General features: G+C 36.2%; 7 protein-coding genes, 1 long non-coding RNA gene and 1 pseudogene across 14 annotated transcripts; 3 read left to right on the top strand and 6 right to left on the bottom strand.

Moving 5' to 3' along the window:
• Positions 1-4,286: 4,286 nt before the first annotated feature.
• On the bottom strand, positions 4,287-7,689 carry LOC130985690 (G-type lectin S-receptor-like serine/threonine-protein kinase At1g11300). Its single transcript, XM_057908777.1, has 7 exons — positions 6,199-7,689; positions 5,947-6,054; positions 5,665-5,867; positions 5,350-5,560; positions 5,027-5,270; positions 4,808-4,958; positions 4,287-4,732 (listed from the first exon to the last, which is right to left on the bottom strand). The coding sequence occupies exons 1-7, from the start codon at positions 7,463-7,465 to the stop codon at positions 4,430-4,432; spliced, it is 2,487 nt and encodes an 828-aa protein (XP_057764760.1). The 5' UTR covers positions 7,466-7,689; the 3' UTR covers positions 4,287-4,429.
• Positions 7,690-16,661: 8,972 nt separating this feature from the next.
• On the top strand, positions 16,662-17,224 carry LOC130985694 (calcium-binding protein KRP1-like; annotated as a pseudogene).
• Positions 17,225-19,995: 2,771 nt separating this feature from the next.
• On the bottom strand, positions 19,996-22,965 carry LOC130985693 (G-type lectin S-receptor-like serine/threonine-protein kinase At1g11330). The gene is made up of 7 exons (XM_057908782.1): positions 22,304-22,965; positions 21,990-22,100; positions 21,722-21,915; positions 21,420-21,630; positions 21,066-21,300; positions 20,820-20,970; positions 19,996-20,560 (listed from the first exon to the last, which is right to left on the bottom strand). Exons 1-7 carry the CDS (start codon positions 22,800-22,802, stop codon positions 20,240-20,242), a joined length of 1,722 nt encoding a protein of 573 aa, XP_057764765.1. The 5' UTR covers positions 22,803-22,965; the 3' UTR covers positions 19,996-20,239.
• A 3,989-nt stretch (positions 22,966-26,954) lies between these two features.
• LOC130985695 (glutamate receptor 2.3-like) lies at positions 26,955-27,514 on the top strand. Its single transcript, XM_057908783.1, has 2 exons — positions 26,955-27,219; positions 27,406-27,514. Exons 1-2 carry the CDS (start codon positions 27,003-27,005, stop codon positions 27,492-27,494), a joined length of 306 nt encoding a protein of 101 aa, XP_057764766.1. The 5' UTR covers positions 26,955-27,002; the 3' UTR covers positions 27,495-27,514.
• A 3,399-nt stretch (positions 27,515-30,913) lies between these two features.
• LOC130985692 (protein RDM16-like) lies at positions 30,914-34,735 on the top strand. 3 transcript variants are annotated; one of them, XM_057908779.1, is made up of 6 exons: positions 30,914-31,392; positions 32,302-32,424; positions 32,590-33,030; positions 33,187-33,381; positions 33,459-33,619; positions 33,707-34,735. In XM_057908779.1, the coding sequence occupies exons 1-6, from the start codon at positions 31,048-31,050 to the stop codon at positions 34,587-34,589; spliced, it is 2,148 nt and encodes a 715-aa protein (XP_057764762.1). In that variant the 5' UTR covers positions 30,914-31,047; the 3' UTR covers positions 34,590-34,735. The 3 variants fall into 3 exon arrangements, with proteins under 3 accessions (XP_057764762.1, XP_057764763.1, XP_057764764.1); XM_057908780.1 differs by having other exon boundaries at positions 31,252-31,392; positions 32,285-32,424; XM_057908781.1 differs by lacking the exon at positions 30,914-31,392 and having other exon boundaries at positions 32,342-32,424; positions 32,598-33,030.
• Positions 34,680-37,917, bottom strand: LOC130985689 (G-type lectin S-receptor-like serine/threonine-protein kinase At1g11300). The gene is made up of 7 exons (XM_057908776.1): positions 36,558-37,917; positions 36,347-36,454; positions 36,058-36,260; positions 35,773-35,983; positions 35,439-35,682; positions 35,221-35,371; positions 34,680-35,141 (listed from the first exon to the last, which is right to left on the bottom strand). The coding sequence occupies exons 1-7, from the start codon at positions 37,825-37,827 to the stop codon at positions 34,830-34,832; spliced, it is 2,499 nt and encodes an 832-aa protein (XP_057764759.1). The 5' UTR covers positions 37,828-37,917; the 3' UTR covers positions 34,680-34,829.
• A 4,054-nt stretch (positions 37,918-41,971) lies between these two features.
• Positions 41,972-44,094, bottom strand: LOC130985688 (uncharacterized). 2 transcript variants are annotated; one of them, XR_009089047.1, is made up of 2 exons: positions 42,458-44,094; positions 41,972-42,333 (listed from the first exon to the last, which is right to left on the bottom strand). It is a non-coding gene; the product is annotated as an uncharacterized LOC130985688 (long non-coding RNA). The 2 variants fall into 2 exon arrangements; XR_009089048.1 differs by having other exon boundaries at positions 42,693-44,094.
• Positions 44,095-46,676: 2,582 nt separating this feature from the next.
• Positions 46,677-47,721, bottom strand: LOC130985687 (transcription factor NIGTH1-like). 2 transcript variants are annotated; one of them, XM_057908775.1, is made up of 4 exons: positions 47,556-47,721; positions 47,228-47,491; positions 47,070-47,146; positions 46,677-47,006 (listed from the first exon to the last, which is right to left on the bottom strand). In XM_057908775.1, exons 1-4 carry the CDS (start codon positions 47,719-47,721, stop codon positions 46,857-46,859), a joined length of 657 nt encoding a protein of 218 aa, XP_057764758.1. In that variant the 3' UTR covers positions 46,677-46,856. The 2 variants fall into 2 exon arrangements, with proteins under 2 accessions (XP_057764758.1, XP_057764757.1); XM_057908774.1 differs by having other exon boundaries at positions 46,677-47,146.
• A 642-nt stretch (positions 47,722-48,363) lies between these two features.
• Positions 48,364-51,913, bottom strand: LOC130985686 (G-type lectin S-receptor-like serine/threonine-protein kinase At1g11330). Of its 3 annotated transcripts, none has more exons than XM_057908771.1 (7): positions 50,243-51,913; positions 50,066-50,191; positions 49,788-49,975; positions 49,512-49,722; positions 49,196-49,430; positions 48,975-49,125; positions 48,364-48,907 (listed from the first exon to the last, which is right to left on the bottom strand). In XM_057908771.1, exons 1-7 carry the CDS (start codon positions 51,525-51,527, stop codon positions 48,593-48,595), a joined length of 2,511 nt encoding a protein of 836 aa, XP_057764754.1. In that variant the 5' UTR covers positions 51,528-51,913; the 3' UTR covers positions 48,364-48,592. The 3 variants fall into 3 exon arrangements, with proteins under 3 accessions (XP_057764754.1, XP_057764755.1, XP_057764756.1); XM_057908772.1 differs by having other exon boundaries at positions 50,066-50,173; XM_057908773.1 differs by lacking the exon at positions 50,066-50,191.
• Positions 51,914-62,836: the final 10,923 nt, after the last annotated feature.

The following is a 62,836-nucleotide window of genomic DNA, read 5'->3' as shown; positions in this document are numbered from 1 at the left end:
TTAATACTTCAGAAATATATTAATTAATGAAGCAAAATGAAAAATACCCATTTCGAGATAACAAAAACAAATAATACCCACACTTATAAAAATATATAAAAAGTATCCACTCTGACCATTTTACCCTTTAGCCTGTAAGCATGCATTAGGCCAATTTTAACTAATGCACACTTACACATTTGCACGCATGACCTAACGTGTAAGCGTGCATTAGATCAATTTTAATTAATGCACGTTTACACGTTCTCACGACCTAGCGTGTAAACGTGTATTGATCGTATTTTGTATAAGCTAATGTACACTTACATACTCGCACGACAAAGCATGTAAGTGTGAAAGTGTGTAAAGATATATAAAACGATTTTCTATTGTTCGCGCGAATTTGCCCTGCGATCGGAGGGCGTAGTGGCTGCGCCTGTGGGTCGGAGAAGAGAAAGTGTCGCGGCAATTCGAATGAGAGAGAAAATGCAGCAGAGGGCGCGAGATTCGATTGCTTTGCAGAGATTTTTGAAGGAAGACCGAAGTTTCTAAGCAGACAGATATTGGGAAAGGGGTGGAAGCCGAGTTTGGATCCGATTAAAAAGAAAGCAGTTAAAGGGAAGATTCGCAATTTGATCATTTTTTGAGTTTGTGTGGAAGATGGCGTTTTTATTTTCTTCTTTTTGCGTGAGTGGGAAGATGAAAGAGTAGGGAAGATGATGGGTAGTTTTATTTTGGTTTATTTTGTTTCTTTTATTCATTAAGGGTAAAAATGTATTTTCATACAAAACATGGACAGTTTTTATATATTTTTATAATAGCGGGTATAATTTATTTTTGGTATATGAAATTGAGTATTTTTTTAATAGGGTTAATGGTAGTCTTTACCCTATTTGAAAGACAAAAGCAAAAATATACCCACTATAAAAGAAATGTATAAAATGTACTACCATTTTTTAGGTTAAAAGGACTAAGATACCCTTAAAACAAAAAGAAAATACCAAACAAATCCCTTCCCCGCCCCAATCCCTAAATCGCAAACACTCTTCTCTCTCTCTCTCTCCACCGCGCTTCCGGCGCCTTAGCCGCAGCCTCTGGCACCTCCACACCGCCGGCGCCTATAATTGGTAGTGAATATATCTCTGCAACTTCAACATCAAACACGAAACGAAACAATTTTGAAATATTCATCTTCAAAACCCCCAAAGTTTCTTCAATTGTGGGTTTCTTTGATTCGATCATAATTCGATGGTTTGAAAGGTATATTGAGGTCTTCTATACATGAGTTACTGTTATTCAAAACTATTTTATGGTTTATGAACAACATTTTTGAATTGAGTTGATATATTTCGAAGATTCGTGTGTTTGTTCTATAGTGCTCGATTCGCGAACTTCGCTCGGCATGTTCGACACTTAATGTCGAGCAATAGTTCAATTTGAACTATTGCTCGCCACACTCGATATCTCTACCTTGCTCGACAGTTCAATGCTCGATGCTCGATGCCTTCGCCTCGCTCGATAGTTCTTAGTTGCTCAACACTCGATGCTCGAGGTGTCGAGCAATAGTTCAATTTGAACTATTGCTCGCCTTGCTCGACAGTTCAATGCTCGACGTTTGACGCCTCCGCCTCGCTCGACAGTTCTTAGTTGCTCGACACGTGATGCTCGACGCTTGATGTTCGAGGTGTCGAGTTGCTCGACAGTTCAATGCTCGACGCTCGACAGTTGAGTGCTCGACGCTTCAGTATCGAGCAATGCGCGAAATACACATTAGAGTAAAAATATCCTAAGTGAGTAGATTTTATTGTTTTGGAAAAAGTGGGTATATTTTATGATTCATCTTTCAAAAAGGGTATATCCCATTTTGCTTCTTTTTAATATATGAAATTGGGCATTTTTTTAAAGAATAATAATAATTTTTTAAAATGTTGTTAATGAATATAGTGCTAGTTATTATAGTGATGACTCCTCCTCCCACGTATATAATACACTGATTGCGAGTTATTCCAAACTTTCAAATGGGCAAAATCATTGTATTGTTGTTGTATAAATAAAGATTTTTAGTCCTCACAATATTCCTATATATTTTTGTTCTCTCTTGTTCTTTCTCTCTTTTTAAATTCTCAAGACGCTTCTCCTCCAACCAATAGGTCAAGGGTTCGAGTCACCTAGATGTTAGAGTGTGAGTAAATTTTTTCCTTTATTTGATTGTAACAAATTTAAAAAAAAAAAAAAACTCTTTACTTTCAACCCGTTATCATCATCCATTGTTTTACCACACAAGAGCTTTATCTTTCTCCATTATCATTTGATTACATTATTTTAAGCACAAGAATTTTACCTCCTCCGTTATTTCATTTGACCTAGTCAAGATAAGATTCTATGATATGTATATGCGTTGATATAACATATTCGTTTTCTGAGATGGATTCAATTATATATGTTCAAATGATTCTCTAATTTAATTAAATCTTTATATTAATATGTTGTTGGCTGTTAAATTCTTTGACTTTCATTTTAAATCCCATGTATTATTGTGTCACTATTATTTAATTATTGATTGTTCTTAATATATAAAAGTAATGGGCTAATAAAAATGGAGTAGTCGACATTGTTTTGATTAATTTGCTTTGCCTCCCTATTGCTTGAATATATATTCTTCTATTGTTTTTTTAATTTTATGTCAAATCTATATTACACATGAATCATAAAATACGTCTACCTTAATTGACTTCATTTGCTTAATCAATTGAATTGAATATTATTTAATCAATGGAGATTTTTACATATGAATTACTCAATTGGTTGTTATATTTTTCATTGTTTGTCATAACTTGTTTAAGAGTATATTGCATTAATATGTTATATTGTTTCCCGAAAAAATATAAATTTGTAATTTTTAATAATCCAAAATATTATTAAAAGTTGAATCGTTGAAATTCTTGATGAAACACAATGATATCCCTTTTATTTTAAATATAATGTGTTTCCGATGAGCACATGAAATAAATTTGTATTCCAAAATAATATTAAAATATTAAAATTATATTTTTATTTTAAGCTTTATTTCAGTATCCATTATTATTTAGTAGTATTTCATTTAATTATTAAATTGCTTTATCTATTTGATTTATATTATTGCTCTAGAAGTAGCAGTAGCACAATTAATATCTTGAAGAACATCACATGCTCTTGAAAAGCAACTTGGATGACATATGTGTATTTATTCCTAAAGAAAAAACATTACTTTATGTCTTAATTGACATTATTTTGACTTGAAAACTTTTTAGAAAATAAATAAGTACTTCATACACACAGCGGAGACGACATCTCATCTTCGGCCAAGTATCTGCAGATGGCAAGGGGGCTGAGGAAGTGCGGATTTGCCAATATGCCCTACACCAGATCCGCCATTGCCGCCATTGTGTGGTCGCAGCTTCACCAAAGATTGATCTTCACCAGATCTGCAGATGGCGAGAGGGCTGAAGACGGAGGTGGTGGCAATGGAGACCGCCACCACGATCAATGGAAGTGGTCGGCAGAGAGAGGGAGAGAGAATGAGAGAAAAAATAATGATAGGGGTAAATTTAATTTTTTGTATAAAAAATGACTAACTTTTAAATTTTTTTATGTTAATGGATATATTTTATTTTTATTACTATATCACAATAGATATTTTAAAACATTAACTCGTGAGTGTTATGTAAATAAATATAAGGAGAAGTCGAAAAAATTAGCAAAATTTTGTCAAGTAACTAAATAAGGAGAAAGCCAAAAATATTACTGAATTACTTCCCCCGTCTCACTTATCTTGGCACACTGATGAAGATAGAATCGTATATATAATATATAATATCGTTAATTATTGATTTGTGTTGTTGGTCAAGTTATTTTGTTTCCTCTTAGATGTTTAGAGTTTTATTATAAATAGAAGTTTTATTTATGTTTTATGGGAGTCGAATTGAGAGTTAAAATGTAGAGGGTGAGATTGTTTCCTTCTCGCAGTGTTCTTCCGATATTCATGAGTGAATCAACGGATTAACCCTTATTGTACGTATTCCGGTATACAGTGGTTATCAACGGAGTTCGTATATTTATCAGTATCATCAAATATATTTCATGTTTCTACCTGCATCACACACTTTTTAAAAGTATATGGTCCTTACCTTCTCTACACACATAAAATAAGTGGTTCCCTATCTATTTTACACTCGTAACACCTTATTCTTAATCTTCGTGCCCAAAGCAAATGTGTCAAAATAAGTGGGACGGAGTGAATAATAAACTAAAAGTTAGAATTTATGACATTGAAGAAAATACTTTCTCACATACACAATCACAAAAAAGTACTCTAATTTCATACAACAGAAAATAGCTCTAGCTAGGAAAAGAAAATTGTAGTATAATGCAAGGAAGCATATTATGATACATCATACATCAGATGACACAGTCATCGGCCATCAAGCACAGTGAGAGTGAGGTCGTTATTGGAGTAGCCATTTTGGTGTGTTGATCCGTCGCCTGGTGTCGAACCATTCTCGGCAAACACCGGTTGCTTGGGCACTGGCAGCTCAACAATTTCACGGCTCAGCATCGACAAAGCTATCTGAATGGTAGGTCTATTGTTTGGTGATTCTTGGACGCACAACAGCCCTATCTGAATGCATCGAATCATCTCTTCCTCCCACTCTCTACTCACTATACTTTCCTCCACGAAGCTTAAACCATTACCCTCACTCCACATTTTCCATGCCTGAAAGTTAAATCACATAAATATTCAATCTCGTAACTTCAAAAGATTAATATGTGAAAGTTGACAAGTGCTCACAAATCCTATAAGGCTCAGTGACCATTCATCATTGAAATAATGTGTGTTCTTTTTGCCCTTTATAATCTCCAGAATCAGCACCCCGAAACTGTATACATCAGATTTTTCAGAAAATCTGCCTTCCATTGCGTATTCTGGCGCCATGTATCCACTGTAAAATTATCTTATCATGTTAGCAAAACTTACAGGTTTATTCTCAGCAGCATAACTGATACTTACTATGTTCCCACGACTCTTGCAGTACTGCCATGGTCTTCGTTGCCTCCGAATATTCTTGCCATGCCAAAATCGGAGATTTTTGGATTCCAATCTTGGTCTAGTAGTACATTACTTGGCTTCAAGTCTCTGTGAATTATCCTCAGTCTGGAGTCCCTGTGAAGATATAGGATGCCTCGCCCAATGCCCTCGATTATGTTGTAACGCATTTTCCAATCTAACAACTTCTTTGTTGGATTTGTAGGACCTGCCCAAAACATATGTATATTATATAAACTATGCTGCTGAAAACGATTCAAATGAAGATTAGGATCGGTTGAACTGACCAAATATACAAGCGTCCAAGCTTTTATTTGGCATGTATTCATATATCAGAATCTTCTCTTCCTTGTCAACACAGCCTCCTAGCAGTTTGACAAGATTCCTGTGTTGAAGTTTGGAAATCACAATCACTTCATTCATGAATTCATGCACTCCTTGTCCAGAATCTGTTGATAGTCTCTTTACAGCAATATCTTTCCCATTCGCCAGAACTCCCTACCATGCAAAATACACATCCAATATCTGATGATCTTGCTGTTCATCAATGGGTGCAAACATGCAGAATTGAGCGCAAGCATCAAACTAGGAAATTTTTGTACCTTGTAAACAGGACCAAAACCACCCCTCCCAAGAAGATTATCTTCATGGAACTGGTTTGTCGCATTAGCAAGCATCTCGAAAGTGAACTTTGGCAACTCCCCAATATTGACTTCCTTTGATTCATTTCTGAGTACCATTGCAGTTGAATCCGTCGTGAACATATGTCCTGCTTCCAAAATACTTGTATCTTTTGCTTTGTCCCCTGATTTTACAAAGAACATGATTAATTCAAGAGTAGCATGCAGCAATGTCCAGGTAATAATGGGTGAATAGGCCAATACCTTTCTTCTTTACCATCAACCACCAAGCAATGAAGATCATAGTAGATATGCAAACAAAACCCACAGCTACTGGAATTATGATGTAAAACTTTCTCCCCTTGTGGCTATCTGGATAAAGAAAGTGGTTATTTCAATTCAGCCAACCTTGATTTATCATCAAAAAGTTCTCAAAGTCTGTAACTACGTTGGTAAGTAAAGCAAGAAAAATAAGGTATCCTCAATTAAACTAATAAAAAATGTGAAGGAAACTACCGAATTCAGAAGCAGAGAGACGAATGTAGAGATCAACACCAACGCGATCGAACTCCTGAGCATCAATCAAGATATTGCTCCAAAACATACAACCAATGTTAAGATCATAAGCATAAGCCAAGCAGGAGCAATTGGCCATACATGTGGTCCGACATTCGTCTTGCACCCTAGAAGGCAAGGGTTGAGCAAAGTCAGGAACCTTCATATACTGCAACCTCTGAAATCGATCTCCTTTTCCACATTGCAACTGGTTTCTCCTCCCGCAACCATTAGTCCAATTTCCTCTCCTCCATTCATCCTCATTCACGGGCTCAAACCCTCTCAAACAAGTACAGATAGGCGACTGCAGAGCATTACAACTACCAAAGGGCCCGCACTTGCCATAAACATCGCATTCGTTTTCAGGAGCCGTCCACACCAAGTCCCATCTCTTCTCGATGCCATTCCACACCTTCCGAATCACACTTCCCGAAGAATTCACGCTGGCCGTTATGTACACATTCTCCTGCGGCTTGGTGTAGAAGAAATTACCGGCGCTGTCGTTCTTCACTTGAGTGAAGCCGTCCAAGTAGGCGTAGAACATCTCCTTTATCCCCAGAAATATCAGCCCGTTCCACGGTCCGCTCCTCCAGTGCGGCCGCCCCTCATTCCATGCGAAGAGCTGTGGGATGCTCAAGGCGTCGAGGCCGGCGGAGAAGCTCCCTATCTCAGGGTCGCTGGCGTTTTTCCACGCCGACACCGCCACCTGCTTCCCTGTCTTCACGTTTTGGCTCAGCGTCATGCCCGGCACCACGACGTTCGTGGGTTCTGAGAAAGACTGCCATAGCGTGTCTCCCGTGGCAGCGTCCCGCACAACGAGATTCCCGGTGTCGAGGATTTGGACGCTGGAATTGACGGAGGAGGTAGTGAGATTGGTGGACCAGAGGGTTTGATTAGCTCCGTCTATGACCACGAGATTGCCGTCTTGGGATAGAGTTACGGCGCCCGAAGCATCTTTGAGGGGTTTCTCTCTGTTGGCGACCCATATCACGGTTTCCACTGAGAAGGCGAAGAAGACACCTACGTAGCGGTTGGTGGTGTTTGGAGGAGTGAAGAATCCTAATTTGTATATCTGCTTTTGGGATACGATGGTTTCTGGATCTTTGATGACAACACCGCCTGAAATGGTGTCTTCTTCTATGCTCGAGCTCAAACGTACAACACTTCCGAGGATTATAAGAACAAGTATTGATTTATGAACAAAGACTTGAGCGACTCTCTGTTTCATTGTACAACAATATTGGGAATTGAAGCAATGGGTTTATAATTTTGGTGGCTCGTCTTACCATGCATTATATATATAGTAAAACATACGATAACGCATAAGAACTCATTTTGATTGTTTTGAAAATAAAAGATTATTGAAGTTTCGAGTTTGTGATGGGTAGCAATGATGATGCGTTCAAAGTGGCCATTGTCCAAAGAGGGAGACTTGGAAAAGTGATTGGAGGAGACTTGGACTTTTGAGTCTTCTATTGAAGCGAGAAAATTAATTGTGTGGTAGTGCAAGTGCAACATTTTTTCTTTTTTCGGGACCAATGCCCAAGTTGGTGTAACGACTCAACTTGGTCAGAGAATGACATGTCGTTGTGTGCCATATATTTCAAAATCAAAGAATTTGAACTATGTCCCCTTGGGATGGCCTAGTGGTTGGGGTAGTTGCCTGTTGTCCTAGAGGTCACAGGTTCGAGTACTCTCGGCCACAATAACCACTAGGTGGGGTGTGTGTGTGGTTTGTATTATTTATAATGTAATTTCATAAAAAAAAAAAAAAAAGAAAAGAATTTGAACTATAATCAGTGGCACCAGAAATAGTAAGGCATTTTACAATTCAAATGGGTGGTATTATTTTTTTGAATATTTTTTTTTATGGTATCCTTTTTTTCATAATTTTGTGTGTCTCGCCATTAATTTTACTTGTTTATAAAAGATGTATTATAAAAATAGGAAATATTATTGTATAATAAACTATCATTAATACGTTTCACTAAAAATTGAAAATTAACAATTTATATATTAGAATTAATTAACTCTAACATCAATTATTAATTACAAATTGTAAAATAAATATAAATATAATTATAGATCCTAATTAGGCTAATGAACTTTAATTAATAATCTTAAAATTTTATTACAACATAAAAATTTAAAACTTAAAAACAATTACAAGTTCGACACCAAAAATGCACTAAGGGGGCGTTTACTTTGAAAGATTAGCCTTGATAGATAAAATAATAAGGTTAATCCCTTGTTTAATTTGTTGGATTGGAACTTTGAGATATCCCAATGCACTTGATTATTTTTATCATTCAAACTAGTTTTGCTTTATTCTTATCCCATCAAAATGATGAAATTAGAATAATCTTATTCTTGAGGATAAAAATACTCAATCATCAATTTTATCAATCATGCAAAGTAAACGCTTCATAAGAAGATTCTATGTGATAATGGTCCACATAACAGATATATATAAATCTCCGCTTATAATTTAGTGATATTTAGTGGCAAACCACAACTTATGCATTAACTAACTTTCTAAATGATTTTCATCACAAACTCACTTTCAATTTTCATTTTTACCTCAAAAAATAATGCAATATATATAATATATATATAAACATAATCAGGTAAAAATAGCATATATCCATTTGTTCGCCTATAATCTCTGTCTATTTTAAATTAGGACTTCTCTCTTTGAAATAATTAGGATTTCCATATGTTTATTGAATCAATGAAAGTCGCCAAATAATAATGAGTGACGTATATAGGGATGTTAAAAAAACCTAAAATCGACGGGTCGATCCCAAATAGACCGATAAAAAATAAGAGTTAGTGTTGAAAATTTTTAGCCCGAAAAATTTTTAGTCCGAATGACCCAAACCGAAAATAGCTCGAGCTCGATAGGGTTAGCCCGAAAACCGAGTGGGTTGGCCTGATTAACCGAACACTATCTTAATAAGGTATTGGTAAACTTTAATATTTTATTTTTTAATTCGATAATAACATTTTAATGTTTGTAGAATATATTTTGATTTTTTTTTCCAACAGTTAATAGTAATAAACATCTGTGATATAAAAGTCAAAGAATGATAGTTATTTATGTTAAATTTATATACAATTTTTATCGGATACGAAGTTAAAGTTAGATATTATGTAAACTTACGTTAAAATAACACTAATTTTTGTATCTAAAACAAGGCGAAATGTCTTGATTTGAAAAATACGACATATTTTTATTACAAGAATATGATTATCTATACAAAAAATTAAACATATAAAAAATGGTAAATTTATAGGCCCAAACGGGCTAATCCAAAATGGTAAAAAATGGGTTAGGATTATGGTCGAAAAATTTTAATTCAAAAAAAAAAAATCGACTAGCCCAAACCAAAAATAACCCGAAATTAAATGGACTGGCCCGAAACTGAGTGAGCCAGTCCGATTGATTCCTAGACGTATACATATAATTAGGACTTTTCCAATAATCTTACTTTTAGAGCCACTAAAGAAAGCAAATTCGGCACAATAAATATAATCAAAAATAAACTTTTGCTACCGTAGTTTTATCTCTAAATACATATTTATATTTCTAAATCTTTTCCTCTTTTCTTTAGAATGCGTTTTTTTTTAATGCAAATAGTTATCACGTTTTCAATTATTTATCATCGGAAACGTTAGAATTATATAAAAAGAATGGGCCGGGAAAATACAAGTTAGACATGAAATATATGGCACGCTATGACACTACGAATGAGAGAATAATTTAGGGGTTGCTTTATTCATAGCCTCTATTTTACTCACTATAATTTGATCCCTTATATAAAAATAATAATAAAAATAATAATAAGTTGACTATCTTACCCTCGCAGCCCCCAAAATTATATACGGATATCTAGTAAATAAAATTGAGGTGGTCTTGGGTACACCCGGGTATACCGTACAACTGAGTTACATCTTCACTTAAACTTTGATCCGTACCCTAATTTGAACTCATATTCAGATCCAAATCATATAAATAATACTATTTTAAGTACGAGTCAACCCGATTGTACGGTACACCCGGGTGTACCCAAGATTTTGTGAATAAAATTTGGCTTTGCTTTAGATAACCCTTTTTAAATAGCTTCCAAGAGACTTGTGCATCGAAATATGTAGCCCCCTTTGAATTGGTGTCCAACATCATTAAAATTTCCTACAAGATAATATATTCCTAGAAGTGATTATTTTGGCCTACATTATTGCTTGCTTGTTGCATTAGTTACGACGAAGAGAGTATCAAGATTCGTGGGACAGATGAAGTATCAATAAAAATTTTCAAAGCAAAGCCAACTTTGGAACGAAAATTTACTGGATTTAACTCTGGGAGCTACCAGCTATTTAGACCAGTAAATTTCTTATTCTTTTTTTCACGAGCGATACCTATCGAGCCCAATGCATTCGGCCTAGAAGCTTTTAAGGCCCATTGGAAAAACTAGTGCAATGTTAGGGCCTTAATGGACTTACTCAGCCTATTTGTATCCAAAGTTTGTTTATTTCTATTCGCATTCTTTACTTTTCTCCTTATATCCCCAAAAACTAATTAAAAAGAAAAATATCACTATACTCAATATTTTTTGAGTGAAAATTTAAAATACCCTGCTCCTTAAGTTATATGTGAAAAATATACTCTTTTATAAACATAAGCATTCTATACCCTATTCTTTAAAAATAAGCACGGCCGGCCACCCACCGACAATATGTACTCTTGATTGATAGTTGTCAAATTGTTGACTTTTATGATTGAGGGCTGTCAAATCGGTCAAATGTGTAATACTTTCACAAAAAATCAAGCAAACCCATCAACATCAAAAGGTAAAATAGATACTTCACATAATTAGGACATAAAATGCTTAAATTTATAAAGTATGACATTTTTCATATACAACATAAGAAGAAATAAGGCATTTTTACCTATTAACATATATTTTTCTCTAATAGCCCCACACCTTAAAATTCTAAGGAAACATAAAATGGATTAATTTTGTCTTGGAAAAGTTAAAAGTGTTAAGTTGATGCGGGTTGAGTATCTTAATCGCAAATTACAGATATCCGACTTTAAAATTTTTGAAATTTTTATCCGCACTCGCATTACATTGACAAGTGCCCGATTACCCACAAAGTGATTCATGAATCACTGTAAATTGTTGGTACTCTACCTACAAATCGCAGGAACCCTACCCACAAATTGAGGTTACACACAACCCAATTTTTTTAAATGGTAGTTTTTAGAAATAAGAAATTAAGAAACTTCAACAACAACAACAACAATAACAACAACAACAACAATAATAATAATAATAATAATAATAATAATAATAATAATAATAATAATAATTATTATTATTATTATTATTATTATTATTATTATTATTATTATTATTATTATTATTATTAGAAACTAGAAAGCGACAAAGCATCATATGAATTAATCAAACCGAGTTCAAAAATTTCTTTAAAAATATCCTTTTTATTCTAAATCAATTATCCACGAAATGGAACATTGAAACTTATGACCAACTCAATCTCAATTCTCAAAAGTTATAAACGAATAGATCAAACAAAATATCAATCGAACATTAACAACAAAAAAATTGCCAATAACAATTTAATTTTAAATTTTAAATCCAAATAAAACATTAACAAAAATGGGTATGCAAGTATATAGATATATACCCGTTACCCGTTTTTTTATCCTACTTCCTACCCACACCCGACTCTCATTTACATTTTTGTGGTATCAGGTAGCCGATACCGAACGAGTATCGAGTCAAGTGAGGAACAACCCGATACCCTCAACCCCGTTTTACACCCATAGGAAAAGTAATTTGATTCCAAGATTTTAAATTCCTGCTTGATTAAATATTTTATCAAATAAGGAAAGTAATGACGATCTGAAAACAATGAAAATAGTGCACCTTTCCATGATTGTTATCTCCCAACTTTTCTCATGAATTCTTTTTATCATGATTCTATTGTTATTATTATTATTATTATTTAAAATTGACTGAGATTTGTTTGAATGTTTCAAATGTTTTATAGAAGGACTTTGATGAAATTTCAAACTTCAGAAGGTGAGCAAGGGTTTCCTTTATAATGAAGGAAACTTAGTTAACAGCATGTTTCTTTGCTTCTCAAAATAAACAAATTCGTATAACAGATTTCTTTTCGTGTTTCCCCAAAATTTGTGAAACCCAATAAATTTAGAATCGAAAATTCAATTGAAGCGGATTGAAGGTTTCAAATATGGTATTATATTACTCTTGTGCATGCAAAATATATTGACCTTTTCCTTTTTCCTATTAGTTGTCATCTCATTAATTGAGGAAAATCCTGGTCTCTTCCGCAAGCGCAAGCCAAAAAACTAAAAAAATAATACTAACAACAACAAAAAAAACAAATTAAAAAGAAAGAGATAAATAAAGACAGAACCGTGAATGTCAAGAGATCCCGTAAAGTTAAAGAAAATATATACAGTATGCTGTATGCAGGAACAAAGGCTTGGATTAAAAAATTACATTGTTTAAAATGTATGTGGAATTTATCATCACTATGCAAATTTAACTAATCAAAAATTGAGTTTATATATATATATATATATATATATATATATATATAGGAAGAGGTTCTAATAAAAACCTCTTTTAAAATGAGAACTAGGAACCTAATCTTAACCTTTAAAATTGGAGATCTAATGGTTAGGATTAATTTAAAAAAACAAGCGCCTAAAATTGTTCAATTAGTTTTAGATTGCCGTTTTTTTTAAGTTTTGAATTAGTCAAAGGTTAGTTTTGTCTTTTACTATATATTTAATTAGTTTTAGATGATTGATTAGGTTCATATTTCATTGGTTTCGTGTTTAATATTTGTTTTTTTAAATAAAGAGGCAAAATTGAAAAAGAATATTCTTTTTTTAATGAAAGATGATTATTTATTTTTGTTAATTTAGTTTTATTCTCAGTTTTAGTTGATTAATTTCAATGATTTATTTTCGAATCTTTTTTGAAAACGATTTAAATGTTTATTTGATTGTGATGAAGTTGTTCTTTTGCAGTGTTAATTATTATTCTTGCAATTTTTGTTCATAATATATTTGAGTTGCATAATCAAATTATGTAATTGCTTAAGTGCATGGCAAAACATGTTAATTGCACAGAAGAATATGTCAACCACAAATCGTTGCATTGTAATTCATATAATTGCACAGATATGTTTTACAATTGCATAGATTTGTGCTGATGTTGCACAGTTAATAATATAATGTTATTTTAGATATTTTTGCACATCAATTTATTGTTGCACATATTTTATTATTATTAATGTTTTAGTTTATTTTGTTATTTCATACAGGCTCTATGCAACTTGAAGATGGTGTGGAGTTCTACCGTGCATATGGAGCTGCCTCTGGATTAACTATATGTAAAAGTACGCAAAAAAAAATTAAAGGATGGTACTACTATTATTTTACGTTATATGATGTGTACCCATGAAGGTTTGAAAGACGATGTTAAAGTGAAAGACGTTGAATAAGGTTCAAAGAAGCAAGACCAGTAAAGGACTTATGTACCTCAGTTATGAATTATGCAATTATAATTTCATCTATGCAATTTTGAAACTCTAATGTGCTATTTAATATTCAAAAACCAACTGTCCAATTACATATATGCATTTTCAATAATCAACTGTACAATTTAATCTATGAATTACAAATCAATAAAGGAGTTATGCACTCCATCTATGAACAATGCAATTACAATTTCATCTTGTGCAACACAACCCGAATAATCATCTATGCACTTCAATTACCAACAATGCAACTCAAACTACGCATCCAAAATTATAATCTATGCAGTACAAGCCAAAAAGAATCTATGCACTTCATCAACTAATTATGCAATTAGATTATCTTCAAGTATGCTACTAAAACTTATACACCTACACAACATCGAAACCTACTACTCAATTTCAATCCCTACTATGCATCTGAATCAATTAGTTGTGCATTCAAGAAATTACTGTTCAATAATTTCGAAACAAACGACAACTTCATCAAATTCACAAACCTATTCAATTACACGTTTTAATCATGAAAATTAGAAACACCAGTTATATTAAACAAATTCCATCAAGTTCTTGTGCAAATTTCAGATCAACCACATGAAGCAAAAACTAATTTAATTGTGCAAGAATATCTATTATAACTATGCATTATAATCTATGCATCTAGAATTTCATACTATGCAACAAAATAAGAAATTAAGCAATAAAACATGAAATTATGCAACTCAATCAAGGAACTATGCAAACTAAATTTCAAAGTGCAGATGAATGTTAAAAACTTCAGAAACCCGGATTCGATTTCCGCCGGTACTAAATCAGTCTACGAAAAGCTAGATCGTCGTTGTCAGATGCGTTATACACCTCCGTCGTCGTCGCCGCCTTAGACCAAAGATGCACAGGAATGCATGCCCTCCTCCGCCGGTACTAACGTCTCTCACCGTCGCCAAGCTTTTAACAGCACAGAATCAACCGAGGTTTGGTTCAATTTATAGTCGCCGATGTCTGATTTCAAAGCCGTCGCCCAGAATTCACCGTCAAGATGCACAGCCCGATGTCAAATTGCACAGACGTCGTCTCCTTTTACAGATCGACGTTGCCCCCTTTCTTTGGTTTCAAAGTCGCCGCTTAGAACTCCCCGTCGAGATGCACAGTTCGATGATAAATTGCAAAGACGTCGTCGCCTTTTACAGATAGACGACGCTCCCTTTCTCTGGTTTCAAAGTCGTCGCCTAGGACTCCTTGTCGAGATGCACAGTCCGATGACAAATTGCACAGATGTCGCCGCCTTTTACGGATCGACGACGCCCCTTTCTCCCTATCTCCTTAAATCGCCGCCTTAGTTCTCAGTCGGCTACTTTGTTGTGCAAACCCTAGGTGGAAGTTAGAAAGTGAAAGTGAATTATGAAAGTGTAAAACGTTAAAAATATTTAATCATAGCATTACATTTTTACCCTTTGAATTTCATTTACATTTAAATTGTTAATTAAATTGTGCATCTGTATTTTAATCTCAACCATCTATTTTTTTTAAATCAATGGTTTAGATTAAGTTCCTAGTTTTCATCTTAAGGGGGGTTTCTATTTTAACCCCACCCTATATATATATATATATATATAGGGGAGAGATCCATAGAGAATTACATTTTTCGAGAGAATGGAGAATAACGATTAAACCTATAAATTTTACGAACAGATCAACATAACTAATGAACAGATGTATTCAGTAAATACAGTAAATATAATGAAAATCTTGCCCCTCTCAGGATTCGAACCCAGGCCAAAATCTTATTCATACGGTACATTAATTTATTCATCGAAATTATTGACTTATTTATTTTTATCACGCATTCTGCATTCTCAAAATATTTAGCATTTTCCATGGATCTTCTCCTAGTAAAGACACATAATTTAATGAGAAAAATACTCCTAGTATTATTTCTGTTAGAGCATCCGCAGCGCTGGGTGCGATGGCCGGATCGAACCCGGCCTATCGCACCCAGCGTCGTTGCTGCACCCGGGAGCAAAGGGAGGGGGGCGATGGGTCGCACTCGGCAATAGTGGGAGCGAAGGAGGGGCGTGTTTACACGCGCCCCTTTTATTGCACTTCTATTACACCCACTATGGGTGCAAGCGTTGCTGGAGTGGGTGCAAGCGTTGGAGGTGCAATGGAGGTGCAAGCGTTGCTGGAGTGGGTGCAATAGAAGTGGGACCACTTCTATTGCACCCACTATGGGTGCAAGGGCTGCGGATGCTCTTAGTGATTTTGAAGGCTACAAAATATCCAGCCGAATATTTAAGTGTAACCCCTTCTTTTTGTTTCCGACCGATTTTGCATTTGATTTAATAATAAAGGCGAATTATATATTGAAATATGATGATAGATAGTTATGAAATGAGGACGGAATATATTAAAGTGAGATATAAGGCGGTGGAAATTAGTTGCGGGTGTGTAGCCTCTATAATTTACTATTTCATCCATCCCAAATGATATGTCTTGTTTCTTTTCGGCACAATTATTTAGAAAAATATTAATTATATTATAAAGTGGTGTGGTGTAGAGGTGAAAAGGTGATGTGGATCCCAAAATTTCTAATTTTTGAGGATAATTTTTTCCATAAAAGAAAACAAGACATTTGAAGTGGGACAGAGAGGGAGTACGAGAGTAAGTAGCATTTGGTTTGTGAAATAGCGAAGGAAATGGCGGGCACGACGCCTACTGCGTTTCCATGCAACTTCCACGAAGGACTATCATTCTCATCTGCCCACAAATTTATACTCAAAATAATTAAAACGGTATCCAATCTCAACGATGCTTAACTTGGTCCGCCACGAAATTTCCCCCATTGTAACTCTTTACCTTCCATATATATCATACCCCATCATATCTCCCTTCCATTCTCACATTATTGCCAAAATGGGAAAGAGAGAAGGCGTTACTGGTGTGGTGTTTGAGGATCATTTTCCGACGATGGTCGAGAAGCTGGGAGCGGAGGGGTTTATGAACGAGCTGTGTAAAGGGTTTGAGGTGCTCATGGATTCTCACAAACAGCTCATCACATTCCACAGCTTGAAGAAGAATGCTGCCGCGCGTCTTGGGTTTGCAGGTCGACGATGATGATATGCTCCGGTGTATGTTGAAGGAAGGGGATTTGGACGGCGATGGATGTCTCGATCAGATGGAATTTTGTGTTTTGATGTTTAGATTGAGTCCTAATCTCATGAATCGAGCCACCAATATCTTGTTTCAAGACTTTCTGTAGCTAAGGTTTTTTTTTCCCCCCCTTAATTTTTTGGATTCTTGCTTTTATGTAAGTTCATTTATCTGTTAAATTCAGTACTCGTGTATTTATTAGTATAACTTTTTAACAAAACTCTACCACATTAGGGCTTAATTAATACTTATGCTACTTCCAGAATTTCTGGAAACTTGTTGGAAAGAAATCATAATTTAATTTTTTATAGTAACAACTGATAGTTATTTTCATAAAAAAGCATTGTATTAACACAATTCACCTATATTTACTATAGAGAGAATTAGATGAAACTCGTTGTAAACTTATCTAAATAAACCTATCTAAATTCACCAAACATCGATTAAACCCAACCCCCAGCCGCTGATACCACAGCTAAAATGCCCAGGCAGCTATCAGAACGTCGGCAACACTCCTGAGCGTGCCAGTGCACGCCGGCTTGGCCTGCTCTGGCCGGACGACAGCCACCGGCGCTTATTGTTATTTCAGTATGCTTATAGTTATTTTCTTTAACTTGTTAACATTCAACTTTATATATTTTTTATTAGGCGACCGAATATTACGCATGAACTTCATTTCTATATGGATATATACTGGCCAAATTTGTTGCCAGCAGACAACGACCCATTTTGAAAAATGAGAGTGGAAAAAGCATGTCCTTCTTTCTGAGCTTGGCGCGGTTCAGTACTTTGAGCTCGCGATAGAACTCTACATAGCGTTGTATAATCCTTATGGGACAATGTTCAAACGCTCGATTTGTATAGCAAGCTTGTCGTGCTCACATCGTAGCTAATACAATACATGGTATCATCAACATAGTTTAGCTAGCATATCATTTTTATTCAAGAGAAATAAAAATATATATATACTCCCCATATAGCTTTAGTCAATGTATCCATAGGGACGTTGGTTCAAATTTGTTGTAAAGAATTAAAAAGCCAAACCTTATGAGCTTATCTGTTTGAACAAATAATGAATCTGATTAGATGAGACTATATAGTAATGTCTTATTTTATAATTTTTACTACATCAATGCATATCATATACTCATATGAATAATGGTTATATTGCGTTAACATATAAGTATATATTACAAAGGCTTGTTAGCATCGTTAAAAATATAAGCTAAAATATCATTTCGCAACAACTCAATAATTAACCAAATGCTAACATATTCATTTAATTTTGATATTTAGTTTGGGCCGGCCCATAATCTTTGGATATGCTTCCTATAATAAGTTGGCGGGTGACATACGTAGCCCTCGTTTTATTCATTAGCCTTAAATTTATTATATATATATTTTATAAAAAAAATATAATTATATATATATATATATATATATATATATATATATTAATGAATGTATTCCATCCGTTCCATGAATGCGCCTTATTTCTTTTGGAAAATGATATTTAGAGAACGATGTTATTTAGATTATTAAGTAGTGTGGTGTAGAATTGAAAAGGTGACGTGAACCCCAAAGCTTCACCACGAAACTAACGCGGGTCCAATGTAATTTGATTTAGCGGAGGATAAACGACTTGTTCATCAAGGCGTTTACGCGATCCACAACTCGCCCCCAATAGTGTTCGCCTTTTTGGTCGACACCACGAATGGCATAATTGGTCTCCTCAATCCACACACGAGCTATGAGATCGGTCTCATCGAGAGTGTAAGTGTGGCGACTCTTCTTGTCGCCTGCACTAGCTGCCAACGCATTTTCCTTGAAGGCCTTTGCCTTCTTTCGGTACGTCCGTGGCTCCGCCGCACCTTCGCTTTAAGGCTTGTCGCCCAAATTAATCGCCAAAAAGTCGGGATGGTAGTATGGACTGGAAAGATCACCGGTCCAATTTGTAGAAAAATAATCAGAGGTATTGGGATCGATTGAACAACAAAAAGAGAAATTAAGAGAGTTTATGAAGAAAAAGTGGGGAAGAATAAAAAAAAATTGAGATAGGAGATATGTATTATAGGAGGAAAAAAAAGTGCAGTTGGAAAGAAAAAAAAGAATTAATTAAAGCCTGCAATAGCTGTTGGATAAAAAAGAAAAATAAAAATAAAAATCAGATGAAAGTCGATCCATATTCAAAATTTCAAACATTTTTTTCAGTATAAGGCGCATGCCTGCGTTAATAAATTTATTAACGCATGAGCCGAGCTCATGCCATCGCGCCAGGACTCGAGCTCCCTTCGCCTGCATGGTCGACTCATAGCAAGGGTTGACTCGAGTCATCCCTATGAGCCAACCAATGTGTATGTTCTAAGTATCATTAAAAAGATAACCTCAAGAATTTTCTAACGGTACCTTCGGATAGCCTATCAGAATTCAAACAATCAAGTTATTAGCTAACGAACTTTGAGCTCAGGTGATATTTCAAAAAAATAAAAAATTATGTATTTTTTGACCAAAAGAATAGATGTAGTTAAAAATTAAAATTTGGGTATAATTCATGCATTTTTAGGCAAAGTTAACCCTTTTAGTTTCCCTATTTGGCATAATCAGAACCGATCACCTACCCACCGTGGGCAAGTATAACGTGCCCACCACTGACATGACAATTTTAATTAGGAAAGAGGATTATTAAATCTTACTCTAATTAAAATTATCTTACTATAATTACAATTGCCAAATCATGGTGGGCACGTTATGCATGCCCACGGTGGGTAGGTGATCGGTTCTGTTGGCATAATATAGTACGCGGTAGAAACTTAGAGCATTAAATTTTATCAAACATGAGTGTGCGTTCAAACATATACTATGATTTACTTACCAAACCTAGCTCAAGTCAGCCTTTAATGAATATTCATGAATCGAGTACCAAATTACTTGATTTGATTTGCATAATATTCTCTCTTCTCTTTTTGTTTAGTTGATTTGCATAATACTATTCACTAATGAAGTGGTTACCAGTTTGATGTATAAACACTTGAATAGTTCATTAACATAGTAGTAGCTTTTTTACGTCCCAGAAATACAATGAATCAAAGTTTGCATCAAAATTGTATAGGCGAACACCTAATTCACTAAACTGACCTCAATCACAGAAAAATGCAAGCAAAAGATCAACCCTGTACATCTATTAGTGCACACACTCTGCCTGGATATCCATTTACAACAAGTCCAACAAATGATCGATGTATAAAATCGACAAGTATCATCGACCATCAACCATGGAGAGAGTAACATTATTCAAGGAGGCAAAGGCACTACTCTTACTCTGCAGAGAAGAACTTGTACCTGTATCAGGGTGGCTAGACTTAGTAGAAAATGCCGATTGCTTTGGTTCAGGAAGCTCTATGATTTCACTACTTATCATTGACAGTACAGCTGAAATAGATGGCCTGTCTTTAGGAAGTTCTTGAACACACAATAATCCGATATGTATGCACCGCATCACATCTGTCTGGTAACTTGAACTCGATATTCTTGGATCTATCAAAGCCGTGACATTGTCCTCCATCCATTTTGTCCAAATCTAAAGTTTCAATATCATGTCAGTGGACCATTTCGAAGCCTCTTATGCATCATATAAAGAAGTAGGTGATAGTTGACAAAACGAGAGTATGTAGGTTAGAACTATCGCCCTATTCATTCTTCAAGGAAGAGATATAGTTTAAGTCAAGTAAAACACAATAATTTATCAAGCAAAATAGATAGCCACAGCAAATGTTGGTACTAATCTGAGTTGCTACTTGAATTTATCCCAAAATAGAGGTCATTTATAGTTGACTTACATGTCCGAGAAGGTTCAAAGAGCCTTCTTTAGGATAGAAGCGTGTGTTCCTTCTCCCGGTAACAATCTCCAGCATCAGAACTCCAAAGCTAAACGTATCTGATTTTTCCGAAAATCTTCCTTCCATTGCATACTCAGGAGCCATATATCCACTGCAAGAAAATGACATTAGCAGGCTATCTTTAAGTTGAGTTGCACTGAGCGACCTAATTTAGATGAATTTCAAGTCACCAATGAAGATACTTACTAGGTTCCTACCACTCTCACTGTGCTGACATGATCTTGCTTTGCCTCAAATATCCTGGCCATGCCAAAGTCTGAAATCTTTGGGTTCCAATCGTTATCCAACAAAATGTTGCTTGGCTTGAGGTCTCGATGGATTATCCTCAATCTAGAATCCCTGTGGAGATAAAGAAGGCCTCGACAGATACCTTCAATAATATTGAAACGCTTTCTCCAATCTAGGACATCTTGCGATTGATCTAAGCAGAATTTTAAAGAGGAAAGCATAGTGCTCAATATCAAACCTAATTTGAAGAACTTTGTTCACCAAAATAGAAATTGTAATCAAAATTGAAAACAGAATAGATCCTGAACTGACCAAATAGAAAAAAATCCAAGCTTTTATTAGGCATGTATTCATACACCAACATCTTCTCTCTATCCTCTGCGCAGCACCCGAGTAATCTAACAAGATTCCTGTGTTGGAGTTTAGAAATGAGCATCACTTCATTCATAAATTCTTGCACCCCTTGTCCAGATGCAACTGAAAGCCTCTTAACTGCAATTTCTCTTCCACTAGCCAAAATTCCCTAGAGTTGCACAAGTTTCAGCCTTTATATTTATGTGCAGGATACATAAGATAAGATCAGTTAGATGAATAATCATGAAAGAAATTAATACCATGTAGACAGGGCCAAAACCACCCTTCCCTAGCCTGTTATCTTCAGAGAAATTATTGGTCGCATTTGCCAGTTCCTCAAACTTAAACAACGGTATGTCTTCAAGATTAACTCGACTTGATGCATCTGGAGTAGAGGTATGATCAATTGATCCCGAGGCCCTCACATGGCCAAGTTCAACGGTCTCTCTTTTGCCTAATTCACCACAACTAACTCAAAGCTTGCACATATTTACTAAATCAAGGGGTTACTTATACAAACATTACTACCTCTGCGCTTCCAACAAAAATATGTGCAAACACATAAAACAAGAAAGGCAACGATGGGCAAAACTATAAAGATCTTCTTAAAGCCTTTCTTCTGACCGCCTTTCGTCTGACCTGCCACGAAAGAACAACCACCATAAGACCTAATCCCTCGCACCAACATCAGCAATTCACAGAAAAATTAAACAAAACAGATTGTGACACTAGTCCAACTACAGGGTTCAAGAAACATTTTCAATTCTTCTAAACTGAAACATAAACAATCAATAATATCATCCAATTGTTCTCAACAGAAGAAGAAGAAGAAGAAGAATTACCCAACTCGGAAACTGAGAGCCGGATATAAAGATCGGAGCCCAAGCTGGAGACCTTCTGAACGTCGATTAAGGTTGAATTCCAGAACATACAACCAATCCCGGTGTCAAACGCATGGGCTATGCACGAACAATCCCTCAAGCATATACCTTCACATTGATCCTTGGGGACAGACGATCGAGACGAGTAGCCGGAAATCTTCATCGAGTGGAGCATCTGAAACCAATCATTAGTGGTGCCGTTACCACAATTCAATGCGGCATTTCTCTGGCAGCCGCTGCTCCAGTTCCCGGATTCCCAATCCGTAGCATTGAGCGGAATAAATCCGGTCAAGCAACTGCAAAGCGGTACATCTTGCGCGTTGCAGCTACCGAATGCCCCACACTGGCCATTACTTCCGCAGGAAGCGGTTGACGTGTTAGTGTTGCCCTGCGCCTGTGCTCTACAGAATCCCGGCCACAAACACAAGTGGATGATCAGAATATAAGATGGTATTATCATTACCGTGGGGAAGATTCGTTCGGTAGTGGAACGGGAGCTATAGATATCGTTGTAATGGAGTAGTATTTTATAGTAATTTTTTTGCTGGAATTGGTTCAACTAATGAGAATGGAGCCATCTTATTCGTTGGTGGGCTGCTCAAGTCTTTCTCAAGATTTGCACTTTAGCCTCTTCATTTTGGACAATTTAAATTTATTACCAAAACGTCAAACATCCGCCTACTTTCTGCAGGAAATCATTATTTTATTTATTTATTAATCATCTACAAAAGTTAGCATTAGATTAGGATGCTGATCAGCTGCGACCAATATTGGTTTCAGATTACTAAGGTTTTTCTTTTCTTTTCTTCTTCTTTTTTTTTTTGTTGGAAGAAAATATTTAAGTTGGTATAGAACAATCTTAATATTTTTTTAAAATCAAAATTACATATACCGGAAAATAGCGCTGATAAGACCAGTGACTTTGGCCATAAGTTTGGATGAACGTGCTGGACATTTTATTTGAGCTTCGACCAAGAATCGAAGTGTAATTATTTGAACAAAAAACCAAGAATCGAAGTAATTATTTGAACAAAATAATGATTCTTTAATGGTCAGAATGCAAGTTAATTTAGGTACAAATAATACATATGATCTTTAAAATAAAATAAAAACCCAATAATACAGTATGATCTTATTCACAAGGCAACGAGCTCTAAATTAAGGTGGTGTCACCTTAGAGCCTCCACTCTTCAATACATTGGCTCTACAAAAACTTTAATTTTTTACATTTTCATTTTATCTAATTTTTACTCTTTAACTTTAAAATGTAACATTTCATTAAAATTTAATTTAAACATTACATTAATAAAAATAAAATAAAAATTTTCAAAATTAAAAGCATTACAATAATTAAAAATTAGGTAGAAAATACAAAATTAAACCTACCCAACCCCCCCCCCCGCCCCATTCTTCTTTCTTTTTATTCTCCTTCTTCCTCCATTATTTTCTTGCAAGTCTATTCTCTCTCCTCTTTCTATTTTTTCTTTTTAATTAAAGTATAGGTGTGTATAACATGCGTCCCATATTTCTCTCTGAGCACCTGGCTCTTTCCATCGCCCCGCTCCGAACTCCCCACGAATCCCTAGAGCGTGGACAATTCTAGCGGTCCGAATCGATCCAACTGCTAGAGTCGCCATTGGAGATGCTCTAATATCTAGAAGGAGACTACTTACCCTTTCAAAACAAATTTACGGACAAACCAATGCACTCATGCCGATTGGCATTTGAAAGGCGGTTGTTTTCCAACTTTCGTTTCTAGATGGGGAAAAAAAATATAGGAATATTATATTGATTTTCAAGATAAAATTATGATACTTCCTCCGTTCCGCGAAGTTTGAGTAATATTTTTTTTGAGTTGTCCCGTGAAGCTTGAGCACTTTCTTTATATGATAAAAATTTCTTCTTTATTTACCTTTTCACTTTTTCATCTATCATATTTATACAAAAAATACTAACTTCTTAAAATTCGCGCTGAAAAGAAATTGCTCAAACTTCGCAAGACGAGGGGAGTATGGCATATTCCTATTGTTATATCATAACTCTAACTTTGTGGTTGATTGCCAATTACTCCTTCCGTCTCACTTCAATAGGCTCGTTTTCCTTTTTGGGACGTCCCACTCCAATAGGCCCAGTCTAAAATTGGAAATAATTAGGGCTTTAATAAAAATCAATAGTTACTTAATTAAAGGGGATATACCCCCTTAATGAACCCTAATCTACTCATTCAAGAAATTTTCGTCCCAGATTTTTCCTCTCTCTCTCGACGGGAAACCTTCCCCTTCCCCTTCCCGTCAATATCCTCTTTCCCTTCGCCATTTCCGTCACCGCTGCCCCCTCCCCCTTCTATCTCTCTCAACGACGAGCGGCGCCGCTGACTCTCCAGAGCTTTGGCCACACAGATCCGCCGCCGCCTCAAGACTACAGCCCCTGCTGTGCCGCCGCCGCCTCTCCTTCGTCGGTGGACGGTTCAGAGCCCCCACCGCCGCCGTTCTCCGTCTCCGCCGCCGCCTCTAAGCTCTTGATTTAGGGTTCTTGATTTGGTAGAAAGTTTTCAAAAGTTTGATTTCTCAGTTCTTAATTTAGGGTTCTTCATTTGCAGATCTTGATTTAGGGTTCTTCATTCTCAGTTCTGAAAGTTGAAGAAGAATGAAATAAGGGAATTTTTGTTATTGATTTTTGGAATTTTGTTTTCTCTATCAGATTCTTACTCTTCGATTTCTGCAGTAGCTATAGTTTCTCATGGATTATAAAAATGTTTGGAGTTTTTTCGTTCTGATTGGTTTTGGATCTGTTATCTATCTTGCTTTGCTTTTTACTGCGTTCAATTTGTGTGATTCTTTCAAATCATACGCAATGGCTGTTGAACTGAAAGAGAGGTAAAAAAGATAATTATAAAACTCAAACCAATTTATTTTTCCCGTTTAAGCAACATTTGATTGTTGTTGAATTCGTTTAAGTGAACAAATGTGATTAAGGAAAATAAGAGAACACTTAAAACATTAATTGTTGGTGGACCACACCATTGACCTACCAAAAAGTGACTTTCTTAATCCCCGTGCCGAAAGGAACTAGGCCTATTGGCCTGGGATGGAGGGAGTACATCATCAACCATGTTGGTATGTATTGGAGAAATACCACGAAAAAATGAACTATTATTGTCAATTTTATATATTCGATTTTCTTTAATGTTTTCTCAAAATATTGGAACATGAGAAATATCTTACAGATGCCGGTTGAGTTTTATACTTTTAATTTTGATTTTGGAAAGTCATTCCAAACTCATTTTAATATGATCAAAAACATAATCATTCAATAGATTGAGAAAAAAAAAAGACAAAAAATTATTTGAATTATGGAAACTTATGTGCTTCCTATTGGGATACTATCTGTGATTTTATATGTGTATAATACTATAATTAAGTTGCCTTTGCCTTTGAGTTGTCTCCAAGGGGATACAAGCGGTGCGATCTCCTGTGTGAACAGTGAGGTCTCAGATTCAAACTCTACTGCTCCCCTACCCAACTCCCCTAAAGAAAAAAAATTTGCATTTGAGTTTGAATTTAGTGACTCAAGATAACACGTCACACATCACAATTGAGTATCACGTAGGCAAATTGATCGAGACCATCAAAGTTGACGTTTGTTTATTATACAACCGAGATTCGAGAAATTGCTTCAATCCTAGACCACCCTCGGTTGTGAATGGTTATCACTAAAAGACAAAAAAATTTAAAAAAATATTGAACAGTGAATAACTAGTTATGGAAAAAATTGGTAGACAAACCTCGGCCAAATTCATCAACCTCTGCAAATTTAATTTTGATATTGTATTTGTATAACACGTGTCCTATTTTTATTGATTGTACATATTTTATTTTAATTATTTTTTTAGATTATAGTGAGTTATTGATAAAGTGTAAAAATTATTAAATTATAGGTTGTATGTGGAGAAAAGAGAAATATTTTTTTTATTAAAAGATTTGATTGATATAGGTTGTTGATAAAGATAGGCTGAAGTAGTAGCACCAATTTTACCTGTAATTTTTTTTTTATATATTGTACAAAGTTCTTTATCTTGTTCGGTTCTCCCATCTATATTATATCATGTCTTTCTTTCAATGAGATATCTCTTTCACTCACATGAATAATAGCACCAATTCTGCCCAACTGATTCTTCCTTCGTTTTCGGCTTCTTCGATAGGAATACCACCACTCCACTTGTTGCCATCGAGAGTAGTGCCTCTGCCTCGCTCCATTAGATCCCGTTGTTGTTGCTGATTGTTGCTTCTTTTTCCCTTTTATATTTTTTTTTAGGGTAAATATCAGTTTTTAGCCAATCGTTTGGACGTTTTCTTAAATATATCTCACCCTAAGCATAAATGCATAATTACAAAACAATACCCATCGTTTCATTTTTTTCTCGTTTATGGCCCGCAAAAATATTCTGGCTATCGATAAATGATGTGTTCCGCCCAAGTGCCATGTCAGTACTACACCTGAAATTAAAAAATAAATATAAAAAAATACGTCATTAATTAAAGACAACAACTTTCTTTAATCTTCCAATAAATCGTGCCTTTCTTCCTCATGAATGAACCCTAACTCAATTCAACCCACAGGTACGCGCTTCCTCCTCCCCTGCTTTTCTATTATTTTCTTAATGAGCTTTTGCGTTGTTCGGCTGAACTGCAGAAACGCAACTTCTACAGAGGTTGATATAGGAGTAATTCTTGATCTTGATACACCTCTAGGGAAGATGTGCATCACTTGCATCTCTATGGCAATCGAAGATTTCTATTCCAATCGGAACCACAGCACCGTGATCGTGCCTCGTTTCAGGGATTCGATGAGTGATGTTGTTGCTGCAGCTTTTACTGGTAACTTGATGCTATTCAACTTGTAATATGAAACAACTTAAATAAGAAAAAATTAATTTTGTTAGATTTTTCTTGCGGCTATAAATTTGTTGAAGAATACTCGAGTGATAGACGTTTGGGCGGGGAGAGACGGACCAAATTTGGTCTTCAAGCGGAGAGTGACATATGTGATTATTTTTCAAGCAGGGCAAGGGATATGGCGGTGGAGGAATTATTCGCACGATGAAGAAGGCATTGGTTTGAAAATTGAAGATGAACCGTTATGTTTAAAGTGACTTATTTTTTAGGGTTAATTGCCGCTAAATTCAAAAGCTTTTTAAAAATTCGCGATATTCTCACCAACTTCAAAATCGGCATATAAATACATGAATTGAAAATCCGTTCTTAATTTTCCCAAACTCAAATAAAACCCCCAAATTGAAGGTGACGTGGACTACCGTAAATACAACGTGGCATAGTCGGCGGTGCAAGAAAACGACGTCGTTTTTTTCAAAACAATACGACGTCGTTTTAATTTCCATCAACAATTAAAAAAAAGAAAAAGAAAAATTGGGGCTGGGATTTTCGGCGAGAGCTTCAAGCTCGGATGGCGGAGCCGCCACTGGCATCTCCCTCCCTGAATCGTGCTCTTGCATCTCCCTCGCCTCACCCCATTTACAGAACCCGACGGCCGCCGCAGCTGAAGCCAGCCACCGCCGGTCTGCCCCTCTCCCTCGAATCTCTGGCCGCACCTCACAACAGAACCCACACCTCACACCGTCCACGGCGCTCTCGCCGCCTCCTCCCTCTCGCAAATGGCGGCCTCCCTCCCGATTTCTCTCTCTTCGGGTGGAAACAGTCATCCCTTCGTTCAGTCGGCCGCCGATTCCACCTCAATTCGACCACCGCCGCAATTCCACCTCAATTTCCACCAGTCGTTTCCCGATTCCACCTCAATTTCAACCGCCGCCGCCACCGCCATTACTCCTCCCACAACCAGCCGTGGTCATCACCACCACAGACCTCCATCTCTTCGCGCCCTAGGACATCCAAATTGCAGCCTCCGAAATCGTGCAGAGAGAGAAAGATCGAGAAAAAGAGGGAACGGTTGTTGTGAGGAAGAACAAAGAGGGGTAGGGGTAGCGCGGCCGCCTTCTTCTCATCGCGGCCGCCTTCTTCTCGCCGGGGGGAAGGGGAAAGGTTTGGGGGGGAGGGGGAAGGGGTTGGCCGGAGGAGGTTTGGGGGATGTGGTGGTCGGGGGGGGGGGGGGTTGGGGATGGGGTTAGTTTTTTTCTATTTTTTTTATAAATTAATTTATTAATAAATTATTATATTTTATTAAAATAAAATTATTAAAAAATTAAAAAATGACATGTCATACATATAATTGACAAGTCATAGGTGTTTGCCATGTCATCTCGCCGGATTTTTTAATTTTGGGAACATTAAGAACGGATTTTCAATTCATGTATTTATATGCCGATTTTGAAGTTGGTGAGAATATCGCGAATTTTCAAAAAGCTTTTGAATTTAGCGGCAATTAACCCTATTTTTTATATATATATTTTTTATTTTTTAATTCTAGGTGTACTGCTGACATGGCACTTGGTCGGAACACGTCATTTACTGATAGCCGGAATATTTTTGCAGGTCATAAACGAGAAAAAAAATGAAACGATAGGTATTGTTTTGTAATTATGCTTAGGGTGGAATATATTTGAGAAAATGTTCAAACAATGGGCCAAAAACTAATATTTAGCCTTTTCTTCATGTTACATTTTAATAATTATGTAGATTTTCATCTTCTGAATGCATTTGTTGTGAGAGCAAATAGATGGATTATTGAAAACAAAAATGTAAAAGTTTAGTTCTTGACGATGATAGATGTTACTTTGTGAATCACATTTTAGGCTCCTATGAAATAGAGAAATTAAACCATGAAAACACGCAACAAAATTAGACATAATCAATTTAATTTGCTTGAAAATATTGAAATCATATGACAAAAAGAAAGAGACAGAGCTTTGATGCAGTAGCAATTTTTGTTATATTTGGAATACACATTATAATTTGGAGAGACTCTCGTAGAATTTGATTTGAAAATGAAGAAAAATAAGAAGAGCGAATGATATTTTCATATATTTAAAGGCTATATTCAGCTTATACTGTATTCTTTATGGGGCTATATACTATTCTCTTTATCTAGGGCTGACAATTTTCGACACGATACGAAAACACGTCACGAAACCGCACGAAATTAATGGGTTGGTAACACGCACGATAAGGTTCTGGTCCTTATCTGGTCGACTTGATAAGGACATGATAATTTCGTGTCAGGTTAGGGTCGGGTTCAAGTAACCCGATAGTAATATTATTATTTTTATTAAATAGTTTTAATTTTTAAATTTTTGATTTCTAATTTTTTATCTTCACTTTAGTTTAGGGTTTCAATATCTTCCATTCTTCCAACTTTCGCCGCACACCCCTTCAATTCTAATTCCGCCGCACGCCCAAGTTCTCTTCTCCGGTTCTCCCACCGTCGACGTCGACTGTCACGGCCACGTCGGCGTCCCGGCGCGACCCCTCTTCGTTCGCCACCCCTCCCAGTCGCTTCCACTGTCGACTCTCACGGCCACGTAGGAGGCGCAGCGCGGCACCTCTTTGTTCGCCTCAAACCAAATCTTCTTCCGTCTCCACTATTGCATGAAGGCTGTCACTTGGATTATTATATTTTGTTAAGCTTATTGGCATTGTCATTAGTAAGAATAGTGAAAATTCTGGATAAACACTTGGTCTAGTTATGTTTTGTTAAGCTCACTTGGATTATGTTGTAGTTATGTGAGGTATTGACAACTCTTGGTTGATGCATTGTTATTTCCGTTTGAGCATATGTGATATATTGATGCTTATTGGTTTAATGCATTATATTGATTGTATTTTCAGTTTGGATATGTTGAGCATATGTGACGAATCTTGTATTTTATTATTATTATTATTATTGTGAATGAATCAAATCAAATTCATGTTGTTATCAGGTCGTAATCAGATCGTGTCGTTATTGTGTCGTGTCAACCCGATTCAAATCGTGTTGTTATCAGGTCGTTATCAGATCTGTGTCGCTATCGTGTCGTGTCAACCCGGTTCAAATCGTGTTGATATCGGGTTCGTGTCGGGTTCGGGTTTAGGTGTATCAGGTCGGGTTCGGGTTGGGTTCGAGCATTCCCTTATCAAGTCGGGTTCGAGTTTGGCCTTATCAGGTCGACCCGATAACGACCCGACCCGCACGATTTGCCAGCCCTATCTTTATCCCATTAATAATGACTCATTACTGTTCGATACGATTATTAAGAAGAAGATTGATTAAAAGATGAAAGTGGTAAAACCACATTTTTTGTGAGTGAATGTTGTTTCATTTTTTTGGAACAGACCATTATTAATGGGATAAACGAAAAAAAGAAGGTGTGTCATTATCCATGGACAGAGAGAGTATTATTTGATTTATTTAATTTAAAATTGAGGGTGATAAAGTTTATAAGAGTACATTTGTATTATTTTTATTATTCTTTTAAAATAAAGCGCTATAAGCCTATAATAAGTAATTTAGGGGCTATATTTCAAAGTAGCCTTCTTCCATTAACTCTTTAAATTAACTTGGGCCCAGCCTTGACTTGAGGCCCAACTTGAGCCCCTATTTCTTCTCTGAGTTCTCTGTCGTCTCTCGTTAGTCGTTTCTCATTGTATACTAACAGAAATCATCTTCTATCTTACAAATTTCACCGCCGCCTTCCTCCTTCGGCGACATCAGCCACTGCAGGTCATCGCCACGTCCACCACCACACATACCCCATCATGGACAAAGAAGTTCCGAGCAATAAACAGAGAGAATCCGATGGCCGTCGGCGCAGGTCCGAATCCAGAGCCAGGGATTGGGATGCGCGCAGCCAGACCTCCCATGAGAGGTCCAATTCTGTTGAGCGAAAGAAGAGGAAGTATAAGGGGGAGAGGGAGGAGATGGATCGAGATGTAAATGAGAGGAAGAAAAGGAAGGAGATGAGTGAGAATGAGGAGAGGAGCAAGAGAACTAGGGTTTATGAAGACAATCAGAGGGATATGCGTAGGTTCGAGGATGTTAGGGCTAAGGAGGGTGACAAGGATGGCGATGAGTTTGGATGGGTGAAGCACGAGCCGCGCAATGTAAGTTCCTTTTTTATGTTTTATCTTGTTTGAGTTCTTTCATCTTCGTTTATTTGAAAATGATCAATTTTTTACTACTTACTAGAGTTTGATCGATTCGTATCGTGCAATGCAACTGTAATTGCGGCATTTCGATGAACAATTTAGATATGTATCACTAAGTAATTGATGGGTGTAAATGAGCAATGTTGGTGAAGGCTAATTCTAGCTAACTTTTGTGTAAGAGCTTCACTTTGCATTGCCTTTCTGGTGAATTTACATTTGGTTGCGGATTTGACATCGGAGAATGTTCTCTGTGGTGGGTTTATATGTTATCTTTGTTGCCAGATATACAGCCAGTTAATAATTGATCGTACTGATTGACTCACCTACAATTTGTAGGTGCTGTGTTGCACTTGCGCTTGCGCTTGTATGTTCTAGTTAATGGTAGTCGGGTAGTATGGGGGTTATATTGTTGAATACTAGCATACAGTATTTCTAAATTGCAAAACTGGCAGCTTTCAAGTCCTTATGGTTGGGAATGTGATATTTCTGCCATGCTGCCTAGCATGTTTTATTTTTTACTTTTGAAATGTATTTCACTAGGTCTTTACCCCTGTTTGTTGTGAATCTTATACTCCAACTCTTACTGTGATTGTTGTGATCATTGGAAAACTTGTATCCACTTTGGGAGTTACATGTTTGTGATGGCTGTGAATTTGACCCAACTCTTCATGGCACCTTAGTTTTTTTATCATCGTGGCATTGGAGTCCAAGAGAAATTTGCTCTCATATCGTAGTTGGCTTGAAATGCTGAAAAAAAGTAAATCCTGCTGCTGTTTTTATCTGTTACTTTGCAAATAATTTTTATATTAAGGTAAACTTGTAATAGGATTCTAACATAAAAACACAGCTATATTCTTCTTGCAGGAGGTTGCAACTAGATCAGTTGCCGGCTCAAATGGGGGCTTGTCCCGTGATACTTTAGCCAAAGCTAAGTTAGCTCTTCAAAAGCAGAAAGAGCTTGCAGAGAGGATGAAGAAAATTTCTTCAGTAAGTTCTTATATTTTTAATTCCTGTGCTTATTTTATATTTTGAAAATGTACTTTTTCATGTTTCCTACCATCGGTACTGAGTAGTTGGAGATGATAAAAACAAGTTATTTTATATTTTTACTTGCATCTAATTTATAAAAGTTCATCATTTCAACTCGTGTAGTTGAACAGGAACAGAGATGCGAGCTCAACTGAAGTGGGTAATCAAAGAGTGGGTGATAAAGTGGGAGCGAAAACTTCTTCCTCAGGCATACGCCCGAGTCGAACTAGTGCCCCAGTCAGTGTTCCTTCTGAAGGGATGCCAAGCACACCGAATCCTGCTGCCCCATTACAGGCAGGTGTGCCTGAGATTACTGGACTAACAGCACGAAACGTTGAAGCTGTAAAACGTGCACATGAATTGGCTGCTAAAATGGGATTTTGGCAAGACCCTGAGTTTGCTACTGTCTTCAATGCATTTCCAGGACAGTTGCCGCCGGATATTTCCTTCCAACCGAAACCTTCAAAAGTTCCTGTTCTTCGTTTGGATGCAATGGGCCGGGAAATTGATGAGAAGGGGAAAGTTGTGGATATTCCAAAAGCGCAAAGCCTTAGTACTCTCAAGGTATTGGATAGTTTACACAGCTATCAATAAATACTGTATTATTCCACAGCTCTATTTCAGCAATGAAAAATGAAAAAAAAATATATTGTTAAGCATCATTTTATTATCTATTCCATTTTGGTGTTGCTTATATATTCCTTTTATTCTGTCTCTTAGGTGAATATCAACAAGCAAAAGAAAGATGCCTTTCGAATTCTTAAACCTGAACTTGATGTGGATCCTGAAACAAATCCACATTTTGATCCTAGGGTAGGGATTAATAAAGATAAGCTATTAAGGACTAAGAGGCCGACAATGCTGTTTGTTGAGGAAGGCAAGTGGTCAAAAGATGCAGAAAGCATTAAACTGAGGGTACTGTCTCTTTTCGTTTATGCCATTTTTTTATGTGCTTGCATCATACTACTGATGTTTTTAATTGTCTTTCTCAGTCTCAATTTGGAGAAGCAAAAGCCAAGGAGCTCAAGACAAAGCAAATCCAGCTGGCAAAGGCAAAAGCAGAGCCAGATATTAATCCAAATCTGATAGAAGTAGGAGAGAGAGTGATTACCAAAGAAAAGCCCAAGGAATCAATTCCTGATGTCGAGTGGTGGTAAATTGAGCTAGATATCAATTCCCATTTGAGGAAATAATTATTTGTTTGTCAAGCATTACTAAACTACTTTTCCTTGACTTTCAGGGATGTGCCATTTCTGCATTCTGGTAGCTATGGTGATATAATTGATGGTGGCATAGACCGAGAGAAGATCAAGATGGACAAAATCACCATATATGTTGAACACCCTCGACCAATTGAGCCTCCGGCTGAACCAGCTCCGCCTCCACCTCAACCTTTAAAGCTAACTAAGAAGGAACAGAAGAAACTTCGCACACAGCGTCGGTTGGCCAGGGAAAAAGATAGGCAAGAGATGATTAGACTAGGTGTTTTGGAGCCACCAAAACCTAAAGTGAAAATGAGCAACCTCATGAAAGTTCTTGGATCAGAAGCAACACAGGATCCCACAAAGCTTGAAATGGAAATAAGAAGTGCTGCAGCTGAGCGTGAGCAGGCTCACATTGACAGGAACATTGCCCGTAAGCTCACGCCAGCAGAGCGCCGTGGAAAGAAAGAGAGAAAGCTATTTGATGATCCCAGCACCCTTGATACAATTGTTTCGGTTTACAAGATCAATGACCTCTCTCATCCCCAGGTCCGTTTTAAGGTCGATGTTAATGCCCAAGAGAACAGGCTGAGTGGATGCGCTATAATTTCAGAAGGCATAAGTGTTGTAGTTGTTGAGGGTGGTTCCAAAGCAATCAAGAGATACGGGAAGCTTATGCTTCGGAGGATTGATTGGAGTGCTACTGTTGAAAAAGAAGACGATGAAGAAAATGATGATGAGGAGAAACCAGTTAACAAATGTGTGCTGGTTTGGCAGGGAACCGTTGCTAAGCCAAGTTTCAACAGATTTTTCGTCCAAGAATGCAGAAGTGAGGCAGTTGCACGCAAATTCTTTTCAGATCACCGTGTTGCTCATTATTGGGATCTCGCAATCAACTTCACCCCCGACGATCCTATGTAATCTCGATGTTTGGACCAGGATATTGCTTTCATCTGCTCTGTGATTCTCGACTTCTCTTTATATTGAAAATGTCTTTTTAGTAATCATGCATTCGACTATGTAATGTTGGGTGTCACTATTTTTGGGAAAAATATTATGGTTTTCAATTTGCTGAGTTTCTTGAAGACAAAAACATAGATGGAAGTAAGCAACAAGAAGCATGAAAATCACATTGGAAACGTGTGAGATGGTGGAGGTCCTTCATCGCCCATCGATGGCAGTGACAGTGAGCTCATTAAGGGAGTGTCCAAGTTGGCCTGCAGAGACTGTTGCTCCGACGGGCAAGCCGTTCCACTTCTCAGCAAACATGGGCTGCTCCGGCACCGGCAGCTCCACTATTTCACGGCTCAGCATCGACAAAACTGTTTGAATTGTAGGCCTATCTTTGGAAAATTCTTGGACGCACAGCAAGGCGATGTGAATGCATCTCACTATCTCTGCTTTCAAATCCGGACTAGCTATGCCTTCGTCTGCGAAAGCCAAACCGTCGTTTTCACTCCACAGTTTCCATGCCTGAAATGTTGCGAAGCACTTACGTTATTTATTCTGATGTAAGAAATTTTTAATTTTTAAGATATGCAGAAGGGCTTACGCATCCTATAAGGCCGAGGGACCATTCGTGATTGTAATATTGTGTGTTCTTTTTCCCTTTTAATATCTCTAACATAAGCACGCCGAAGCTGTAGACATCAGATTTTTCGGAGAATCTGCCTTCCATTGCATATTCAGGCGCCATATATCCACTGCCAAATGAAAATGTTGTTAGCACTAATCGGAAGAAGGTGTCTAAGTTAATGAAGATTGACTTACTAAGTTCCTACAACTCTTGCAGTGTTGTCGTGTTCTTGGTTGCCCCCAAATATTCTTGCCATGCCGAAATCAGAGATTTTGGGGTTCCAATCTTCATCCAGCAGTACATTGCTGGGCTTAAGATCTCGATGAATTATCTTCAGTCTGGAGTCCCTGTGAAGATAGAGCAAGCCTCGCCCAATGCCCTCCATAATATTGAAACGCTTCTTCCAATCTAGAATCTTCTGCGATAGATTGCTAGGATCTACACCAAACACAACACCATTATGTAAGACTAAAGCTAACAACAATATATATGTAGAAATAATGGGATTGTTTAGCTTATAATCGATACCAAAGAGACAAACGTCCAAGCTTTTGTTTGGCATGTACTCATATATCAACATCTTCTCTTCTTTCTCCACACAGTATCCCAGCAACCGGACGAGATTCCTGTGCTGGAGTTTGGAAATCACAATCACTTCATTCTTGAACTCTTGAGCTCCTTGTCCAGATGCTGCTGACAGCCTCTTCACCGCGATTTCTTTCCCATCGCCCAGAGTTCCCTTGACAAAATAAAACCGCGATTGTCAGCTCCAACAACAAACCACACACAAGCTGTATTCAAGAAAGAGTGTACCTTGTAAACAGGTCCAAAACCCCCCTTCCCAAGAAGATTGTTCTCGTTAAACTGGTCTGTTGCATTTGCTATCGTCTCAAAACTGAATAATGGCAACTCCTCAATACTGTCTACCTCTGATTCTTGTTTGAGTACGATTGCAGTTGAGTCTGATGGAAATGTTTGCTCTGCTTGGAAGACCCTTTTCTGTTCTGTTTCGCTTCCTAATTTGACAAGATGGAAAACCAACAAATGTAAGGAGTAAGTAGACTTGTAATGTCCATGAGCCAAACTGATCACTAGCTAGTACCTTTTCTCTTTACCATCCAACACCAAGCGATGAAGATCATGAAGCATATGCACACAAAACCAACCACCACCGGAATTATGATATACACCTTTTTGTCCTTCTTCTCGTCTGGAAACAAAACACATTCACTACTAAATTGACTATAATCCATTACAGAAATTAGCTAGCTAGGAAATATATACAAACATTGAGATTGTGTTGAGGAAAGTACCGAGATCTGAAGGCGAGAGACGAATGTAAAGATCAACACCAACAGCAGAGAACTGCTGAACGTCAATCAAAGTATTGCTCCAGAACATACAGCCGATTTTAGAATCATGAGCATAAGCTATGCAAGAGCAGTTCCCCAGACATCTGCTCCGGCACTCATCTTCCTGCCCAGAAGAGAAGTGCTGTGCAAAGTCCGGAACCTTCATAAACGGCATCCTCAAAAATCCATCTCCATTTGGCCCACCTGCATCACACTGCAGTTGATTTATCCTCTGGCACCCTCGACTCCAATTCCTCATATCCCATTCACCTCTACTCACGGGCTCGAACCCTCTCAAACAAGAACACATGTTCGAATCCCGAATATCGCAGCTCCCAAACGGCCCACACGTCCCATAAATATCACATTCATTTGAAGGAGCTAACCACGTAACGTCCCAACTCTTCTTCTCATCATTCCACAGCCTTTGCAGTAAGCTCCCCGAAGAGTTCAAGTCGATTTTCATCAAGAACTGCTGCTCTGGCGCTGTGAAGTAGAAAGTACCGGCACGATCATCCACCACACTGAATCCATCGAGGTACGGAGAATACATATCCTGCACTCCGATCAGAATCAGGCCGTTCCACGGGCCGCTCCTCCAGTGGGGGCGGCCGTTGTTCCACGTGAACATTTGTGGGATATTCAGTGCCTCCAGCCCTGACGCGAAGCTTCCTGTTTGGGGGTCGGACGCATTTTTCCACGACGACACAACCACCTTCTTACCCGTGTTTATGTTGTCGATAATCCTCATAGTCGGAAGGAAGACGTTCGAAGGCTGTGAGAAGGACTCCCAGATAGTGTTTCCTGTTGCATTTTCCCGTAGAATAAGGTTTCCAGTATCCAGCAGCTGAAGAGTGGTATTCACGGGAGAAGCAGTGGCATTGGTTGACCAGATGGTCTCATTCCTCGCGTCGAGGAGCACCAGATTCCCGTCCTTGGATATGCTTACTACTGCGCCGGAAGAATCATTGAGGGGCCTGCCTCTGTTGGCGACCCATACCACCGACTCCTCGGAAACGACGTAGTAGACGCCGAGGTAGCGGTTGGTGGTGTTGGCGGGGCTGAAAAAACCCAGTTTGAACACCTGCTTTTGGGATACTATGCTATCTGGATCTCTGATGACTACACCGGCTGAAATGGTGTCTGTTTCTAAGCAACGACACACAAAAGGAAGAATAATTAGCAAGACTGTGAATTCATGAAGAAAGCGTTTAGTGATTTCGGTATTCATCACAGTTACTTGTTTGCGATCAGAGCGTGTAGACGGGGATTTTCTGGTTTTATTACGTAAGATTTGGAGACTTTATATTGTTTGTCTGATATTCCGCGTAATGCACAAGGCAAGTTGTATGTGGAAAATGAAGTCTGCGAAAGTCGTCGTCGGCCAATATTTAAAGCTATATCCGGAACATAAAATAATCGGTGTGCGATGACTGGTTTAGACTGTATTTAACAAGTCTACCACTGATTATGATGGAATGGTGTTAGTTGCAATTTTCCTTCTTTTATTTATTTCTGGGCCATTCGGAATTCGGATCAGTAGCCTATAGCAAAGGCGAAAGGGGTAACAACTTTTTTTTTTGTTTTTTGAGATGAGATATATATATTGTCGTTAACTGGAGTATTATATAAACATTAATTAAAGTATAATTAAATAAGTATAAACTGAATTAAAAATTTAAATAAAATACAACTCATGTATTATTGGAGGGACTTGAACTAATAACTCTTGAAAGGGGAAGAACTTTATAAGCAAAGCATCATGACCACAAACTTTATTTTTTCGAGCATCATTAGTTTCTCATTTGTTACTTCTCTACATATCAATTACAGTTAAAATAGAAATTTTTCGAAGAAAATTATAGATACTACTGAATGACTGTTTACCATCGCCATGATACTACATTAAATATTAATATACTGATGAAAAACTTAGTTTTATACACTTTGTGACTTTTGAATGTGAAACCTTAATTGTTTGTTATTAGTAGTTGGTGACTTCTAATTTTCCGAATTATATAGGATTTAGTATTCCCATTCGATGTTCGTCTTTCCCTTGTTTAAAATATCATTAGTTAGGACCAAAATGTAGAATTATTGATGTACTTTTTAATAAAATATTTTGTGAAATTGTCATTAATTTTTGTATTATTTCTACAAAAAGTTAGATCAAGCATGAATGCATGATGAAAGTTATTACACAACTTGAAGACGAAAGTTTAAGGAAATCTCGTGCCACTTAAAACAACAATCATGATAGACGCGTTCTTACAAGTTTTGACGAAACGTGAGCTACAACAAAACAAAGACAAAAACTTCCCAAAGGTAATAATTTTAGTGGAAGTTTCCATAAAGGCTTGCTATCTCTAGGGGTGAGCATCAGTTCGGTTCGGTGCAAAACCGAACCAAAAACCCAAAATCGAAAACCGAACCGATCCTAAAAAACGGCACCAAACCGCACCAATACAAAGTGTCAAACCGAACCGAAACCGAACCGGCAAAACCGTCGGTTTCGGTTTGGTTTTCGGAACCGATACCTTTTTCCATTGGCCGGTTAGCCCGCAACGAAAGGGAACGCCGAGAAGGGGGGTGCGTCTGGCCGCCGAGAAGTCGACTAGGTTGCCGCCGGAAGAGGGACGCCGGCGCCGCTGGAAACTGGAAGCCGAGTCTTGGCAGGCGAGTCGGCGACGCGGACGACTGGAGTAGGCGACGAGACACCTGGAGTAGGCGACGCGGACGTCTGGAGTACGCGACGCCGACGACGGGCGGACGCCGGAGACTGGAGAGAGAGGCTGGAATGGAAGGGAGTGAGAGGCTGAAAGTCTGGAACTGGAGTCGGCGACGCGACGCTGACGACGGGCGGACGCCGGAGACTGGAAGGAGAGGCTGGAATGGGCTCACTCCGAGGCTGGAAGTCTGGAACTGCCGAATTGGAGGCGAAAAATTGAAAAGGAGATTGGAGAGTGAGAGAGCGGCGCCTAGGGTTGAGGAGGGAGTAAGAATCTAATTTTCATTTTACACTTAGGTTTTCTTAGATAATAAAATATATATTATAAAATATAAATATTTAATAAAATATTATTATTTGTCGGTTCGGTTCGGTGCAAAACCGAACCAAAAACTCAAAATCGGCACCGAACCGAAAATTTTCGATTTTTAATTTCTAAAACCGAACCGAACCGACCACCAGTAGAATTGGGACCGAACTGCACCAATATGGTTCGGTTCGGTTCGGTTTTCAGTGTCGGTTCGGTTTCTGCTCACCCCTAGCTATCTCGGGCACCATGATAAGACTTTTGGCTTGGCCACACATCATCGATGTGATTAAGATTTGAGGTTGGAGTTCATGTGTTAAGTTTTGGCTTCTAAGTTCACTACGAGAAAATTAAGTTAACGCTATGCTAAGGGCTTGTTTGGTACGGATGATTACAGTGGCGGATCTAGAGAAGTTGTACCGCCAAATTTTTTTAGTAGTAGTAGTATGATGCATTAAGGAGTCCTTAAATATGCATTTTACTTGTATTTGTACCCCCAAATTTTTTTTAGTAGTAGTATGATGCATTAAGGAGTCCTTAAATATGCATTTTACTTGTATTTGTACCCCCAAATTTCCAATCGGCCAAGTCACAAGTGAATTTAATTAGTTTGGGCTTTGGGCCCAACTAAAATGATAAAACGGTGGGTACAAACAATTTAAAATCACTTAAGTCACTATACAATTTAAAGTAGTGTAACAAAATCACACAAAAGAAGAGAGAGAGAGAGAGAGAGTGAATTTTTGAGAAACACGTCAGATAAAACCTTCCTAGAGACGCACTATATAATCAGAAAGTCAGCAAATTAAAAAATTCAATAGTGAAAGCGAGTGATAGTTTTGAAGGTAAGAAAAATATTTTATTAATTTTAAAATCATCGCGTTCCTTATTATTTTGTTTAGAATTCGATTTTTTTATTCAATTTTAAGGTATTATATAGTTTAAATAATTTATTTGATAAAATGATTAACTCGTTTGTAAATTATTTTTTTACCTATTTAAAACAAAGGGACATGTGATTTATCTTTTAGTATTTTTGTTAATTAAGTTGGTGTTGATTCTTTTGATTGCCATTGCAAGTGTGGAGAGAATGTTTTTTGGAATGACTTATGTCTAGAATAAGTTGCGAAATAGCATGGGGATTAATTCAGTTTTAAATGATTATTTGGTCACTTTCATAGAGAAGATATGTTTCTACAAGTTTCTGATAACAAGGTTGTGAAACGCTTTGAAGAAATGAAGACTCGTCTAAAGATAAATTAGATAGTTATGTAAAAAAAAAAATTCTTGTTTTTTTTAGGGAACAATTTTTTTCTTGTTCGAACAATATTCTGGAACACACTATTTTTAACATTACATTAAGTATTTTTTACATTTATATTTATGATATTATTTTTTCGTACCCCAAATTCAAAAATTCTGGATCCGCCACTGGGTGATTAGGGTGTATAATATATCTATGACACATTAATATTTTATTTGGTAATAAGTAATACAAAGCACACGGCTCTTTATAAATTAAAAGTCCAAAAATATTATACTGATTTGAGAGATTATGTATACTACGTAATACAAATCTTAATTATAACTATTATTAACTTTATATAATCTTAATACATCATACCAAACAACATATTATATTTTACATATATTTTAATACTTTTTATCTAACATGATATTAACATATAGTCAAAGACATCCCAATCAAACATATCCCACCTTATCCCATACCGCGTACTAAACGAGCTCTTAGGGTGATTTTATTAATAACCTCTATTTTATTCTTTATAGCCATTTATTTAAAATAATAATTAAAAATTTATTATTTTATCTTATACTATTTCGTAGCACCCAAATTGTAACACCCTAATCTAATTAAGGAGTTAAATATAAAATTTAAATAAATATTTAATACGGAAGTCTTTTAAAATAATTTAAAACTCATTTTTTTTTTAAATAAAAATTTTCGAAAATAAATTTTAAGAAAAAGAATTCTTTAAATAAAATTGGTCTTTAAAGCACTTTTAAAACGATTTATAAGATATCAAAATTTTCAATAATGTATTCAAATATAAATCTTGATTTTTATATCATAAATTTAACAACTTTATTTTCAAAGCATGACATGAAGATGTCAGAAAAATAATTAACTAATTAATAAAACTTATACTAAGGAAAAACTCTAAATATAAAATAATATCTTTTTAGCAGCGGAAAATATAACAAAATAAAATCTTTATATAATTAAAATTATGTATGTATCCATGTATATATTTTCGTAAAGATATAAATTCTTAAATAAATATTTGAAATGAATTTAAATATAAATTAAACAAGTCATGACATTAAAATAATATAATAACATTTATTTAAACAAATCACACACAAATCTCAAATAGTATAGAATTTCAGAGTTTACATAATCAAGAGATATCACATGAAATAACATAATATGTTTTAGGAAACATTTATCTTTAAATAGATTCGACGCGCCCATTCGACTTGTGACACCCAAATTCATTTTAATTTTAAATGAAAACGCACGTGGAAAATAATGACTATAAATAAATATTTAATGTGAAAATAGGGAAATAAATATCTTATGTTAAAATACTTTACTAAACATAACATTTTTAAGTATAACTAAATTCAAAACATTTTACTCGCCATTCGACCTTCCACGCGCTTCCGGCCTTTAAAACCTGAAAATGTTAAATATGGGATGAGCATACAGGGTACACTCAGTGTGGAAACATGCAATAATTGTCCATGTTAATAAAATGGTAACACATATTGTCATAACGTAACATAAATTTCCATACGCACTGTGGCAACTCCAAGGACTTTAATGTCCCGGACCCTATATGTGGGCCCCTGGCGACAATATAATGGTTGCAACCCTGTAACATGAAATCGCTTTGTGGCATACCAAGGACGGTGAAGTCCTGGACTAATTATACTGGCCCCTAGCGATAAATATTTTTACAACACATACGGTAAACACATAATATTAAAATGGACAAATATTAACCACGTGCATGTACTGAAATAAATCCCACACCTGAAACTTGAACTTTTGAGTTTTGAAAATTAACTGCAAGAATTTAAAGTTCACGTCCTAGTCGCGCCGCACCTAGTCAGATAAATTCAAAATATAAGGGCCTATTTGAATCTATAAAAATAATAATAGTAATAGTAATTTAAATCTTAAGAATTTATTATCATATAACCATTTAAAAATCATTGGTCTAATAGATTATAAAAGAGCTTTTCTTATAAAAATATTTGGGCTCAATATTTAATTAAAACTAAGTTCAAATTAATAATGTAAATCGAAATATAAAATTTAATAATATCATTTGTAAAAATATATGCAAATGCAGCCATATTAAAAGTAGAATTAAGCCCAACTTATTTAGTAAAATTAATGCCCAACCATTTAATAAATTAAGCCCCAATTAAAGCTTTAGCCCACCCTTAAGCCCAAATTCATTCTCTCTCTTAAATCCCTAATTTAACTCTCACTTTCACCACACAATTACAAAATACGCAGCTCACCCCACTTCACCATTCACGCAGGCTCCCTTTCCCCCTTCTCCCTCTCTCCCTCGGCCTCCCCCTGCCTCCGCCACCGGCACACCGTCGCCGGAGGCCGACGACTCCTCTTCTTCCTCCCAATTGGCCGACCGCAACGCCACCACCGCCGTCCCTGTGTCGACGGAGGCGCGTCCAGCCGCCTCCCTTCTTGTACTGCCGCCGCCGCCCTCTCTCCCTTTCCAGATCCGGCCAGACAACCATCTGACGCCGCCCCCTGCTCCGGCGGGTAGCTCCTCATCCCACTTCATCCCAACTCCCTTTATCAATATAGGTTTCTAAATCTAAATTTGTTTTCTGTAAAATCAATGAATATGTATTCCTTTTCGATTTCTTATGAATTACAAACACTAGATCTAATGATGTGTGTATGCATGTTTGGATTTATAAAAATAAGAATTTTGTGGGAGTTTGGTTGTTTTCTGTAAATTGAAAGAAAGCAGAGATCTTTGCATATGAAAATAAAACTATACAAGTTTATGAGAATTACCGATTGATGATGTGCAGTGAGAAATGGCAGATTGAATTATTTTGTGAAAAGAGCAAATGGAGAAATCTGTTGATGGTTTATGATTTGAAACTGATGGAATGAGAATGATACAATGAGGTTTAAATAGATTGAATTACTTGTTTGAACATAAACGTGTGAAAGAGATCAATCAAAGTTTGCTGCTTCAAAATTTGCTGCTGTGGAAATCAAATTTTACGGAAAGGCTTTTGAATCTTCTGTTTGCTTTTGAATTGAAGATGTTGGGGATTTTAGAATTTGAGAGTAAAATGAATTGTGAGAGTTTAAAATTATTAAAAATTGTATTTTGTGCAGATATAGAAGTGAACTGTAGGAAAATGAAAATTTGCAGAAATAATAAAATTACCTTTACAGAGAAAAGAGCACAAATGATCTTAAAGATTGCTGCGTTTTTGGCATGATAACTGAGATGATAAAGGATGATGTTTTAAATAAGAAAATTTGAGATGATACTTGTGGCTCAAGAATGTTTTGAGACGAAACGTGGCCGAGTGAAATGAAATGGCTGTAGCAAAGTGATACACCTATACCTTCTTTTAAATTAAAATAATAATTTATATAATATATAAGAATGTATGGGCTTCCATGAAAAATATGAAGCTTTAGCCCATTAATAACAACAAGCCCAACATTAATAAAAATTAAGAAAATATTTTATTCTTTATCCAAAAATCAATATAATGTCATAATAAATATATTTAAATAAATAATTTTATTTAGGCACAAATTTATATAAAAATATGAGTATAGATCTTTATTTCCATAGGTATAATTTATAGTTCAAAGTCACATCTAACTAGGGCGGTTAGATATCTGATAAGAATGAAAATAGGAATGGCTGGCTTGGAGACTTCTTTAAACAAATGTAAATAAATAGAGTAGAAATTGTTAATTTGCAGATACGAAAATAAGGTATCCAAATCCTTGAAATCATTAATTAACTATAAATATTGAAACTTGAATAATTGTTTTAAAATCATTGCAAAAGAATTTGGCACGTTCTTGTATCTCAGAATAAAGCTTCATAATTAAGAATCAGTAAAATATCATAATATGGTTTTTATGGGCCCTTCTATAAAATTCTCAGCTTAAAACATAATTCAGGTCCAATTATAAATAAGCTTATAAAATGAGCTATTTAAAGCCCAAACGTAAGAAAATATATATACATGGCTCAATATCAAGAAATTTATAAATATTTATTCAGGCCCAATCTTTGAGCATAATTTTCATTTGCTAAAATTATAATTTATAACTTAAAATTATCTATCTGACTAGGAGCGCGACTAGACATATTCATAAATTCGCTCAATAGATATATATATATTAATAACGCGAAACTTTAATAATTTTCAAATAAAAATTGCAAATGAACTAAACGGTTTTGGGCTGTGACACAAATTAAATTAAATTTATAACAAATTAACAATTTCATTTTAATTAAATTTGAAAAAACAAACAACCTCTTAGTCATAATTTCAAAAATATTTATAATTTCCTATCAATATATATAGATATAACTCCTGCAAAAAACTATATAGCTTCAACTCAAAATTCTGATAATCAAATTGCATTGCTAATAGTGGAGCCACAAAGGGAAACATTGGTACAGTGATGGCTAGATCAACATATCAAAAGCAATTAAAAGTTAGTAAAATTTTGAAGTAGCCGAAATGAAGCATAAAACATAATTTATGGCCACACATTGAAAAAACACAAATTCTGGCCATTTTTATTGATTTGGACGTTTTTACCTTTAATGAGGCGGACCGGATAGGATCAGGCACGCGGGTCGCGTGCCGGGTCGGGTTAGGCACTTATGGCACTATTAGTGCTATAAGTGCCAAGATTTTACTTTGGTTTTATTTTGGATTTCCGTTGACACTTATCGCACTATTAGTGCCATAAGTGCCAACGGAAATCCAAAATAAAACCAAGTAAAATAATCATTTTGGGCACTTATGGCACTAATAGTGCCATAAGTGCCATTCGTGCAGCACAAATACAGAAACAACAACATCATTTAAACCCTAAATGGAACATCTAAACCTCAATTGGATAATCTAAACCCTAAATGGAATATCTAAACCCTAGGGGGAAGTGTGCACTTATGGCACATATGGCACTAATAGTGCCATAAGTGCCATACGTGAAGCACACAGATCAGATCAAATCTGCCATGGCTGAAATCGAAGGAGGCGGAGATCAGATCTGCCGATGGAGGAGGCGGCGCAACGATCAGATCAGATCCACCGCCTCCGCCTCATCAGACCAGATCTGCCGCCGCCGCCTCATCCTCTACTCCGACGAATTCTGCCCAGGCGGCGCGCTGGAGAGAGAGTGAGGGAGATGAGAAAGGGAGAGGAGAGAGCGGCAGCCGCTGGAGAGAGAGAGAGAGGGAGGATCTCCTCCACCACCGCCGCGAGAGCTCCGACGAATTCTCCAAGCTCGGCGCCGCTGCCGTGCAGTCGCTGGAGAGAGAGAGAGAGAGAGAGAGAGAGAGAGAGAGAGAGGAGCCGCTGGAGCAGAGAGAGGGAGATGAGAAAGAGAGAGGAGAGAGAGAAGGGTAGAATAGTCATGACATACAAAAAATGGCCAAAATTTATGTTTTTTCAAATGGTGGACAAAATTTGATGTTGTATGTTGAATAGGGCCATTCGGCCCTATTGTTTCTTAAAAGTTTGTGGTTTTACAGGCATAATCTTTTATTAGAGGTTACAATCAGAATATGTCCAAAGTTCGTGATTTTACAGACAAAGTCTTTTGTTAGAGGTTATAATGTGCCCAAAGTTTGTGATTTTACAGGTCATTAATCCTCTTTAAATATAAGGTCAAATATAAGATAAATTTTTAATTATTATTTTAAATAGTGACTATAAAAAAGAAAATGAGGGCTAAGAATAGAATCACCCATAGCTTAAGTTACACAAAGATTAGTTTGATAAGCATTAGGGTTGAGCAAAATTCAGATGTTAGTACGAGTAGAGCGCAATAAGAAATATTAGCCCATTTACACCTTGGTCCATTTAATTGGACCAAACAGTCCTTAACAATTAACACTATTCCCCTGCCCTATAAAAAAGAAGAAAAAAAAGGTCTATACTAACGCGGTGGCAGTATTGTAGGAGCGGTGGCTCCATAGAAGGCGGCAGGCGATGCTCCGGCGTGGGCTGCATACTCTGGTGGGACCCATATGCCACCTACGACTACCACTGGGCTTGGAGCCTGGATTCCTGTGTGCAGTCTGTATTTCTGTGGACACACAAATTCGTAATTGGTTTTAAAACTCCAATTAATCAAGGGGAGAGAGAGTACCTGCAGATGGCTTTTAACTTCATCACTAGTCAATCCCTCAACCTTCATTAGTTGCGTTATTTGTTTGGGAGTGGCCACTGCATCCAAAATGGATAATTAGTTTTTCTAATAAATACCAAAAAAAAAGGGTTGTGAATATATAGTAGTAGTATCCTGACGTTGCAAACCACCGAGCATGTGCAGCGCATTGAGAAAACGGCTGTGCAATTGCGGCGACCAACATCTCCTGGCCTTCCTCTTCTCTTTATGGTCACCCGAGTTTTCTCTTGTACAAACATGGCTGTCTTCTGGCGGCGCAAGCCTTAATTCCGGCGGCGGAACTTGATGGTTCCAGAGTGTTGCAGATGACATCCACTTAGCTTTATCTGCTGAGAGTTGCTTCATCCTCTGCGACTGCAGCTCCTGCCTTGACGCCTCCATAGCTGATCCAAATTATCACCATTTATTATTTAATTCAACGCCTGAGAATTCATGCAAGAGAATTACCGTTGCTGAGAAGTTGCATGCAAAGTGGAAGCTCACGCTTGAAGGCGTCAATCTTGAGTTTTTCTTCTTCGAGACGGGCTACAAATTCTTCCAGCTTCTGTGTTTTTTTCAAAACCAGAGATTCGATATTGGGCTTGCAATCAAGACTGAGTTCAGTTGATGCCATCGTCTTTCAGTTGCACGTCAATCCTTCCCTCTATTATATATAGTTGCATGGAAAAGCCCAAGAATTTCTTTTCCTGATTTTTTTTTTATATAGTACAACTGAAAAAAGAATATATGTAGAGGAAATGCTACTTTTATTTGGGTGGTTGTTGGAGGGAAAATAAAAAGGGAAATTCCGGTGAGAAGAGCATGCAAGAAAACAGGTAAATACATAAAGGGATCGAAAGTTTTTGCAGAGAGTAAAAAAGCCAAATGCTTGTTTTGTATTAGGATTAATAGGAAATATACCTAGTTTTCGTCCCCTTTTAGACGCAGCTTTAATTTGTTAATGCAAGAAATAATTAGCTGTGAGCATCGATTCTTCTTGTTAGCCTACTTTTCTCTTTTCCTTTTGCAGTTCATTTACTTGGAAATATCCAATAAATTCGAGGCAGTTAAAGAGCAACTCTTTTTCCAGAATAGGATTAAAGAAAAGAAACATAATCTGCAATACAGAGAGCTAGCTAGAGTCTCATTTATCAAAGGAACTCAACAGAATCTACTTTTATTACCTGCTTTACTAAAAGATTCTCACTCATCTCAAATTTGAAACTGCTTTGGAGTTCTACACGAGGAGAAAAAGTGGAGGTGGTCGGATAAAGCATGATTAAGCAGTTGAGTTTAATAAAATTAAAATGAATCGTATTCTTTCAAGAGGTTGATTTAAAGGAAGGGGAAGTGGATATGAATTTAAGCAGCCTAGTTCCTGTAGTAAGGCTTCAGTTACAAGACTCCAATCCACACCTTTTCTGCAGATTCTCTCACTTTTCTCATCTTCCCCTTTTTCTCTTTTCTTGGTTTTTGCTGTTTCATCTTTCTACGATGCTATTCTGTTATCGCCCCTCAATCACTGTAATACTGACATTATTGAGGGAGCCCGTTGTCTCGTGGCTCTGGGAGGAAGACGATAACAGATGGTTTCTCGTTGGCTTCTTAGTAAATGCAGGCTGTTCTGGGGAAGGCAGAATAGCAATCTCTTTACCAAGCATTGATAGAACAGTTGACATTGTGGGCCTCTTGTCAGGAAATTCTTGGACGCAAAGCAATCCAATGTTTATGCATCGAATGATCTCTGCCACCAAGCTTGGACTATATATCCTTTGATCTATGAATTCCTCAAAATTGCCTTGGTTCCATAGTCTCCATGCCTGGGAAATTTAGATTCAGTTGGAGAACTTAATAAGTAAAAACCAGAGGGGAAAGAAAAGGCCTTACATGTTCAAGAAGGCTAAGAGCCATATCATCATCGTAGAAGCTCGTGTTTCGCCTCCCATTAATTATCTCCAACACTATAACACCAAAGCTGAACACATCTGTTTTTTCTGAAAATCTTCCTCGCATTGCATATTCAGGTGCCATATATCCACTGCAGCAATACGATGTTTGCTTGAGTCACTAAAGATATAACAAATTGAGCCAATCTCAACTTCACTTACTATGTACCAACCACTCTAGCAGTGTTGGCTTGATCTTCTCTTCCTCCAAATATTCTGGCCATGCCAAAATCTGAGATTTTGGGACTCCAATCCTCGTCTAGCAACACATTGCTTGGCTTTAAGTCTCTGTGGATTATCATCAATCGCGAATCCCTGTGGAGATACAGAAGGCCTCTTCCAATACCTTGCATTATATTGAAACGTTTCTCCCAGTCCAGGATTCCTTGAGATGGATCTGCATGATCACAAACAAATACATAAACACTTGTGTAAGGACTAATTACAACATGCTATCTGAATTAAGAGTTCAGCTCACCAAAAAGAAGCACATCTAGGCTTCCATTGGCCATGAATTCGTAAATCAGCATTTTTTCTTCTCTTTCAACGGAGCATCCAAGCAAACTCACAAGATTCCTGTGCTGCAGTTTGGAGATCACAACTACTTCATTCATGAATTCTTGCAACCCTTGTCCAGATTCTCTTGACAGCCTTTTCACAGCAATTTCCTTCCCATTTGCCAACTTACCCTACACATTAATCCTGAATATAATTATAACAAGTTCTGGCAATGGCACGAGAAGAAGTGGTTTACCTTATACACGAGTCCGAAACCACCCTTCCCCAATAAATTAGCCGTGTCAAAATGGTCTGTAGCTTTTGCAAGTGTGTTGAAGCTATACAATGGTAATTCATCCAGACTAACTTCAACTACATCATCTCTTAGCGCCATTTCACTTGAATCTAAAGGATAAGCTTGTTTTTTGCGTTTTCTTTCAGTTCCTAATTCACCAAACAGAGATAGCATCATTCGCAAATATAGTAACTACGGCGGCATATAAATGATGCTCTATTTTTATCACATCCCCTTACCATTTCTCTTAGTCCTCCAGAACCAAAAAGCAAGTATGGAAATGGATATAACTGTCAATCCAGCAATCACTGGGACTATGATGATCACTTTTAGGTCCCTTTGCTCATCTAAAACAAAAACAAATTCTAAACTTGGATATGTAGCTATAAACACCAATTTGTAAGAGAAACAAGTACCTAAGACAGAGTAGGCCACGCGCACATAAAGATCCGAACCACCACTGGGATATTGGCGAACATCAATCAAACTATCCCTCCAGAACATGCAACCAATACCGGGATCATGTGAATAGGCTATGCACGAACAATTTCTCAAGCACAAACCTTCACATTCATCTTTCCTACCTACTGTTACCTCAATGAAATCGGGCACTTTAACATTCGCAAGCATAGAAAATCTATCTCCTCTGCTTTTATCACTAGAGCTATCACTTCTGTCGCACTGCAAGGCACTCCTCCTCGCACATCCACCACTCCAGTTCCCTTTAACCCATTCCTCATAGTTTACTGGTTCGTACCCTTTGAGACAGCTGCACATCGGCAAATTCCTCAAACTACAGCTCCCAAAAGGCCCACATGCACCATAAACATCACAAACATCAATCGGAGCAACCCATGTGACATTCCAGTTCCTCCTGGCCTCATCCCACATTGTCTGCACGAAACTTCCATTCGGCTTCAAAATGATTTTCATCAAAATATTTCCATAATAATCCCGAGTGAAGGAGACAGTGCCGTATTCATCTCTGGTGAGCCTATATCCATCAAGATACACAGCATACATATCTGTCACTCCAGTGAGAATGAGACCGTTCCAGGGGCCACTTCTCCAGTGCGGCCGACTCCCGTTCCAGATGAACACTTGTGGAATGGCTGAAGCTTGGATTCCAGCACTGAAATCTCCATAGTCTGGATTCTCCAGAGTTCTCCACGAGGTTAGTACAACCTTCTCCCCTGTTCGATTATTGTCAGTTATTTGTAGAGTTGGCAGGAAAGCATCAGCAGGATGCCTAAAGCTCTCCCATGCTACGCGGCCGTTTGAGTTATCCCGCAAGACAAGATTCCCAGAATCCAGAAGCTGAACACTCGTATTCTGGGAAAGATTCCTGACATTGGATGACCAAAGAATGTGTTTGTTGGAAGCCATGAGAACAAGATTGCCATCTTCGGATATGGTAATCGCCCCAGACGAATCATTAAGGAGGGGTTTATCCCTATTGGCCACCCACACAACAGATTCTTTAGACACATTATTCCAGATCCCCATATAACGATTGCTGCTATTTTGAGGGCTGAAGAACCCGAGCCTGTAGATCTCTCCAGTCGACACGATCGTCTCGGGATCTTCAATCACCACACTTGGTGTAATGCTGTCTGCTCCCTTGCATGAACCCGGGATTGGAATGAAGAGTATTACTAGAAATAATTCAAGAAAAATGCTCCCGGTTGAAGAGAAGGCCATTTTGGTTCAACTCCCAATTTTCTGCCTCGCTTCTCTTTATGGACTTTGAAAACAGTATAGATTGCTCATGAAATAGTAGTGGGTCGATAGTCGATAGATATGTATCTCAGCAAGTCTGCGGATTGAATTTCTATCTTGTCGGAAAGCAAATATACGGTGATATTCCGTTCACATGTGAGTGAAGTTTCCTTGCTTTGTTCTTCCAATTTGGGGCAATCAGTACCATACCACGACTTCTACCCCTTCATCTACGTAAGAGATTATTGCTAATTTATTCTTCAAATAGATTGATTTGAACTGCATCTGGCTTAAAACTTCTGCCAAGCTCTTGGCCTTGGGAACAACTCGTTAATATATTTTTTATTCAATTTTAACGTGCTTTTGTATTCTTATTTATATATATCAGCAGACAGCACACTGGTTTCAAATTTCGGACCCATTGTATTTTAATTCCAGATTTTCCAATTTCTCGTATAAATTATGGGACTTCCGTCTTCACATCTCTCTAGTCCTTTGTTTGTTTGTTTTTTTTTGTCATTTTCTACGAGTTTTCTAATTTATAATATACAAATATATCATATTTAATGAAATTGGCAAGTGGAAAAACTTCGCTCACCACTCAGTTCTATTTTTGTTCTTATCAAGTTTCAGCCCCCCAAAAATTCCAATTTCATATTTAGCTCTGTTATATTTGATTGAACAAAATCTACCGAGAATTCAGAAACTTACAACTAGCAGCATTAATTGATAAATGATAAGGCCAACGGAAAAATAGCATGAGGAAGAGGATGCAATGCAAGCGGATTCACACGTTCTATACTTCGATCCATTTACACACATCTAGTATTTCTATATCTTCCTTTAAATATTTCCCTTTGATTAAAAAGTAGACAAAATGCCATCCTTTTTTATGGATATATAGAAAATGTTTATATACTTTAAAAAGTAATAATAATGCTTTCAAAAAAGAAAAATAAAGCACATAGTTTTTTGTTTTCAATATTGTCTTAAATGTAAACATCCAATGAAAAGTGGGGCAAATACTGGTTGATTCATATTGCTGGATTCATACGTGGAAAATGATAATCAAAAATCCATATTTTGCTTACATGGAACTATGCTCCGGAATGCTTTTATCTTCTTCCCCAAATTAGCGCCTCCGGCAAGACAAGAAAATCCCAGATTGACCCGAATCTTGCCGTTTCCGGCTAGACCCGAGTCACCACCAATACCCATTCTCCTCTTGTTTCTATATTCGGTCGAACACATCTCAATACAATTCCCACTCCTTGCTTTTATTTACCAAAACGAGAATCAAGTTTCAGGTATTAAATGTTTGAGTTCGTCATTTGGAAAAGAAGACACTGGTGGGTGATTTTGGAGAGATAATCTAAATAATATCGTTTTGGACTATCTGTCATTTTCATTTTTATTTTCATGTGTGATATCCAACATGATGAGTCTCCAATTATTCCAAATATAGTCATATTCTGTCGGAGGATAGAATATAGATACGCATAAAAAAAGAGAGAGAAATTAAATTAGGAGTTAATTTAATCCGTTGAATTTATTGAAAAAATTTATTTAAAAAATGATAAATAAGAAAATATGAGAAAATATTTTTTTTCTTATTTTAATCATATGTTTACTAGAGATGAAAAGATGTGAAAATATTGAAAAATATTTGCACACAACTACCCAAGATAATATTATCCAATATTGAAGAAAAAATTAGTAGAGATGAGTTGTCCCGAATTTTTTTTTTATCACAATAAAAATATGAAAATAGTGAAAAAATAATAAAAATATTTTTTTCCTCTCATTTTGTATGAACTCTCTTTTAATATATATTCAAAGAAAGGTGACAATTCTTATGAACTCTCTTGCAGTGTATATTCAAAGAAAATTGACAATTCTTATGAGCCCACATGATGGAAGAGATTTCTTATTTAAAATGATTTGTTTGATCTCTTTAAAGATGGAAAGAAAAAATTATCGTATTATAAGAAACAGATGCAACTAGGGACGTCAATTAGATTGGCGGTTCAATAGGAGCTTTCCACCCACTCTTAAATGATGATGATGGAACTTGAACATTTTGAGAAAAAGTGGGAGAAGTGGAAGTGCTATCAATATCTTCTTCGGAGTCGACATTGATAGACTTGTTACGGTTACTACGACCATGAGACATGATAACAAATGAACAAGTAGAGAAAAGTATATAGATAATAGAGGTTAGAGAACAATAAAGTAAAGCAAGTGAAGTGAGTGTACTGATAGTGTAATTGAAATATATAGTATAGTAGATAGTATTTAGTACTAGTAGTAATATAATGTAAAGCAAGAATACTAAACTAAAGCAAGAACAATAAAGTAAAGCAAGTGAGTGTAGTGATAGCGTAATTGAAACATATAGTATATTAGATAGTATTTAGTACTTAGTAGTAGTACTAGTAGTAATATAATGTAAAGCAAGAACAATAAAGTAAAGCAAGTGAGTGTAGTGATAGTGTAATTGAAATATATAGTATAGTAGATAGTATTTAATACTTAGTGGTAGTACTAGTAATATAATGTAAGCAAGATAGCAATAAATTAAAGTAAAGCAATTAAGCAAGATAATAACAAAAGAATTATAGAGCAAGATCAACAACAACTTAACAAGAGCAATAACACATAAAGAATGGAGGATAATTAGAAGTAGAAGATAATAGAGTGTTAAAATTGGGTGGGAGAAATTTGAATTTGAAGGTGGATGATTTTGAACCGCGATGAAAACCGGCGGTGAATCGCCCAAAACCAGCGGTTCGTCTCGCCTGCCGTGCCCAATAACTCTGCCGGTCAAGACCTACTCCTGCAGTCCTATGCCTGTCGGCCTACTGCCTCGGCTGCCGCGCCGGAACCGGCGGTTCCAGGCCGAACCGACGAGCCGTGGATTCCTGAACCTTAACCGGCCCTTCTAGTTTGGCAGTCCGATTTCGAAACCGGCCCGTGGTCAACGGTCCGAACTAGAACCGTTGACTCCCGGGCCGAACCGCCAGGCCCGATTAGCCCTTGGCACCACTAGATCGGCCCGCTCAGTTTTAGGCTAACTCATTTGGTTTCGAATTATTTTTTGGTTTAGGTTAATAGATTTTTTTTTTCGGATGAAACTAATTCGACCATAACCCTAATGCACTCGATTTTGAATTAATTCGTCGGGTCCGCAAATTTATGATTATTTTACATGTATGATCAATTTTTGTTCATAATCATATTCTTGTAAGAAAAAATAGGACATATTATTTTAATCAAGACATTTCGCCTTATTTAGATATAAAAATAGTAATATTCTTTCTTTTTTGTTGGTTTATTTGGATTGATCCATCAATTTCGAACTTTGTTGACATCCGTAGATGGATCATGGTCATTTTGGGGCCATAATTACTAAGATAATTATACTTATATCCAGCCGAAGTTTGACTGGACTAATCCAATCCAATAAGCAGCTTAACATTAAAAAAAGAAAAAGAAAAAAAATTTGTGAGCAGATCGTAACAAAGTGATCTTCGAAGATGAGCTAGTAGTGGTAAATAAGATTGTGAAGAACATAAAAGTAACATTTCTACTCTTGCTTGTACGAATTATTTTCCCCTGAGGAGGTTGGAGCACATTTGGGACTAGGCCGTCCTTCAAAGCATGTTTTCAGTTGGTAGTTTGTGTTGCTTGTAGGACTGTGGTCGGTATTGCAGGCAAGATGAGACATTTAGTGCTCGTTTGGTTCAAGTAGAGGAATGGAAAGGGAATGAAATCAAATAAAGGAGTGGAATGATAACAATAATCATTACTTTTATTAAGTGTTTGGTTTAACAATGAAAATGAATCATTAGTAAGTGATTCCCTTTCTTTTGTTTCCCCTCTATTTTGAGGGGTAACAAATTGGGTGATTGGGTTACCCTCAAGTAAGGGTAATGGTTAAGTTATTACCCAAACCAAACAACAAGTAATTGATTCAATTAATTGAATCTCTTTCCACCCTCTAAAAACACCTAATCAAACGTGGGCTTAGTAGGAATACGTTTGCCAAGTGGTCGTGCATGAAGCTTGAAACCGTTAGTTGTAACGTTGGTGTGCTTATCCCTCGGCTTACAATCATGATGGCTTCATGTTTGGTCGAGAGGATTGTAGCCGCCATGCATTGTTCAAAACAAGGAAAATGATGATTGGGTGTTTTTTGAGAGGGTGCACTGGCTAGGCCCAACCGAAGCACCGCACTTCGGACTACAAAACGATAACTTTTACTACACCAACCAAGCAAATAATCATTTAGAATTTCTTAAAGTAAAAGATAGTATTCCTTTGTAAGGTTGTATTCCATCGGAGAGTTCAGTTGCCGAGATTAAATTAGCCCGATATTACCTAAGATTGAGTTGACCCAAGATTAATTTTGTGATAAGGGGTAAGCCAAGACTCATACACCAAGACTAATCATATGTGGCACTCTCCCAAGATTGAATCACGAGCCCTATTTACCCAACCGAACAAAATATGATAAGATTAATCCAATCTAATCCTTCAAACCGAACGGGTAATAGGACTAAAATCTTATTAGGACTCATCATTCTTGAGTCCACCCCACATCCCGCTCTCGACCCTTGTCGTTGTGGCTATTTATTCCATTAGGTATGTTTAAGGTTTAGTTTGTAATTTATTTTTGTTTTTGTTCCTTTTTATTTATTTAATATACGCATATTTTCATTACAAAAATTGCGGGCAAGTTGGTATTTTTTCTGTATCAAGAATCGTAAATGATTGTGGACTAATTTTGTTTGATATTATTAATAGATGATTCTTCAAAGTTTATAGGAGTCCTATCCCAGCAACAAAGTCATTTGAAATCTTGGGGGGAAATAAAAGTTACTATTAAGGTCAAGGATATGCTATCCTTGATTTCGGGGGGGGGGGGGGGGGGGGGGGGGGAAGAACATATGTGCATGTATGTTTAACTTATGGTGACCAAATAAACTATTGCAACTATTGAAAAAAATTCAGACCCCTCTAATTAGTTATCTATTGAGAGGCACTTTAATTAACTCATGAAAAGAATTACAGTTGAAAATTCTAAACACCCATCAAAATTCAATTTACGGCCAACAAAATACACCACATTAGTGTTTTTTCACATACATTTTGAATTTCGGAGTATAAGTACATAAAGAAGACGTTTGATTTAATGAATAAGATACTAAGTAAATAATTCATTGAACTTCAAAATGATAAATAATTATTTAAATAAATGATTAAAGTGCAAATCAAGTTATACATTAAGGATCGAATTATGTAAATTAAATATTTAATTAATTTAAATTATATAATCATTCATGCTTTATCATTTAAATCAAATCTCTCGTGAATGAATTGTTGCGTAGAACAGGACATGTCACCCACGCACATCTCGAACAAAGTTGGATATAATATACTGGATATCAAATAGCATGGGCCTCAACATCTCCAATTATAAATCCCAATTGTTTGTTCATATTGTTTTGTTATGATATTTGAATTATTACACGGGGGTGAAGGTAATTCAAATTGTACCTCATAAATAGTGACACGCATATTTAAAAGAAATTAAGTAAACTATTGAATTATTAAATAAGAAGGGCCCTAATTGAAAGCGGAGTTGCGTCAAAAAGGCCCACTAATCGCACTCCCCTTGTGAAACGACAGCGACTTCATTATGCCCATTGCTTGGTTTTATCTTACACTTATTTCTGACATCTTTTTCATTTTAATATTATTAAACAAGATGTTATGTTACGTTATTTTAATACACATAGATCTAAAATCGTTAATATTACCATCATACATATAACATACGGATATAGAACAACATGAAAAAATACGTTACAGGCTTTACAGCTACACTTGTGATCAGGGGCGGAGCCAGACTTTCGATTCAGGGGGGTCCAAAAATTTTTAACGTAACTTTGAAAGTGTGGCGAAGTAAATCACTCATCTTTTTTAATTTTTGCAATTTCATCCTCCAATTTTTTCGATTGTCGAATTGTTAACTTGAAGTTTGTGTAAATTATTTCTCCATGTAATATTCATGTTACGATGTATTTTGCAATAAAATTACTACATATTGAAAATTATGGTGCAAATACAACATACAGTCTCTTTCTAATTTGGAAAAAAAATTAATTGAAATTGCGAAACGACATCGTTTAGGCCTCACAAAAACGACGCCGTCTTTACTAATCCACGTAAGTTGCAATTCAACACTCTGACGATTGAAAAAAAAATAGGGGACGTAATTGAAAAAATAAATAAAAATTGTGATTTAATTCGCCACAGTCAAAAGTCATGTTAAAATTACAAATTTGAAATAGTTTGTGATTTTATTTGCAAAAATCTCATAAAACTTTGTAAGACAAAGTAACTTTCAATATCAAATTAAAAAAATAAATCTCTAGAATCCAATCCAATCATAATATGTATAAATTAATTATATGTTCATTTCTTCAAAACGTCTTAACTCTAAATATTGCATACCAATTACAGTTTAAAATAGCTCAACATAATAATAATGTAGATAAAATTATATATTTTTATTTTTAATATAAAATTACAAAAATACCCCTACAATTTTTGAAAATCTCAGGGGGGCCCAGTGACCCCCCTGCCCCACCCCTAGCTCCGCCCCTGCTTGTGATGTAAGCAGTGACGGAGGTGAGGGGGGTCCAGGTGGGGGCACTAGGCCCCTCATTAATTTATTTAAAATAATTAGCATTTATATAGTACTCCCTCCGTCCCGCTATTCAAGTCTCGTGTCTTTTCGACACGGAGCTTAAGGAGACTAAAATTAAGAGTTAAATTGTGTCTTCAAAAAACTTAATGTTAGTTTAATTAACCACCGCCTGCACCACCACAGCACCGCCTGCACCACCGCCTGCACCACCACAACACCACCGCCTGCACCACCACAGCAACACCACAGCACCACCGCTTGCACCACCACAGCACCACCGCCGGTAAATCACCACAACCCCACCCAAATCGAACTTAGAAATCAAACGATTTCCCCCAACCAAATCTGCAACTCAAATTAGGGGTTATGGTTTTGCAGAGGGTTAGGGGAGATCAGAGGTGAGAGGCGGAGGAGATCAGAGGGAGGAAAATGGCGGCGACGAGAATTATTGTTTCTCAGCCAAGGGACAGATCCGGCAGGCGAAGGGCGGCTTCCTCCATTGACAGATCCGGCGAAGGGAGAAGGACAGATCCGGCGGGGGCGGCTTCCTCCGACGACGAGCAGGGGAAAGGCAAGTGGAAGAGAAGACGGCTAGGGCGGTGAAGGTGGAGGAGAAGGCTTCCTCCGGCGACGAGCAGACGACGGCAGTGGAGATCTCAGGCGCAGAGAGAGAGAGACGAGAGAAAGAGAGATAGAGAGAGAGAGAGAGAGAATAGAGGGGAAATCAATTAATTAAGGGTTTATTAGTTGAATAATTAGTGATCTCATTTAATGTTAAACATCCCCTTATTATTTCCTTTTTAGGAAACGGGACATTATCGGTGGGACAACCCAAAAAGGAAAATGGGACTTGAATAGCGGGACGGAGGGAGTAATATTTATATTTTCAGTTAAAAAATAATTTTAATCGCTTTTTCTTTCCTACAATAATCATAGATACATAATATTAAAAAAAAATAGTTTCGAAGTTATTTTATTGTGCATTTTTTTAAATCGAATGAGTGAATTTAAATTTCAAATTATCCATATCATAAAGAAAAGAGTAAAATTTGAGTTTTAAAATGTAAAATTCTTTTCAATCACCTTCTAATTTACTTTCCATGTTGATTTTATTTTTTAAATTATCTTATTGTTTCTTTTAGATTCTTTATCAAATAATATTTTTAAATTATAACTTGATTTTAATTATGAGAAATATTAAAATATTATTGTTAATATAACTTGAGTAATTATTCCTAGTCCATATTAGTTGTTAGCTCAAATCACAACATGCTAGAAAATTAGTTTTCATTACTTTTTTGTATATATGTTATTTGTATTTAGCTTATTAATGAGCATTTAGTGTATATATATATATATATATATATATATATATATATATATATATATATAGGGTTAGGTTATATTGAGAAGCTCAAATGTGTTGAGAAGTTGAGAAGCAATCTAATAGATGAACATGCCAATTAATTTTTATGAACACGAGTTTGATCTGGGGTTCGATCCTTGGCGATGACGTATTTTTTAACAAATTAAATAGATTCGTATGTTCGTCAGTTATATTTGGTATGTTCAAAGAATTTATTGATCTAGGGTCTAATTACCATGTTCATCAAAATGTACTAACATGTTCATCTATTACATTGCTTCTCAACTTCTCAACACATTTGAGCTTCTCAATTGAACCACTCCCTATATATATATATATATATATATATATATATATATATATATATATAATAGCAAAATAAATCCTATCCTACGTGGCGCCGTATAATCACTCTATTTTAAATTTCTTCAATTTTCATTCATTCTTATTTTTTTCTAAATTTTTAATCAATTTTCATATCTAAAAAAATTTATATTTGTATTTTATTTTATTATATAATATTAGTTTAAGTTTATCATATCATATTCACAAATTAATATGTGTATATATAATGCGTTTATATATAGATGTATTTACTTAAATAATTAACTATATATATATGATTGAATATGATTTCAAATTTGACGATGTTGTTTAAAGTTTGAGACGAGATTATTCTCATAACTTAATTATAGTTTCACAAATTCTAGACAAAATGAAACTCACAAGTAAGTTATAATCTTCAAGCTCCATACAAGATGATGCTCAAAATTCAGATGTGGTATTTCAAACTCCAAAGAATATGGTTTTCAAAATTTTGACGTTCAATTGTCATATGTGGTCTTTAGAGCTTCATATGATTATCTGGTCTTATTAGGTCCATATGAGATGATACTCATATGACATATGTTTAATTAAATTATTTCTTATCCGTCAAATTTAAAGAATTTAAACAAACTTAATACTTCCTCCGTCCCCCAAACATCTTCCTAAGAGAGGATGACACGAGTTTTAATAAAAGTTAGTTACGTATTTGATAAGTGGAGAATCGATCCCACAAAAAGTGAAATTATAAGAGTGATAGTTAGTGAAAGTGGAGAACGAGTCCCACAAAAAGTGAAATTGTAAGAATAATAATTAGTAAAATTATTTTCAAAAATAGGTTAGGAAGATGTTTTGGGGACGAACCAAAATAAAAATAAATAAAAAAATAAAAAAAGGGAAAATGTTTGAGGGACGGAGAGAGTAAATATTATCGATATACGATTAACAGCAGATGCGACACATCATATCATACTTTAAATTTACATATTTTTTTCTTCTAAAATCTTTAATCCCACATCAACTTTTTATAAATTTCATCAAATGAATATTTATATAAAACTGTATTTCTATTATCACAACCTACATTTAATTGGCGAAAGTGATTAAGATTAATATTATTTCAAATATTGTATTATTAATTTAATTTGATCATATCAAATTAATTAAAGAAATAATTTATATATAAACTATTTCATATGCTATAATAATAAAAATAACATAAAATAATTATAAATAATGACATAAAATAATTCCCATCGAATTTCGACGGGCTACACGCTAGTTGAAGTAAAACAAAATCTTGACAAAATCTTGACTACGTTACTAATTGTAAGAGTCTTTCTCATAGATGTGTATATCTACATTATATTTTCATGAGTGAAATAAACAAGAAACTCGTTTATTTATATTTTATTTTTCCCGTTGACGGTGGATCAACGCTACAATGATCAATTGATCATATTCGTCAATTAATGATATACATAGGAGGATGCTATCATACCGTTGACCTTTAAAAATATCATACCCCTTGGTTCTTAAAAAATAAAAAAATAAAAAAATACTCCCTCTGTCCCGACTATCTTAAAATCTTTTTTTGGTACGAAAATTAAAAAAACAGTATTTTGTGTGTAGATGAAAAAGTGAAAAGATAAATAAAAGATAAATTTTTTGCCAAATATAAAAATATTTCAAGATAAATACCACCCATAAGTTTATATGTAGGTGGGGTTTGAGTTTAAATTTAACTAATTGATGCAGATTTGAGAATCGCATCTTTTCGTGAGCACGAAGAATTATGAACCCTAAACAACATGAACAAGAGAGAGTAAGATCGTAAACAGTCAAATATAACAACATTCATGCAAGATCCGATAATCTCTTATTCATGTATTTTATGTATTATAATTGTTCACGATTTAATTATTTGTTGTTCATGTACTTTATGTATTTATTTATGGTTCTCCGCTCTCACGAAAAATACGTGGTTCTCACTTGATCATAACCTCATATATATAGAGAGAGGTTCAACTAAGAACCACTAAATAAAATAAGAATAGAGAATAATTTTCTGTCCTTCCATCATTAAAATCTACGGTGGATGAATGCAACATCTGAGTTCGAATTTTGAAGGGAGCAAAATTTTTATTTTTTTCTAGTGCAGTAAATTTAGGAGCGGGTGCATTAATTTTTACATCAAATGTAATAATTTTAATAGTTCTCAAGTTCTTACTAGAACCATTATATATATGGTCGCATTATATGGAGAATGATATATAAGTAGAGAATGGAGAAATATTGAACATGTCAGTAGAAGCGGTTGAACACACTAATAATTTTGTTTAACGTTTGGGACTTTGGGGGTTCGAACCCTGTATAAGTTCAACACAATTCCCGTTGAACGTTAAACGAACGAACGCTGACTGTTAGATTAGATAAGATCAACGGCTGAGATTGCTTCTCCTTTCTTTGCAAACATTTGCTTCTCCATTGAACCTTCTCATATACTCCATCTGTCCTATTGATCTTGTCCCGTATTCCTTTTTTGTTTGTCCCATTGATCTTGTCCCATTTCTATAAATAACACTCCTAGTTTATCACTTTATCATTTTCTCTCTCCTACTTTATCACATTTTCTCTCATTCTCTCTCCTACTTTATCTACACACTTAACACTACTAATACTCTCCTTAATAAACGTGTCGAAACCAAATGGGACAAGCCCAATGGGACGGAGGGAGTATTATATATTATATATATATAGGAAATGGTTCGAATTAGATCTCTCATATATGGTGAAATCTTAAATTGATTTATAGGTGTTGATCTAATGTATCATATGACTGATATTTACCTTGAGGATAATTTTTTTTTACCTGGGCTTGAATTC

The sequence above is a fragment of the Salvia miltiorrhiza genome, chromosome 5 (genome assembly GCF_028751815.1).
Source record: "Salvia miltiorrhiza cultivar Shanhuang (shh) chromosome 5, IMPLAD_Smil_shh, whole genome shotgun sequence".
In the NCBI taxonomy this organism is placed as follows: domain Eukaryota; kingdom Viridiplantae; phylum Streptophyta; class Magnoliopsida; order Lamiales; family Lamiaceae; genus Salvia; species Salvia miltiorrhiza.
The sequence above is the reverse complement of the archived record's forward strand: the minus strand, read 5'-3'. Positions and strand labels throughout refer to the sequence as shown.

What these genes read in the sequence shown, in the direction of transcription:
- LOC130985690 (XM_057908777.1), bottom strand. Translation starts at nt 7,465, where the DNA reads ATGAAACAGAGAGTCGCTCAAGTCTTTGTTCATAAATCAATACTTGTT. An exon ending in TCTCTCTGCTTCTGAATTCG is followed by an intron (nt 6,055 to 6,198) that starts GTAGTTTCCTTC and finishes TTCTTTATCCAG; the next exon opens with ATAGCCACAAGGGGAGAAAG. An exon ending in CTTGGACGCTTGTATATTTG is followed by an intron (nt 5,271 to 5,349) that starts GTCAGTTCAACC and finishes TGTTTTGGGCAG; the next exon opens with GTCCTACAAATCCAACAAAG.
- LOC130985693 (XM_057908782.1), bottom strand. Translation starts at nt 22,802, where the DNA reads ATGATAATACCATCTTATATTCTGATCATCCACTTGTGTTTGTGGCCG. An exon ending in GCTCTCAGTTTCCGAGTTGG is followed by an intron (nt 22,101 to 22,303) that starts GTAATTCTTCTT and finishes CTTTCGTGGCAG; the next exon opens with GTCAGACGAAAGGCGGTCAG. An exon ending in GTGAGAGTGGTAGGAACCTA is followed by an intron (nt 20,971 to 21,065) that starts GTAAGTATCTTC and finishes ATTTTCTTGCAG; the next exon opens with TGGATATATGGCTCCTGAGT.
- LOC130985695 (XM_057908783.1), top strand. Translation starts at nt 27,003, where the DNA reads ATGAGCTTTTGCGTTGTTCGGCTGAACTGCAGAAACGCAACTTCTACA. An exon ending in TGTTGCTGCAGCTTTTACTG is followed by an intron (nt 27,220 to 27,405) that starts GTAACTTGATGC and finishes TTTTTCAAGCAG; the next exon opens with GGCAAGGGATATGGCGGTGG.
- LOC130985692 (XM_057908779.1), top strand. Translation starts at nt 31,048, where the DNA reads ATGGACAAAGAAGTTCCGAGCAATAAACAGAGAGAATCCGATGGCCGT. An exon ending in GGATGAAGAAAATTTCTTCA is followed by an intron (nt 32,425 to 32,589) that starts GTAAGTTCTTAT and finishes CAACTCGTGTAG; the next exon opens with TTGAACAGGAACAGAGATGC. An exon ending in AAAGCCTTAGTACTCTCAAG is followed by an intron (nt 33,031 to 33,186) that starts GTATTGGATAGT and finishes TCTGTCTCTTAG; the next exon opens with GTGAATATCAACAAGCAAAA.
- LOC130985689 (XM_057908776.1), bottom strand. Translation starts at nt 37,827, where the DNA reads ATGAATACCGAAATCACTAAACGCTTTCTTCATGAATTCACAGTCTTG. An exon ending in GTTTTGGACCTGTTTACAAG is followed by an intron (nt 35,984 to 36,057) that starts GTACACTCTTTC and finishes TATTTTGTCAAG; the next exon opens with GGAACTCTGGGCGATGGGAA. An exon ending in CTTGGACGTTTGTCTCTTTG is followed by an intron (nt 35,683 to 35,772) that starts GTATCGATTATA and finishes TGTTTGGTGTAG; the next exon opens with ATCCTAGCAATCTATCGCAG.
- LOC130985687 (XM_057908774.1), bottom strand. Translation starts at nt 47,721, where the DNA reads ATGGCATCAACTGAACTCAGTCTTGATTGCAAGCCCAATATCGAATCT. An exon ending in CATGCAACTTCTCAGCAACG is followed by an intron (nt 47,492 to 47,555) that starts GTAATTCTCTTG and finishes AATTTGGATCAG; the next exon opens with CTATGGAGGCGTCAAGGCAG. An exon ending in CATGCTCGGTGGTTTGCAAC is followed by an intron (nt 47,147 to 47,227) that starts GTCAGGATACTA and finishes TTTTGGATGCAG; the next exon opens with TGGCCACTCCCAAACAAATA.
- LOC130985686 (XM_057908771.1), bottom strand. Translation starts at nt 51,527, where the DNA reads ATGGCCTTCTCTTCAACCGGGAGCATTTTTCTTGAATTATTTCTAGTA. An exon ending in CGTGGCCTACTCTGTCTTAG is followed by an intron (nt 50,192 to 50,242) that starts GTACTTGTTTCT and finishes ATCCAAGTTTAG; the next exon opens with AATTTGTTTTTGTTTTAGAT. An exon ending in GTTTCGGACTCGTGTATAAG is followed by an intron (nt 49,723 to 49,787) that starts GTAAACCACTTC and finishes ATTAATGTGTAG; the next exon opens with GGTAAGTTGGCAAATGGGAA.